The sequence below is a fragment of the Tympanuchus pallidicinctus genome, unplaced genomic scaffold (assembly GCF_026119805.1).
Source record: "Tympanuchus pallidicinctus isolate F22 unplaced genomic scaffold, pur_lepc_1.0 scaffold2, whole genome shotgun sequence".
Classification (NCBI taxonomy): Eukaryota; Metazoa; Chordata; class Aves; order Galliformes; family Phasianidae; genus Tympanuchus; species Tympanuchus pallidicinctus.
In genome coordinates this window covers 41,343,467-41,406,375 of record NW_026294721.1, presented here as the reverse complement: position 1 = coordinate 41,406,375, position 62,909 = coordinate 41,343,467, and the positions used below count along the sequence as shown (strand labels likewise).

The window sequence follows — 62,909 nt, the reverse complement described above, 5'->3', positions numbered from 1 at the left end:
ATTATGTTACATTTGTGTGTCTTCGTCTCTGGTTTTGAAAATCGGCACTGACAGATGTAGCAGTGGGTGTGAACAGTAAACAAACACACTGTGCTCTCTTACCACTGCTCAGGTTTCAGCTGTTTTGGGCGTATTGGCAGGGACAGACCAGTGGTAAAGTATTTGATATTTCCAATGCACTGTTATGTCAAACATACCGCAAAAAAAAACAGGGGTTACAAATAAGATTGTAATGATAGGGTAGGTGCAGAAAATTGAGAAATTAGTTTTTCTTGCATCTAGCTGATAGGGGATATTCCCTGAAGATGACACTTATTTATACCTGAGGAGTTTGGACTGAAATGTTTTAATTACTGTGTTTTCTGCTGAGCATACTTCATGGATTTAGGTTTTACATCTAACTTAGGCTTTGGCACTTCAGTCAATTCCATCCTAATCTTGACTCTGCCCCCAGTGCTGACATCTGGGGAGAAATCTCTTGATTGCAGAGGTGCAGAGGAATGGCATTGCTGGTATTAGTTTCAATTTTGTTCTTTCCATACTGATACTAAGCTATCCTATCCCCCATTAAACTGATAAAGCTTTTAACAAATTAGGCAGTGTGCTGAGAGGTTATCCATTGTAGCTGCTTATTAGTCACTTTTCAAAACATTAACAAGCTATTTGTGACACCTTGGTGTGCAGGTACAAAGCCTTCTCCAGGATTCCTCCGATGTTATTTCTTCAGCTTAAAGGGGAATAGAGAGAACAAAGGCAGAGCACGCAGCCGCTAATTAAGAGGATGAAGAAAGGCAGAGGGATGCTGACAGGAGGTGACAGGATCACTGAAAAGAAATAGCTACTTCTTGAGTACTGGGAGATATAGAATATTCTTTTAGGTTTGCTGAAGTGCAAAACTAATCCATATCTTGCTACTTTTTTATTATTATTATTAAAAACGGCTTTGTCCTTGGCTATTTAATTAATGCTACACAACAGCAGCTTAAAATTTCACTTCTGAAATAATACTGTACATAAATTCTGTCTTCCTTTGCCAAAGGACTTTGGTAGGACATGTAGTCTCTTCATTACCAAATGCTTCTCAGGAACTTTTCAGAGAAGCCAAGCAGGGAAAGAGGATTTCCTTAGTCCCCTGATCATGCTGTATGAGATTGACATACCACGCATGTTAAAGTCTTGGAGAACCTGGCTTTCCAGGTGGTCAGAGTCGTGGCTAAGTCCTCTAGCAGAGAGATTTCATTGGAGCAGAACTGGGAATGAGTCCTTTGCTTTGTGGATCAAAGCTGGGCATTTCTGTTAGTGTCCTCTAGCATCTAAGGCAGGAAGATGGAAAGAAGTTTTGTTGTTTGTTTTTTGTTTGTTTGTTTGTTTGTTTGTTTTGTTTTTGACAAAACTTTTGCCAGTATAGTGGGACATTCTCAACTAAAAAGCTGTTGTGTATAATAAAATAAATTTTAAAAAATTATCTCCCCTCACCCTCCGCCCCCCCAAAACAACCAAACAAAAGAAAACTGCAAAGAGAATAGAAAATCCTTAATTGTTCACTTTGGTGTAAACTCATTTCTAATCTTCCTACTGTACTCACATGTTGTTTATTTTCTCTGTGGTTACTTGGTTACCTCTCCATTCACCATTTTTCCTCCCCTTTTTAAATTGCTCCCTTAATCTTCTAGCCCTAAAAAAACTAACAAAAACAAAACAAAAACAAAAAACAAAAAAAAAAAAAAAAACCAAAAAAAAACACTTAAGTTGCTGGAGTATGTGTAGCTGTAATACTTAACTAAAATTCTTATTTCAGCTCTAGTAAAAGGAATGATTTCCTTTCTTCCTTTCTCTGTAGCCACATTTCTCTGGGTAGTCATCAGAGACTTTACAGCCACGATGCAAATGTGTGTTCTTTGATTTCATTTTTCCTTTGTTGTCTTTTCTCAGAACTGTATCTGTGATGACTTTTCTGTCAGCACCTACATAAATTGCTTAAGCATCCACTTTCTGCTTGAGAGACTGAAGTGGCCAGTGCCACATGTGCTATTTGGGTGTCAATTATTGCCTTCTCAAAAAAGGTAGCAGAACAGAATTGTGCCTTGACTGCTTGGCAGCTCATCTTTCTCAGCCCCACTTGTTAATTGTAAGTAAAAATGATAGTTTGTCAAGCAATAAAGAATGTGATCATAAGAATGCCTACAGGGGGGCATTTATCATTAATGATATCATTAACAAGAAATGGGTAACCTAACCCTACATCTCCAGAGCCAGGTTGCATGGACCCTGGGAGCCCTCGTCCCAGAAGGGGCTGCTTTGTTCCCACTGTTGCCTTGCACAGTTGATATCATAAAGCGTGGACTGTGTCTGCCACTAATGAGCACTGTTGTTCTGTGTGCAATCCATGAAACAATGAGCTGAGCACTTGGATGGGGCTCTTCAAGTATGACTTTATCCAAGTAGTAGCCATATGACTGACGTAGTCGTTCTTGGTAAATTCCTAGAGCATTTTATTGATCCATGGTTCCAAGGAGAATAAAATTGACAGTCAAAGTATTAATGCCTAAGCACTACTGAAGTGCTGTTTTGTGGCACTCGAATTCGGTGGGAACCCTAGCTGAAGAGGCTGCAAAAATGCCTGTTTTAATTTGTCAGTTTCTAAAAATTTTTATTAGCAGAACTGCTTTGTTAGCACACTGATTAGCCACCGAGTTTCTCTGCTATTGAAGATTTGTGAAGGTGAAGCTCTTAATACAAAAGGAGAAATAGGGGAAGGCTGCTTGCAGTGCGCTTAACTGCAATTATCGACTTTTCTTACGCTGTCCTATTGTACTTACTCAGGTACACAGATCCTGGTGCTTGACATACAAGGGACAGGACATAGGACAAATTGTGCAAATGGGTGAGCAAAAAAGTAGAGGGCTCTCTTAAGTTCACCTGCTTTTGAATACCTGCTGAATACATAAATGTAACGGAGAGGACAGAGCACAACACTGAAAGATTCTCATTATAGGAGTAAGAGTGCAAGAGACGCATATGGAAAATCAGCTGGAAAGGGTTACAAAAGTTGGTTGTTTCTGACATTGCTAAGGAGGCAGGTTCCAATACAAGTTTTGTTTTGCCTCTCTGCAAAATTAAGTCTTCAGTGCTAGAAGACTTATTACCAGGGCAATACTGATTTAGGCACCATTAACTCAGACTATCTCACTGGAACTACATAAGGCAATAAGGCACACCTAACTCAGTTTTTGTCTTTCATGTTCAACTGATTAGCACTGAGCAGCATCCTGGTGAGCTGCAGAACAAGCTGTGCGTAGCAACTAAGAGCAAGCCATGGCTGCCATGTCCCTGGATAGTCATATCAGGTTTTCATGCCCAAGCTGCAGGCAATATAGGCAGAGCGGGTCTAGTGCCATTCATAGCTTATGTGTTTGACAGGAAAAAAAAGAAAAAAAAGAAAGGACTTTAGAAAAGCCAGCTGTTCAGCTGTTTGACGGATGTTGCATAAGTGTATTTTCTTGTCTGTCGGTCTCAGCGTAGAGGTGGAGGGATGTGGTTGAATCACCATCCCTGAATGTGTTTTAAAAACCGTCTGAATGTGGTGCTCAGGGACTTGATTTAGCAGAAGGCTTAGAGTTAGGGTAGTATGGCTAGGTTGTGGTTGGACTTGATGATCTTCAAGGTCTTTTCCACCCTGAGCAATTCTATGATTCTATGGTTCTAGATAGAAGGAAAGCTTTAAAAAGTATGATTTAATGCTCATTGAATTCAATGGGATTGTTTTGGTTATTTTTTGAAGAGCTTTTTTCTGCTTTTTGAGTAATCAAACCAGAAAGTTTCAGTTTTATTTTTTACAGCAGCACCTGATGCCTTAACTTTCATTCTGTGCAGGTACTTTTGAACGTCCCTTGAATTTTTCTTGGTAAAATCAACTTCAAAAAGTTGTTCATTTCTAATTAGTTTAATCTTTATATTCCAAAACTAGAACTAGATAAAATTTCTGCCTCTGGGCTACATTATAATCATTTCAATTTTTCATAGTAAAATAATGACTTCTAAAATGATACTGCTTTTCTTTCTGATATGAAATGGAAGTCAGATTCTCCATCCACTGCATGTGTGGTTTCACTGTGCCAGAGTTAAGTTTCCTCCTATACCTCTTACTTTCATTATCTATCCAATCTTTTTTTAAAGACCATAACTGACTTTTCTAGTGTGTGATTAATATCCTTAAACAGATACAGCTATCAACTGGCATGTATAGGTTACAAGTATTAAGTGAATTATGCAGAGTCCTGGATGAAGTTGGTGTTTGAATACAATTTCCTTTATAAAAATTGATCTCTCGTTTTCTCCCCTAATCAGTCATTTATTCTCCACTTATTCTTTTACTGTGATCCTCTTCTCTAATTAACTCCTTCATCCTCCTCTGAGAGCTCTTGTAGCTTGACTAGAAGCAGCTAAGAAATCCTGTCTCCTTCTGTCATTGAAAATAACTCTTAAACAGAACTCTTTATTAAGAGCATGAGAAGTGAGACTGTTTGCTTCAATTAAAACTCACAAGAAATGGTGCATTTGATAAGTTGTATTTCTTTTCTCTGAAAATAAATCCTAATTACAGAAGAGTAATGTAGCAGGAAAGTACCAATGTTTATGCAGCCCTTAGATCCTGAGCTATGCAAACAGAGTTGTATAAGCATATACTAAAGAAAGGCCGTCCCAAAAAGCTTGTAGTTTTTCGAGAGAGAGGCAAATGATGTAATTGTTCCTCATAGTTGAACTACCTGCTTGTCTGCAGAGTCAACTACTAGCAGACTGTTTAGATGATGGTCCCAGAGCTCCACATTTAAACTTACTGTACATTATCACTAGAAATACTGGGATCTCTACCCATTTTGCGTGAATGTAAATGTATCCCAATGGATCAAGACACTCAAAAGACAAACGGAAATTCTGTTGATTTTGTAAAATGATGAAAGGACAGCAAAGGTATAATTTAATGAAACACAGTTTTAGTGAAAAACCTTGTTCTTTCTACAACTACCATGTTCTCCATGCCCAAGAAATGCTAGAATGTTGTTTTCTGTCAAGGGCTGATCTACATATATATGTGCCATGTATCGTTTTGTTGAAAGCTATCCAAACCAATGTGAATATATGTGTCTCATATGCATTCATATCTAAAACTAATATGAATATTGCACTTGCTATGTAGTTATATTTTAGTTACAAAGTAATAATCTCTTTTTTATATTGATAGTTTACTGTTAATATTATAATCAAACATTTCCCTGCATGACTTAAAACTGTTAGAGAGGAAATATACTTGGCTATTAGTGATACACATACTGGTTAGTCAAAAGTGTATATATCATATTGTCATTACCTTCCGCTTCTTTTTGATCACCCTTAATTACTTGATGAAAAGGAAAACTTCACAATAGAAATCAGTCTGTAGTTATGTTGCTCTTACTGAAAAGAGTGATCATGAATCTATTAATATCCATAGCTAATCTTTGCATTTGGCTTATTGAAACTCTGGCATATCTCTAGTGACTGCTCTGGGTTGTGGGTGTAAGGTAATAAACTCTTCTGCATTAAGTGATAATCACTATGAGGTCCTGACCCAAATTGCTTCTCAGCACAAGGAGATTATGAAGCATTAAATAAATGCACATAATGGGAGGAGAACTAGACCCTGGGGTTTAAATGAGACATTGCATATAGTAAATGAATAGTTATGCTGAGTTTTTAAGCAGATTAGAATATATCTTAATGGATTTCATTCTTCCTATAGCTTTCTCTGCGTAAAGTTTTTGTCATTGTAAACAGGGTATGCACTGCAAACCTCTGGGCATGTAGAAATAACCCTGTGCTCTTACTGCTATGACCTGTGAGTATCTTTTTTTGTTTTTTATTTTTTGAGTCTGTTCTTCCACTTGATCCATTTTTGCAGGCAGAAAAAGAGGTGATTATCTGCTCTGGCATTTCATCTTCCATATCTTAGTTCCCTGTGTCTAAAGAGGGAATACTGACATGAAGCCAACTTTTTTTTGTGAAGATAAATTTGGGACTGTTTTTGAAGCTCTTACATATTATGGTAATAGAGGATGTTGTACTTAGACTAAGTAGCAGATGAGGGGATGCTTATGTTGGAAAGTGTCTCAAATCATAGGGGAGCTCTGATTAGTAGTTTTGAATGAAGGAATGCATTTCACTGTAATAGTATTCTGACCCTGCTAATATTACTGATGCATGTTATTTAATATCTCTACACATGATAATTGGATGTAATTAAAGTAGGCAGACTTCTCAAGTCAAGATCCTCTTCTCAGAACCAGAATATAGCTGAGTAATCACTACTGTTCAGTGGTTTTATAAATGAAATAGAAATGCAGCGCTATAAAATACTTTATATTTTATATAAAATAAAAATAAAAAAAAAAATACTTGATTTTTGCCCTGAACTCAGCGGAGGAGAACTCCAGGCAGGATTAAATTGGTTGATCAGATCTGGGGGACATCATGCTAAGACAAATTATAAAATAAAACCCATAACCTTTGTGTAGACCTCCTCTTAGTGCTGACTTAGCTGATGCCAGTTCTATACATGTCAGTCCTGTCTGCATAATCACAGGTGGCACGTTGCTAAAAAGAACAGTGCAAGCCTAAGACAATTTCTTGTGGTTTGGTTTAAGAATGGTTGATTGAGATTTTCTTTCTTTCTTTGACATTGTCTCCAAGAATAATGTCTTTTTTCACGCTAGTGTCAAGAAGTCAGTGCCTGTATAGTGAAGTGGAAGTCAGAGAATGATCTGTAGGTGCTTTTATTCATGGTTGAAGACCTGTGGTGCTTACGCCTATTTGTCATTTTGGAAAACATTCTTCTGCCCAGTGTCTGAAGGACACACACCAATGATACTCTGCATGGTTTTTCCCCAGCCTCCTGTTTTCTTGGCTCTGCAGACCCACTATGTGTCTTCCTGGCTCAGCTTTACCATATCCATCCCTATCACAGCAATACACTTATTTCCTTTTCTGTTAACATCACACAAAAGTCATGACTCTTCAGCAAGGTTTTACTTCATGTTGAAGGTTTTAAGCTGATGAGACTGGGTAAGTGTATTTTACATATGTAGTTCAGATGGAAAAAAACCAGCAGCTCATTAATGAAATAGTTCTTCAAGTTCATTGTGACCTTATAAGTCAAGATTTTCAAAAGTACTTGAGTCTTTATGTGATGGAATGTTAGCAATCTGATTTAAAGAGGCTACGTACTTACTCTGTACTTTGATAGCAAGCTCCTTTCTGATAGCTCCGTTTTAGGTCAAAAAAAAAAAAAAAATGGAAACAGCTGAAAAGTAACAAATCAGTGCTGAACTACGAGTCCATTTATTATGGTTAATTTTCAACAATGCCACACATTATGCCATTTGGAGAGGCAGGATACTTTTGGATTTTATGAAAACAGCAATACTTAATTTTAGTTTGTTTGGGAATAATTATGCCAGGTTTGTAAGTTTTCAGTCCTCCCTTCACAGTGCCTGATGATAGTCAGATAATCTTAAGTGACTTTCTGTTTGAAAACCACACAGATAATTTCCAAAGGATTCTTTCACTGATATGGCATAAATGTAATTAAATATACTGTAGTTCAGTTACAGAATCCCTGAGCTTTTAATCTCAGTAAACTTGAAAAGTTAAACACCTCATCTTGCTTTCAGCACTTTATTCCATCCAGAAGAAACCATCTGCTTTCCACCAAAAAATCACTGTTTCCTTGATCTTTTCAAATTAATCCTTTTGTGATTAACTTCAATACAATTAAAAAGAACATGTCAGCAGCTGCAGGGGTCTGATTACATGTGGACAGGATACTAGGAATCCTCATAGGGGAACCAGACTCAGTGCAATGTGTTAGGCTGGAGGATGCAAGTAGTAGAACTTTGAACTCTGCTATTCTGGCACAACATGTAGTATGTAATAGTACTATACTTGCTGTCTATAAAACTCACTGCAGTCAAGGAAATCAGTATTTTTCATGTCTATCTATATCATTAAGCATCCATTTGAAGATACTATATGTTGAAGATTGAGCATTTATGTCTCTAGCAAGCCTTATGGCTTTAATTGGCAGAGAAGCCAAGAGCACAGCACAGGGGCAGGCATTCCTCCTTGGTATTTCTGTGAGCTTGTGGCAAACTGTGTCTTCCTGACTTCTCAGTGAAGTTGTCCAAACTGGTTACTTTGGGGGGAATTTGGGAACCTGTAAGTATCACAGGAGCTGTTTTGTTTTCCTGAAAGACTTGAAAAGCTTGCAGACAAGGGGCAGCCTTTTAGGCACAGATTCCTAGAGATCCTCCTGCATGTCATCCTCTGGACTTGTCTTTCTACTGAGCTGTCTCTGGGCTTTCCCATTTTCCACACTGCAGGAAATGCTAGATGTGGAGTTTGCTGTGGAAATTTGTCTGTGTGCTCCTCTGTTTGCACAGTGTTTAGCATGCAGGCTCGCAGCATTGCAAAAGCTTGTTTGGCTTCACAGAGGAATTGCTATCAGCTTGCGCCGATAATTTAATGAGAAGCACTTCAGAAACATTTATTGTTATGCATCATATTGCCATGAATAGCCCTGCAGTTGGTGTTAGGCCAGACATGGAAATGGCTCGGTGCCTAATGCATCTGCTTTCAGATACCTATGCACAGAGTTTGCTGGCTGGGATTTGATTGTTCCCAGGAGGACCTGTTGGAAACTGAGTCTTTCTGGAAATTCAGCCTTGAAAAAGAAGCAAGAGTTTACAATTTGAGAAGTATTTTAGCATATATAAACAAAGGAGATTTATCATACATAAAAGAAAGGAAAAATGCCACTTTCAATTTGCCATCACAACCTCAGCACTAGCTTCTTTTCTGTGATTGGAATGGGGTTTTCTTGTTACGTCTGTTGGTATATACCTGTAGCTTATCATGAGTGACTGATTATCATGAGTTGCTGATTTGCAGGAGCACAAAATTATTCTGCTGAGTGTCAGATCTACTCTAACCGTTTTTCAACTTCTCTCTCTCCTTTCCTCCCTCCCTTCCTCTCTCCTTCTCTTTTTTTAACTGGAAAAGGTGGAGAAGACTATTAACATTCCAGCTTATGTAAATGGAGTCTTAATTCAGACTAGTATTCAAACAGTCACATAAAAATGATTTAGTGTCAAGCTTGTTTGTATGCTTAATAGCCTCTGTGACATCAAGAATTCTTTTCCCAAAGAGGCCACTTTGGAATGACTAGAAATGCTGCAGATTTTTTCAGTAGGACTGCACTGAATACACAAATCAATGACTGCAGGAACATCTAATTAAATACTCTAACTCAAAGAAATATGACTGTCAACATTAGCAACAAGGTAAGGATTCTGTTGACTGAATACTTAAGAAGTTCTTCAGACATTTTGAGAACAGGTGGCCAGTAGTCATCTACTGTTGTTTCAACATTATGCCAGATAGAAAATGTGGAACTAATTGTTATCCAATTAAATCTGATGCTGGTAAGAAACCCAGAATATGCTATTTACTAGTCTAGCATATTTTTGTCTCTTTCTGACTGTGTTCTTTGTTGTTCTTTTTCCATACCTTTTCATGTTCATGTATTTTTCATGTTCTGACCAGTCTGCTTATGGTCCCAGCTTCAAAAAATAGGCACTGTTTCCACTTCTGTGACCTTATATGACTTTAGCTTATGGATTTTCTCATACCACAACAATTTTCCCTGTAAAACTTGGTCAACCAAATTTTGCATGTGCTGTAAAAAAATCTTGCTATTAATATTTCTTCCACCTCTTCCATCTTTCTGCAAGCAATGATTGCTCACTGAATCATTTGGATTCTGGGTGCTCCTAAGAGAAACACCTGAGCAGTGACCTCTACGTCCCGTCTACCTTGGAGTTTGCAAATGGTCTGCCTGGGCATTGGGCTGCCAAAGCAAAGGGAGATCTGCCTTGTTTGGTTTGTAGTGTATTTGTGCTGTGTTGTACATCTGGTTAGAATCATAAAATCATAAGGTTGGAAAGGACTTACGAGATCATCTAGTTCAACAATCCTCCCATTACTATTGCTACCACAAGCAGTCCAACCATCCTCCCATATCTTGTAGCTCCTCATCCAGATTCTTCTTAAACACTGCCAGGGATGGCAACTCCATCACCATTCCAGGCCATTCCAGTGCCTGACCACTCTCTGAGCGAAAATGTTTTTTCTTATGTCTAAAAGTTTTCTTATGTTAGCCTAGAGAATCTCTGTTATCTCAGAATAAGGGATAATAGTATTTCTCCGTGAAAATCAGCACTTCCCTCCACTGCCAGTGTCTTTATAGTAATATATTTCAGCATGGGGAGATTTGAATATAGAGACTTAATAGCCAAATTTCATAAAGGACTATGCAGTAACATAATCTGAGATCCTTTTAAGTAACAATAATAATAAGATGGAGAGACTACAGTATTTCCATTTTGTATTTTGGGTTGGTTTTTTATTTGTTTTGGTTTTTGTTTGTTGTCTGTTACCTTTGGTGATTTAATTTGGAGGTACTAGCTGGTTAATAGTTGTGGTAGGATCTTATCTCACTTTGGAAACCATTTTTTAGGCTATTTAAAGTAGTCTTACTAAAGACCTCAACTTTTGCAATATCTGTCTTCTAAAGTCTTTAGATGAGGTTCTGTGAAGGTGGACACTATTCATACAATATGTGGCTATTATATAACTGTGACTTTGTAATATACATTAAGAAAAGGCCAAGAGGGGAATATAGTGTGTAGCATAATATTTAAATCTCAATTTTGTTCCAAGAAGGTCATGGAAGTTAGCTCACAGGACTAGCTGAGAAGTGGGGTTGCAGGCCTTAAATGCTACTTGTTAGGAGCTCTTTTTAAGAACAACCTGGATAAATATATCTCCTGCTTGACTGGAGCACCCTCAGTGCTGCCTGTGAGCAGGTGCATGGAACAGATGTTCTCTAGAGAGGTTCCTTCCAAACCTAAGATCCTAGGATTTTCTAAAGGCAGCAGAATAGTAGAAAATCAAACAGATCTAGTGGTCAGTTGTTTCTATGAGAAATTAACAAAATGTGCTGTTAGGTAGCAAGACTTACCATGTCAAAATGCACAGTGTGATCAGAATGTTGTTCCACATATGGGAATAAAGCAGTGGTAACACAGGAGGCAATGGAGTTACAAAGAAGTAAACCTGGCCTTGAAAATAATGTCTGTGTGAATCAGTGTTTTCCCCTGCACAGACAATAAAATGAATGAGGATGTTTAACCTAGCTCAGGATCTTTGCTGTCTAGGTTCAAGAGGTGCCTTGCTGTTTTTGAGAAAGATGGAAGGGTATTTTCTAGTATCAACTTATGAAGCTCCTCCAGTACCTGTCTGGCAAAATCCGCTTTGATATCTGTGTTATTAGGAGATTATCAACATAAGATCATTCCCAGTGGTATTCTTTCCTTGAGCTGAGAGATCCTAAGCAAGGGCAGAGAAAATGAAGTGAAAATGAGCATTTGTTAGCTAAGGAAAACATTTCTTTCTGGTGCACTCAATCATGTGCACAGACTGAAAGAAAGAGAAATTCAATCGTGGTGAAGGTATTGGTCATTCAGCTCAGCTTGATTTTCCAATTTTATAAATTGTAGGAGGCTCATGAGGAAAAACAGGGCTATAGAATCAGCAAATAGAATCTACTTTCGATTCCTATGCCATTTAAATCCAAATTATAGTCATTTACTCAGTCCAAAGAGCCTGAATTTTTGCTGTTCTCTAATTTTAAGCAGTTGTGATTGCAGAATCCATATAAAAGTCCTGCTTCAAATTTAATTGATAAATTCACACCTCCTTTTTTCCCCTCATTCCACTGTGGCACACGCAATCTCATGAGGTTATTTGTGTGAGAAAGAGTACAGACTATACAATAACCTTGCCAGTTAGCAGGATAAAGTGAGTCATTATTGAAATCATAGCCCCGGATTCTCATCCTGTTGGAGCTTACATACCAACATTACAGGAACGTAGCCCTTCTATGGAGTCCTGTTTTCTGCTCTGCTCTCCTGCAAGATCTGTATGTGCAATAAGGTTCTGTCTTCACTGCAGAGTAATAATTTTAAATATAATGACTATCATATTCTATATGCTATCATGCCCTATTTCTCTACTTGAAAAATCATTTAAAAACAATACTGCTTTATTTGTCAAATTTCCCATAGAATTGTTTCAGTTAACCTTCAATTAGAACAATTAATTCGAAATTAGAAAAAAATGTAGTGAAAATCCTTTGCTTGACCAAAATCCTTGGTCAGTTCAGTACTTTTGGGTGTTAGGGTATGATATTTTGAACAGCTTAAGCACAAATCCAGCTAACTCACATTCATCAAGATTCCCATATTTAGTGTTTTGTGTGGACTGGCTGGAGACTTTCACATTCTTTGCTGATAGGACGTATGGGCACAGGAATTTGAGTAGAATTTTAGCTGCTTACATCTAAAGTTTGAGAGGCAGACTTGTGTTTTCTCAAAAGAAAATCTTATCACGTGGACTTAATTCTCTCTATTGGAAAACATTTTGAACTAGATTAAAATCCTTGTGGAAACAGAAATTAAGAAGTCCCCTATTCTTCACACTGGTTTTGATGATCCCGTATATGTGACTGTGTGTAAGCATCTCTGTTGCCATGGCACAGTCATTGTATTTGCAGGTTCATTTAACAAACAAGTACCTCTTCTAGTTATTGTTGAGCACCCTCTCCTGGCTCTTTGCTATTTGCAGATGAAGCATCATATAAATTATGAGTACTCTGGGTTGAACTCCATAGCCCATTGGAGTTCAGAAGGATGCATTTTAAGGTGGTGTGAGATGTTGTTCTCCTTTAAGCTACCCAAATTTTATAACAACCTAGCTGGTTTGTCTCTGAGAAATTGCAGTAAAATTCCTCAGTAAGGAATTTTTTTTTTTTCCTTTCCTCTAATGTTGCTCCTTAATTGCTCTAAGAAAAGCACCTCCACACCTGAGAATACAATATGCCAGGCATAATCTGATAAAGGGATTATACCTGGTTGGTAAAAGGTTGCTTATTGAGTGATTGAGCCTACATTCACATCTGTCAGTGGATCTTATCTTTCTGTTAATGCCTCAGAAGGCCTAAGGCTGTCTAAGGATGAATCAGTATGTCATAAAGTAAGTTTATTTGCAGGGATTATAGCAACAAGCAGCAACTGCAATGGAAATAGCAGGTGAAGTTGGGGGATTACCACTCAGTTAAAAGACGCAATGTGAGGAGTAGTCTCTGATTTTAGATATTGTAATAAATAGAATTAGGGCACACTGAAGTTTTCTTGCGCTTATGTGACTGTCTGCTTGCTGTGATTAATGCAGTCTAAAGTTGCTTCCACAACTCTTTGCAGGAAGGTCAAAAATCCTTCACTCTTTACTGCTTGCCTCATATTCCACAACCCTCCACTGGGCAACATTATTGCTACATTAAACTGTTCACAGGCATCTAGTCTGGATCCATCCAGAATCTTTAGGATCTAATGAAGGCACCTATGTTAGGTCTTGACCCATCATCATCTTTGTAGTCCATGGAAGCAGGTACGCATCTCTGGAGGGACATTCAGGTGCTACATGGCCAAGTTTGTGCTCTGAGACCATCTCTCTCCACTGAGTACAGCAGCAGCCTTGGGAAATCATGCATCTAATTTCAGTCTCTGATAGGTACTTGTGGACTTGCTGTCCTTACCAGCCTGTGGCTGTGATGACTTCAGAGGCTGATTTGCCCTTGGTAGATATTGTATCTTGAGGCAATTACCACTGCATATCCTACAGAGACCAAGAACTAGGCTTCTCCTGAAGCTTTTAACAGAAGCATTATAGCCAATCCCCTGAAGAATTTTAAATATGCAACTTAAAGTCTGCTCTTGAGTGCTTCCAGACTGTCTTAAAGTTGTAGCATCATCACAAGTCTCTGAGGTTTGCTCTATCAAGTTAAATAAAACTTGGATTTAGCAAGCAGTTATCAACATATCCATCTCATGTTACTCTCAGGCACTGTTTTTTCTCAACAAATGGTATTGTCAGAGGAAAAGGACATTTCTGAACACTAGGAACATCATCATAGGGCGTGCCCTGTACAGTAGGGTGGTAATTTATAGTAGTAGCCAAGGATTACGCTAAATCACCTTTTTATTATATTCTACCCAGTGCTTTATATTCCTACACTGTCTGTACGCTCCTGACTTTCATGGAGGAAAGACATTATCCCCTGCTAGATGTAATCATGGGGCTGTTTGGCTTAACTGAAAATATTCTGTTCAGCTCTCTGATTACAGACTTCTAACCAGCTTTAATTTTGTATTACCCTCAATTAGAGGATACTTTAAATTTTTCTGCAGTTTAGTGAAAGAACAGGAATAAAAGGACAGGTGAAAACAGAGAGAATATAGAAATATCTTCAGGTCATAGCTAAATCAGAACAGTAGTGCTACTGAATTTGAATAGATGTGTGCAGGGGCTATTTTAATTTCTGCACAACTTTGATACAAGCAAAGAGACCAAAGTCTTACACATCAAGTCAAGAGTCTCAAAGAATAAATTGAGTGCTACTGTGATATGAAGCAAAATTATTTCCTTTCCGTGTGTGAGAATACACCTCTATTCTGCTGGAGAAACTCTCTAATTTGCAATAATGAGATTAACTGGAAGAGAAAAAGCAGTATACTAAGATACATCATGTCATGAAGTGTATTTATTCCATTCTGTATAGAATGATTCTAGTTTCCTTTGTCAGATTCCTAAATCAGTGGGCCAAGTTTCATCAGCAATATGTGCAAGAAAGTCCTAATGATTGTAAAGGGTAACTGTCACTGAATTACCCATTGCTTGCTGGTAAAAATAATCAAAGAATAATAAAGAATTTAATCAGGTCTCACTGTACATGTGGCTTCGCAAGACTACGCGTGTTGCTGCTGATTATCATTTCTGGCAGATAACAGAAGCAAGAAGAGGAAGCAGCAGGCATGGAGTAAAGATGGGATGCCCATGAGGCTGAATGTGAGGGAGGAGTAGTCTTCTCATCTGGCCACAGGGTTGGCATTAGCAACTCTGCCATTTCTTTTCTGAGCTGCAGCATTCCTGGCAAGGGTTCTCTGTGTACACACTTGAGGTCTGGCACAGGCCTGCCCAGCACATACTGCTGTCAGATTTGGCAGGTCCACATCACAGTACATCTTTGGAATGTTTGTAGCACAAGCCTGAGTCAGTGTTAACGCAGTTTTTTTTCCTGAACTAGACTTCAAAGGCATCACAGGAGCTTTGTGACTTGCACTAGTCTACTCCCCTGAGTCTTTCTCATCCCTGTTATCTGGGTTGGCTAGCTTTAATACTAAGGAATAAGCCCATGTGGGATAAAGTCTAATTCTCCTATTTTTCTGTAAACCTAGTGGCATGTGTCAGTACTCTTCTTCATAGAGTAGCTGCTAAGCAGGAAGACCACATTACACTTTCTGATACACCTGCAATCATTTACAAGCTTGCACTCTGGAGTAAGGTTTTCCCAGCTTACTTAACATCCACCAACCGCATCCTCATCTGGAACAGTACTCCCAAGAGTGAACAAAGCACATCCAAACCACAGCACAGAGAGCTGGGCCCCTGCATCTTGAAGTGAGTGAATTTGCTCAGCTAATTATGTGCAAGTGTTCCCTCCAAGCACCTGTAAATTGTTGACTTTAATAGGGTGGCAGCTGTTACTAGCTGCCTGGGTTCCTGCTGCCTTGGAAGCTTTCAGGAGGTGAGAGCAGCAACTTGCAGTATGATTTTTTTTTTTTCCTCCATTTCCTCTCAATTTCATTGTCATCTTTTTCTCTCTTAAGAGTGCTTAAAAGCTTTTGTTGCTTCTTATAACACCCACAGGAGCTGTTGCAAAGTGCACTTTTTGTGCTTAAGGTTTTAAAGCCTAAAATCTCTGACCTGAAGAGGTTTGGAGAGAGGCTTAGTTTGTAGCCTGCTGCCATGCAGACACCTGCAAAACATTGAACTTAAACACTAGCACAGCTGGAGGGAGGGATGGTGTGCGGTGATGAGCGGCTGTATTGCTTCATGGCTGTGTTTCAGTGCTCTGGCTTTTCTCTAGGAATTAGATTTAGTTCCCAACTGCTTCTGAAGTGACTACCCAAATACTTGGTTGTCTCTGGTCTTTGGTTTTTAGAGTTTGATGCCTGTATGGGTGAGGGTGTTGTAGCTGTGTCTGGAAATGCTGACCTATAGACAAAAGCAAGCCCCAAGGTGTATGGGGAGATTTCCTGGTTTAGGAGCATTGCCCAAGGTCTTTAGAAAAATAGCATTTTGTGTTTGTGCACTCGTGATGACAGAGGTACACCTTAGATTGGGCAGTCCTCAGTCAGGGAAGATTTCTCAGGAATAACTCTGGAGAGGAGGAACACAGTCTGTCAAAGCAATACTATGGCATAGCAAAAATGTTCAGGAGTCATTGGGAAGGGAGCAGGGGGAGAGCAGGGAGGCCAAGTAGAAGGACATGTCTTTTTGTAGGTAAGGTGTTCCTCTGGCATGCTTTCAAGACTTTTAATTCAACAGATGAGGTGAAGATAGTGAAGTAGGTCTCATTCCCCTAATAGATGCCTAAATAAGCGGGCAACCAAAGGATATTACCAGGTTAGTTTCTGAAAACCTGACCTTTGGTTTTTGGAATTGAATTTTTTTTCCCCTTATTTTATTCTTCTATTTATCAAGTGGCCAGGGACTCTCTATTCCTGACCACTGCCTTTTTTGGCTTCAAAGAGGAACTAAATTTAACTAGTATGTTAATGAAAGGACAAGGTCTGTCATTATTAATAATGACGTGAAATCATGTGTGAAGAACATTCAGTTATAACCATCCTCAGGAGAGAAGAGTTTCCCAAATTTCTTAACAGAGAGAAGGAAAATTGACAATTTGTCTTTCTGCCCAGTTTCTATTTAGATCAGCTAAGCTGTGCTCTTTTACTTACAGAAATCTGGGCAGCCCAAGGTAGGGCATACCAAATACAAGCTTTTGGCCTGGCAGTTAAAAACACCACCAGGCCAAGTTCTCAGTTGGTGTGGATCCAAGAAAGCTGTGAGTGTAGCCCTATCTCTGTGCTTTGACTTTTGATTTTGTTTCTGGAGTTGGCTTTGGCATCCATTGGCCAGAGCAAGGGGCATCATTTAAAGCAGGGAGCTGTTTTGCACACAACAGGAGTTGTTTAGGAATATTGGTGCTGTAAAGTAAGTTTGGGAGGAATTGGCAATGAAAGGGTAGGAAAAAAAGAATAGTAAAGCCACTCAGATTTTGGCTTTTGCTAAAACTTAGAATGGCACTCCACTGGGAGCTCTTCTAGCCCAGGGGCCATTTTCTGTTTGAGATCATTAATAGCCAGCTCCAATTCCTCCATCATGATTGGTTGGTATGATATATTCCTATTAATTTGACTGAGCTGAGAGACAGAGAGGAAATATAAAAATGTCTATGAGTTGCTGGTACCTTCTGGGATCTCTGGCATGTAGAAGTCTTGAGAAATCTCTACAAATTCAGACTTAGGGGTACATTTTTAAAGTGATTCACAGAGCTTCTGCTGCATGTTAATGAACAGTGTTCAGGCAAAATGTTGTGAAATAGTTTCAAAATAAACCCTGTGGTGTCTCATCTTCTTTTTTTTTTTTTTTTTTTTTTTAAATTTGGTTTTGTATTGAGAGAATACCTAGAAATAATCTGATCTTTTATTTGGAATTACAAAAATTTTGCTGATATTCAGCCCAATTTGTACAAAGTGAATAAAGTGGATTTAGATATTTATAGCCCAGATCAGCAGCTATGGTAAGTTATAGAGCCAAATAGCTGTAGTGAAATCTCCTGAAGTGTTGCTGGGTTATAACCTGTGAAGTAGCTGCCCCAGCTAGTTGGAGTTTGGAACACTTGCCTGAGAGAATTTAAACCCACTCTAAAACAGGCATGTGAATTAACAGAAAAGGCAGATGAAAAATGACCCTTCTGTTTTCTGAATCATTGTGAGCTTTGGCATCTGGGTCTTACTGTTCCCTGGAGGAAAGTGATACACTTGAAATTCTAAATGAAAAAAATGAACAAAAATCTTTCTGCTCTGTGTCCATCTGTGGATTTAGCCTGTAGTACTAGCTCAATTTCCACAAAGCCTTCAAGCACGCTAGCTCAAAAGTCATTTATATCTATTCATCCAGGTGCCCTCACGCTTGGCTGTGAAGGCATGAATCCTCCCCAAAAGAAAATTCCTGCCCACAGAGTCACTGTCCTTTCCTAAGATGTCAGGCAAGAAGTGGATTTCATTGCAGACATGTAAACTGCCAAAAGGGAGGTAACACTGAGAATTGCATGGCATAGCATTCTCAACTCAGGAACTGCTTCACTCTTGTGAAGTCTGTCTTAATACTGTGTTGGAATAAATCAATGTGTCAGGATAGAAAACAGTGCGTGTGTGGATGATACAGTACTTAGACAATATGTGAAAGAGATGGTATGTACAGGTTTTAGCTGTCTGCCATGAGGATCAGCTCCAGAGAGTACAATGTCTCCTTGATAGGAGAGACCGGCATAATAAGCGTGTGTGTATTTGTGTATGTGCGTATGTATCATTCAGTTAATCAGTAAAGTGTGCAACCATTTGCCTTAAGGTGAATGACTTACCGTGATCAGCGAATTATCTGCTATCACATTAAATTATGTACTGTGATCTCTGAGGTGTATTAAATATTGAAATCAAAATTTTTGTCATTAATGGGAACCTAATGAGCAACGACATTATGCGCCTCAGTTGGCTTTTGTCAGAAGCAACCCATTGTACTTGGAAGGTGACTTTTGTGGGTCTCTAGTGGTAATGTCCCAATTATTTCACTTATCAGTGCCTCTGAAGGAGGCTCCAAATGCCTACCATGGATGTTTTATTTCACACTGTGTGTGGAGCAAGGTTTCTCTATATGCAGATAAAAGTATTTTTTAATGGACTGGAGCAGAGACCAGTTTCTACCATCCAGATTTATAGCTGAAGGCATATTCTACCAACTATTTCAGTTTCTTTCATTCTATGAGATGCCTTTTAGGATGCGCAGGTCTTTTGGACTTAAGGGTAAAAAAAGCACAAGGTGATGCCTTCACCTACAGTTAATGTGTAGGTGCCTAAATTATAATATATACATATGCAATGCAAGATGTGCCTGAGGATAACCCTAGGTAGTTCTGTCTCTGAAATGTTTACTATTGGGATTACTGAGGCATCAGAAATTCCAGTCAGATTAAGGCCTTGTTATAGCAGAAGGCCTCTTGTGTCCTTGCTGTACAGTTTGAACAGAGGGATAGGAAGATGCTACGACTTTTTCAAGGTCACCCAATTTGACAGTGGCAGACTAGCAGTAAAAATGCTGGATTGCAGCTCATGCATGCTTACGTCTAAGCTGTCTTGAAACTAGCTGTGTGGGCTTCATCTATTGTACAGGGTGTCTGGTAGGGCTTGTTAAGCCCATATTGCTGCTGTTCCTGCCCGTACTTTTCCTTTCTGAGTGACTCAGTGTATCCACATCATTTGCACTATGAAGCCAATTTACTGCCATAGCCATCTGCATCCCAAGTACAATTCAATTAGGAATGAATGGAGGCATTGCTCTTCCCACTATTTGCTCCCTCCTGTGTAGTACAAGCAGGCCCAAAAATGTGGGCACAGTTTGGCACCTTGTAATGAACAGTGTCAACTACCACATGCCAGCCTAGTTGATGTCACCTGTTAGGTGAAGCTGGGTATCAGCTTCCATGAGAGGCTGTGCAATTGTGTTACCCAGCCTCTGCATACAAACTCCAGCCCACTGCTGGGTTAGACTGTTTGCAGGACTGAGAGGTGTCTTGCTTTTACACCCTTCCACCTCACTGCACACTATTAGATCCCTTGCCTCTTCTGAGGGTCCTAAATTGCTACAGAAAGTGGTATTGTTTTCTGCTAGCTTAACTGTTGCCTTCCTTAAGGCTTGTTTTTCACTGCTACACTTTACTGCCTGTTAAGTTAACTGGATTTTTATCTGCTCTGCCTTTGACTGTCTTCTGTAAAAGCCCATAGTAAGCCACAGCTTGCCCAGAGGAATATTTCAGGAGAGGAAGGGGAGAATGTGGGAACAATAATAATACAGCACTGGCAATACTATTGTAAAATAATACTACAAAAACATTTAGGTAGAAAAGAGTGGTTCCCCCCACCACTGATGTCTACTTCCAGTACAAAATAATTGCTCCTCAGGGACTTACTACTGCTTGGAAGAGATTAAGGGTCTATTCTGTCTTCTCTAGACATACGTGAAACTTACAGGTGTATTTGAGGTGAACATTAATGGGGATGATATTTACTCTTCTGCATGGTTCCTGCCCTCTTTGTCCCCAAATGCTAGAAGAAAAATGGGTGTTTTTAAATTATATTTCCATGGGTACGATAATTGCCCTAGCCTGTGCTGAGGTAGGAATCTCCCCTCTTCCTCTGCAATCCCTGAACAGCAATGTTTAATGTAGAAATAGAGGAGAGATGCATGAAAGTAATGCCAACCCTGTAGCTGCAAGCAGGATGGGTGAGAGGTAGTAAATGCCATTCCCCACACCCTATCTTGTAAAGCATGGAGTTGAAATGCAAAATGTGCCCTTAGTACCCTAGCCTAGTGCCTCCTCTTGCCCTCAATTCAAAGATACTGTGCTGTGTTGCTCTCTTGTTGCATACAGTATACTTAAAGACTTGAATAACTTTGTCCTGGAATGTGTTCCTACAGACTGTTCATGCTTTTCTGAGCCAATTAAACAGAGGCACTATTAAACAGCTTGCATTTCTTTGTGTAACAGCCACTGGGCTCTTTATCCTACAGCACTAGCAAGGGCTGCTCTAGGATGGAACTTCCGTGCAATGTGGGCTAAGGGCATTAACTGATCCCACCACAGAGCTCACTCCAAAATGCAAGACAGGTGCAGAGACAGACTAGTTTTCATGGATCTTGTTGACCAGAGGGAGGGATTTTGTGGAGAGATACATATATAGATTGTCAGGGTCTTTAAATAGTTTGAAGAGTTGGTAGTAGTGGATGTTGAACAAGGGTATCCTGGAACTGCTTTGATAGCTGAAGTTTGCTGTAATGAAGCCAAACATGCCAAAGCACCATTTGTATCACTTCTATCACTGAACCTGTTATGGATTTTGATTTTCTTATATCAGGAGTGACTAGTGAGCTAACACTGTGGCCTGATCCAACCAGCAGGCGGCATGCGGAGAAATGATGGTAACACATGGTTGTCGGTTGCTCTACAGAGTATGGTAGTCATCAGCTGGGAAATTAACGTGAAGAGGAATAAAAGATGGATTCTGATACTGTGAAATTTAGGAGTAGTCAGAGTGGGGCTGAAGATATTGTTACAGTAGTGAAAGAGGATTCATTACTTTGTAGAGCAAGAAATACATTATTTCACAGAACAAATAATAAATAATGAAGAAAGAGAGAAAGGTCTTTAAATATCAATGTGCTATGGTCATGGTCAAATAGCATCAGAGGAAGTCAAGACAAATCAGAGGAGGAGTTTCAGGAACACTGAAGTAAACAAAAGCTCAGAGGAGGGGTATATCAAGGATATTCCTAAACCAAGGCCAGATCTTAAATTTATGGTCATAGCAATATAGAGGGACTGTCGTGGTGTTTTATTTTATTCTGCTTGTGATAGAAGAAACAAGAATTACTGCAGGGAGGAAAAAACAATTCATATTGCCAAGACCAATCTCTGAAGCAGTAGGAGTGAGACCTAAATCCTAAGATTTGTTTTTTTGGTTGTTTTTTTTTTTGTGTGTGTGTGTGTGTTTTTTGTTTGTTTGTTTTTTGGGGGGTTGGTTTTTTGTTGTTTTTTTTTTTGTTGTTGTTTGTTTGTTTTTGCCTGTTTGATTGCTTTTCATCCTTTAGCAGCAGCTTGCTTTGTTCTTCAGTTTTAATTGCAGCTCTCTGTGTTGGACAGTTACAAAGCAGATTTAAAAAGGAAACAAATTTTCTGATTATCATGAGAGTTGAAGGTTTACAGAATAAATATTGCGAGTCTTGCAATGAAATGGCAATACTTGTTCACTTAGAAGGTACTGTTCGAGTTTTGAGAAATAATAAGAAGAAAGATGCTGTGACTGAACAGAAAATTGAGAACTTCAGCATAGAAAACTCATGGGTTTGGCCTACATGGACAGAAAAATACCCTTCCACTAAGATCTGTGGTTGCATTTATAGAAGTTAAAATATTTGTTCATATATTCACATGCATCTTCTGATACATAACTGCTTTCTGGAAAGTAGCAATTGGTGACTGCTAATATTCCAAATCGTTATTTTCAAATAATGCTTCCATCAGTTCAGGGATGTTATGCCTTCCTCTGATCCTGAAACTTCTAAGTCAACGTGATGCTTTGCAATAGTGTTGATCCATGATAATACAAATGTAGAATAGTCTGAGGCTGTGGGATGTTCCTGTCTCTCTGCTGAAAATAGGTGGAGCTCAGACATGTTGAAGGCTCGGCATACAATATTTGGTTACAAGAACCTGGACCATTTTGAACCTGGACCATTTCAGAATGGTCCAATTGCACCAGTGAGAACTAGACATTGGATAGACAGACCCAAAACACCTCAGAAAGGCTACAAGGAACTGAGCGTAATATTTCTGGTATGATAACTCAACCTCTGTACCTCCTGCAAATCAGTGAAAGATACTTTTGTTTTCCTAGCCACTTTTTCTTTTTTTAATTGAAAATTCTGCTCTTTTCTGTCTCTAAAAATGAGCAGAATACTCAACATCTACCAAAGCAAATCCTGCCCTGAACAGCACTTGTGACCGGTTATTCGTTTTTAGTTTGGAATTGCAGCTTCTCTGTGTCTTCTCCACTCCATAGTCTGTCTCTCTCACACATTGTGGTCTTGTAGCCACCTTTCATGAGTGCTGCAAGATGGTGGGACTCCAATCTTCCATCCCACCGACCTTATTACAAACTGGCAATATCATCTCAAATGCGATAAAAGAGAAAAAGACCTTCTTTTCTTTAGTAAGAATCAACACATCTGCTTTGCACCATACTGCAGCTGAAGAAGGGGTGATTGAGCTGACTGATAGAGCTTCATCTGGTGCAAACCAAGAAGTCATGACCAGTTGCTCTTTGTTTGGTAATCATAGTTCAGGAATGAGCTCATGGGATAAGCAAGTCTGGAGCATTGTGCAAAGGGAAGATCGTGGCTGGGAAGACTAGATAGAGATAGGGGAACATAGGAAACTATTTTAAATAAGGATGTCAAGGAAGAGAATGTAACTTTTTCTGTTGAAATCACTTTATTTAAATGACGGTTGAGACTCAGCAACTTTTGGAATGAATTGGTGACTCAAGTTTGTGAAAAGGAGATTGTTGTGTTTTCTGTAATTCTGGGGATTATAACTTGAGATAGGTCATCTGCATTTTCAAAGAATGAGGTGTTATGTTCCTTCATAGACTGAATTCAGTCTAAGACAACACAGACCTGCATTTGACCAAGTGATCCAGAAAACAATGGATGAAGTACAATCGTACAATTTATTTTCCCCCCAATACAGGCAGAAGAATCTCTGTTAAATTTTATCATCTGTTCATCACCCATTCTTATTTAAACAGATGTTGGATCACTTCAAGTGTTCAGAGTCTGTGTATTCCTGAAGTTTTACTCTAAGTGAAACAGAAGCTAAGGGTTTGATGGCGAGACATCAGACATTCTGCTGCTGGGGGCACTTGGCTTTCTCAGCTTTACTTCACTCCATGCTGTTGTTTGCAGTCAACCCTTGCTCTGCTAAGCATCATTTTAATTTATGTCAGCATTCAATGACTGTATTTCTGTTTCATGTCCAGCAGATGTGTTCTTATTGGCCTTCTTTCAACTGAAGGTAAGCCACTGTGGCCTGCTTACTCTCTTTGTCCCAGGCTAGCAGTGTATTTTGACAAAGGGGCACTCACCCATGAATACAGAAACTTGCTTGCTGTCCGTGGACTGTAATTCAAGATAGCCCTGCAACACTGTCTTCATGACAAAAAATCATCATTTTCTTTGTCAATTAAATCTGGGACTATCTTGCAGTCATCACTTGGAGTGATGTACAAAGTGAGCAGACCACAACCAACTCTTTCTAGGAAGTACTAAAGCCAATTATAAAACTGATGTAAGCAAAGTAGTTTTGTTGTTTTTTTGTTGTTGTTGTTTTTTTCTGTATGTTTTTTTTTAAATACATATTTTTCCCCGTGGCAATAGAACACACACAAATATTCAAACTCTGTAGCTTCAAGTAGGCTCCAGGGCAAGGTCATATGGAAAATTGTTGGTGACATTTTTGACAGCCATTCATGGCCTCTTTTGCCTCCTAGCACATGAGACCTGTGGTCAGAGTATTGGGTTTTGCTTTGAGCTCATACTATTCCTTCCCTTAGTCTAAATTTTGTGCTTATCTTTATCTCTACTACAGAGGTCAAGGTACTGAGGCAGTAAGTTTGTACTCCTTCTTTTCCTGAATTAGCTGTCTTTGATCTGCTTCCTCATTTGAGGTTAGTGCCATATTGATACAGTTACAATGCATATACTTTAGGAGCAGGTTAAGCACCTTAAAGAGCTCTCATTTTGCTTATTTTTTTCCTCTGGTTTCACAAGCTGTTTCCTATGTCACATATTGATTTCCTGCAAAGGCACTCTTTAGTGAGAAAGCAAATTAAGCAGCACTTGATACTGAGGTTGTGTGTAATTGATAATTGTTACCTCTAAGATGAATTTTACCCAAAGAGAGAAACAGTATATTCTGAATATGCTGTAGGTTTCAAAGCTTCAAAGTTTTTTTTATGTGAGGGAAGAGTAAGCATAGTAGTTAATACTATACAATTAGCTTAAAGTTTGTCTTTCAGAGAACAGGGTCTCAGCAGGAAAAGAGGCTAGTTTGGGAAGGTGTGTTGTTATTTTTTGTAGGGGCTGGGGATTGGAGTAATTTTTATGAGGAGTGAAATCTGTGGGATGTGGTAAGTGGAAAATTACAGTTTTAGCCAATGTGGGAAATAATACTATCTCAGGACCATGGGGCCAGCAGTAATTTTCTCACCAACCAGCGTAGTAAGGAACTGTTTGCCTGTCTATGGTCAGTAATAATGTGTTACTGAGCAAATCCTGTTTGTGTGGCCAGCTTCGTTTCCTGTGTCCTACGGGACAGCTGAAAATTAACCAGGTAACGAGGGTTTTGTTTTCAGTGCTCTGTGAAAATGACATACAGAGATAATCCTAGTCTTTTCCTACAGTTTGACTAGCCTAAAAGGAGAAGCACTATTAAACTATTTCCAGTACAACTTCTCTGGCTCTTTGAGTCAGAATCATGCATACGGTGCTGAACTTCCAACTTTGAATCTCGTGATTAGCTATAGAAGGATTGCATGTATCTCCATTTTATATTCAAAGGTTCATAGTTTTAAGACTGAGTACTTGAATTTCTTCTGCTTTGAGTCCTGGCTCTGCCAATAGTTCTACACAAAGAGGGGTTTTGAGTATGTTGGTCATTTAGTTTGCTTTTCTGTTTTTTTAGTATTAGGACTGTTGTGAACCTAAGAGTTTTGTTCAACTTCAGCCACGCTTCAGGGCCTGTTGCTCACCTGAAAGCTGCCACTGGTGTTTTTGGCTATGTGTGGCAACACTGGGCTGTGTTATGTTTTTTTTTTTTCAGTGAAAATGGGGGTTGGATCACCATTTTATCCAGGAGACATGGTATCCTTGCAGATTGTCTACAATATTTAGGATTGAAGTGTGCTGCTTCTCCCTAACTATGCTGTTTATTGACAGTACTGCTAATACAGCTGTCTCAAGCTTACTGGTGGATGAATGAATGTGAGAAGTTTGGGAATGTTTTATGCCCAGACAGCAGCACTGAGAGGAGAAAGAAAGAAAGAGAAAAGGCAGTTGCAGAGCAGTTGTTTTGCAAAGAGATGAAAAAACCTGCTGCAGATTCTACACGGGAATTGTAGCTTGAACCAACAGAAATAAACATAGTTCCATTTTGGCTGGTACCAAAGTCAGTATTTCTGCCTGTGAATGAGCAGTAGCAGATCTAACATTCCTATAGAAGACATTAGGTTGAGAGATTCTGAAATCTATGATTCTTTTATCTGCTGGATACAAAGTCATGCCACAGCATGTTTTAGTGCCTCAGTTTTGTATAAAATAAAGGAAAGACAATATTATAATGTAATATTTGGGATTGTAGCATAGAATATAGTAAAATAAATTCCAGAGAGGAAATGAGCCCATCTGAGGTCTGAAATTTTCTCTGGAGTTTCATCGCTGTCCAGTGATTAGAACAGCATGTCCTTTTTTGGCATCTTGATTAAATGCATAAAGCAAAGTGATATGAATCAAGATCATTAGAGCTACAGATGTTCCCAAATTTACACTGCCTGAAACATTTTTACTGGCTATAAGGGAATTTTCCAATATAATATCTTTTCTCTTGGAGATCCCTGGTGCTTGGGCCTGGTTAATCTCTTCTAGTAGTATCCTGTCACTTCTGGAAACTTATGCTAAAACTGTAATGACAAAATTGTAAGAAGATCTATATATTTTTTTCTACTGACATGCAACTAGCATTGCATTTCCAAGTGCTGGGTATCATTTGGCTTCATTAGACAACTATTCTCCTGTAAATCTGAGAAAACTGGTGACTGACCTCATGCAAAACAAGGGCTGTGATATTAGAAATCCTATTTCATAATATAACAGTGATCTGAGTGCAACAGTTAATTAAAAGGTGGTTTTATTGAAGGGGCTTTTGTTGTTGTTTAGGCTTTTTGTTTGAAGAGTTTAAAGTCTATTTCTTTTTGGAGGGCTTACCTAAGCACTTTCTAACCATTATAATGTCATTATATATGGGATTCATTACATTAGAGACGTTAGAGAAGATTAAAAAGGATCTATTGGAGGCATTGGCTTTAAAAAAAAAAAAAAAAAAAAAAAAAAAAGATAAAGACTAGTTTCAGTTTGAGCTCTTATTATGTGGCTTGAAACAAATGCTGAAATATTGTATTTAAGCTAAGTGTGTTTGGAAGGAGCATTAGGAAAGAAAGCAAGGCAGCAAATACCACCCTCACCATTAAAGAAAGAAATCACAATGGTTGGGAACACTGTGTTAATTAGCAAACTAATTTCCTTGTACTTTAAGTGCATAACAAGTTTTAAATGCATTCTGAATGGCTTGATATCAATTGCATTTTGTTCTTTGAATTGTAATTGTTTCCATGGCAATGCTGAGTTCTGCTGTATGCGGAACGCTTTCCAGTCGTTTATGGAAAGTCTGTATTAGATTCTGAGTAGCTGACCAGTATGTGGGTTATATTTTACTACTTCTATTGCAGTTGTTTTTACAAGCAAACTAACAAGACCAAAAAAAAAAAAAAAAAAAAGTCACTGGAAGAGGACTTGTTTCTCAGACAGTCCCATTTGGCTTCATTTTACTGATTTTACTAAATCTCTGCTGCGCTACATCAGCTCTTGTTCTTTTTTAGTACCTTCTTTATGCATCTCCTAACATGAAAAAGGGCCACAAATGTCTATTGTTCCTGCTATTTTAAGCCATCCTTCAGGTTGCTTTTAATTGTTGCATTGCACTTCTAATTATACAAAATACATAGTACAGCGTACTTTCAAGTACACTGTTGTTTTTCAGGGAGAACAAGTAACCCTGAGGGGAACTGCAGTAGGGCTACTGACCACTGCTGGGCAACTGAGGAACAGTGACAGGAGAGGACTGTTGTGTTCAAGGGGCAATGGTTATTGATTGCAGGGTGACCTGGTGTTCCTGCTAGGGAGAGGGAGAAGTCAGGAAAAGGGCTACACCAGAAAATTGTTTGATCTCTTTTTGAGAAAAGAAGAAACAAACTTCTTTTCTCTGATAGCTGTACCTTTTTTCCTTGACTTCTGCATGAGATACTGTAATTATACTTTGCTAAGAATCCATTTACCTTTTCCCATACTCAATTTTTTTAAAATTCATATCTCAGAAAGAATAGCCAATGTTCACTGGAAGAAATGCTATTCATCCTGGCATATTTAGCTTTTTTTTTTTCCATTGATTCCCATCCCCTCCAATTTTATAATGGTTGTGACATTACAAAATATACAATCTACTGAAGGAAGAAGAGCCAAATATCTGCATGATGATATTGAAAGGCAGAGTTCAAGTCCTGGCTCTGGTACAGGCTAATTCTCTAGCATTGGGTAAGTAGTTTGATAGCCTTGGCCCCTGCTATGTAAACCAGTAATTGTTCATTTCAACCATCATTTGTAATTCCTCTGTAGTCCAACTGTATCATTTGTTTTCTGCATTTGTATCATTTGTTGGTGCAGCAGAAAGGAGCAGATGATCTTAAAACTGTGATTCTTGCTAGGAAGAATAATCTGTATTGGCATTTCATCTGCTTGTTTCGTAATTTGCAGGCCTCATGTAAGATTCAGTCTCTTGGAACTAACATTGACCGGACCCAGTGATTTCTACCACATTTTGACTTTTTCATTTAGAAAATGTTGAGGCAGCTGGATTCATCTTTTTGTTTAGATAGTTGTAAAAGATTAAATAAAGGAAATCCATAGCCAACTCAGGGAGTAAATGGCAACATTTATACAGAAGTCTCGGCAGATTTTTTTTTGGGACATGTTTTCTCTTTGTTTGCTTTGTTTGCTCATGACAAGCATCAAACAAAATCTTGACCTTGAAGAAAGTCTAATGTATATGACACAACACTCAGGAGAAATATACTTCCTGAATAAAAGTAAGGTTTCCTTTATGCTGTGTTTATGATTTAGGTCTACATAAGGCAAGGCGTAAATATCTGAAGGACAGTCCTTGCTCCCAAACATCTGCTAGTGGAGAAGCAAAATAAGGGGAAATTGGAGTAAAATTTTTTTCTGCTTTACATGTAGGAAAATAAATTATGCAGAGATTGAGTGGTTTGCTGAAGGTCACACAGGAAAACCTAGTCCAAAGCTGAGAAGGCAGAATTAATATACTGGGTGGACTGCACTATCACAGTTTGTAGCTAAATATTCAATATTCTGGACATTTAAGTAGGTAGACAGTGGTGTTCAGGAACAAAACTGCTAGAAATGTATTTCTGCTCCGGTGACATCCTAGTGAGTTAGAGCCCCAGGAACTTTGTCATGTCATCGTAAGAATTGTCCAGACATTGATTTGAGGCCAACTGGAAGAGCTCTTCCGGTGCCTGAACAAACTGTGTTTGATAACAGAGTAGATGGGTAGTTTGCAACGTGTAGTATGTCTGGCAAACAGCTGATACTTTCATGCTTGGGTGAAATAGTGATTATCTCTAAAATACAAACAGGTATCCTGACGTTCCTGAAGGACTTCCTCAGGGGTTATTTTGGGGCATTTCTTCTGTCTCTGGAGTTCTCCCTCAAATTGCTTGATCTGAAACCAACACAGGCTCCCCTTTGGGAAGAGAAAGACCTGACTTTCACCATTTATGCTACCTGGCAGTGTAATGAAGTAATTTAAGTAGAGAAATTGAATAAATGCTTTTATATGTACACGCAGAATCTAGTTAACTATTCTTACTGTAAACAAAGAGATCTGGCCTTGTCTAAGATCATCACTCTGGTGCCTCTAATTCAAAACTTGCCAGGTTATTTCAGCTCCTAAAATTCTTGGACTTGAGAAGTGTTAATAGATTGGCAGAGCCAGTGGAGAGATGTTGGGGAAAATGGAATTTAGTTCACCTGTCAAAATGGTTGTCCCAGAAAACTTGTATTTGTTCTCTTTTACCAAAATGGAGAGGGGGAAAATAAACTCAAACTCCTTTATAGTGATTTCACTTCATCAGTTCTATTTCTGATGCTTTTATTTTGATTTCAATTTCAAAAAGAAATTTTGATCCAATATGTGAAGTTGAATGCTTTATATAAAAGACAGTAAAAGAAGATATTTCTCAGGTAGAATTCATAGCTTTTTTTCCTTCCCCTTCCCATCCTGTTTTTGGCTATAACTACCTGCTGTTTTTGACCCAAAAGGTTACAGTTGCATAAAACTAATTTTTTTTTTTTTTTTTTTTTTTTTTTTTACATTGTACTTCTTGGAGAAATATTTGCAATGTCATTCATGGCCATGCTTGGAGAAAATTCAGGCATGCTGCTTCTACCAGACTCTTCTCTCCATGCTGTCTGCCCAGTCCCTTCTCTTCTGGAGCTGCGCCATGCTCTCATCAGTACAGTTTTGAGTTTGGGCCCCTTCACCTGCTAATGTGACTAATAGCTAAGATTCAGCAGAGTAAAGCTTGCAGATGAAAAACTTCAAACACTGCATTCTCCTCAACAGCTTATCCCACTGTTGTGGGATAACACACAAGTACCAGCTTCAGTTAAGAGGCATTGCTTCTTGCTGTTACGTACTCGAAATTCATCCCCACTGCAGGGGTAGCTGATCTGCACAACATCTAATGTCAAGCACTAACCTGTGGAGTTTGACTCACCATGGTCTTTTTTCTCATCTTTCCTGCAGGTCCCAGCAAGAAGTCGCACTGTGTTTTTCTCCATTGCTCCCTGTAGAGTTCATGTGTTCAGCCTTCTTTCTAATGATGGCAATAAGCAGCTGTCAGCTATTATCTGATGATGTGTAAGTCATCATAACATCTGCACCTCACCCTTCAGTAGATTAAAAATTCTTTAACTTTCAGACATCTTACTCTTGTGTTGGTACATTAACCCTTTTTCCAGGTTGTGTCAAAGCCTTCTGGCTCTCCAGCATCCCACAGAACAAGCACATTAGCAAAAGGGAATGCTGGCACAATGTTGTTTGAGTTCTTAGACGTATGAAATCTATTGACAAAACAGTTCCAAGGTCTGTCTGCTCACGGCAAAGATTCTTTGTTCTATTCCTTCACTTTTTCAATGCATCTTGCTTGGTCAGAACAACAGTTGTGTTTACTCATTGGACTGCACTATCATTCCTATGCACCCTCCTGTGCTGTCATGTACTCACAATCATGTCACACACTCATTCTCATGTGTGCAAGCATAATCCTGCATGCTCATACTGTCAGTGCACATTTGGTGTTATTTTCCTATTGGAGGTCTTTTTCTGGGTTTTGGCATTCTTGAGAGATTTGTTGCTGGGTGTGACTGAGAGCCTGCCAAGGTACTGGAAGGGTAGTGCATTTTTTTTCACTAAAATAGATGCTAACCATATCATCTAGTCTTGTATTTGACCAACGCTCTCAAAAATTTAGGGTAACTTAACAGACTCCTTCCCTAATGATCTGTGTGATGAATCCCACTCTAAAAGCACCTGGTTTCTTACAGGAGATGGCATAGTTGGAGAGCTTAGCTCCCATCAAAGTGTTTCAGGCTCTGCATCTGCAAAATTTTAGATCCACACATGTAAACCATTCATATTTTTTAAAATTCAGGAAAAGAAAATTGAGGTTGGACTTGCAGCTCACAATATGTAGCATTTCAATCTTCTGCTACTGGTGACCTTAGATACTAATACATGAGAGACTGTGATGAGTTGGGAGCATCTATTCTAAATCCTTTTGAGTTTTAAACTGGGACATTAAAAAAACAGGATTTAAAAATAGCTATGTGCCTTCTGCAGTCAATTCACTCTGCAGGAAATCTGAACAATATTCAGGAAATACTATAACTCTCAGAAAGGCCTGTTGTTTCTAAGCAGAGACAGTCTGGTCTTATCCACGTTGAGGAGCAAATGGGATTGACAAGCGTGTAACAGAATTGAAACGGAAAGTGTGAAAATGTGTTTGAAAGCAGAGAGAAGCTTACAGACAACCCTAGCTTCATCGTGATTGACAAAGAGAGAGGAAAAAAATGAAAAGGAGTTCTGTAACGGGATTCTTTATGATATCGTATACGTTTAGAAAAGGCAGAAGGCACCTGAGGGGGCCAAAGGAAACCTAAATTAAGGCACACTGAAAGCTAGATTTTTCTGCCTAACACCCCAAACTTAGTGCAGATAATTAAGCAGAAGATGCCTGGCTGGGTGGTACTGAGCTAAAGCCATTGGCATGGCAGCAAGTGACATCCACTTCACATCCCTTATTCAAATGAGTAAATGAGAACTAGAAGCCAGGGCAGAGACACAAGAGCAGCAGGAGGAAAGTCCAGCCAGCTGAACATGACCCTCCTGAAAGAAGTGTCTGAACAGGCAGGCCAGCACTGACTTCAGGCAGAGCAATGCACAGCTGAAAATGGAAGATTGTTTCCAAAATGTTTTGCATTGGCAGTGGGATGTTCTCCATGCATTCCACTGCAACAGTGGAATTTATGGCTCTAGTTTTTGCCTGCTGGACTTCAAGGGATTCTGTGGTATTTTTGATTTTGTTGTTGTTTTAAGCCTGAGCAAAATTTGCATGATTATTTACATTGCGTGCTTGCTATCGTGGACAGTGGGATTTCTGACAGTCTGAGGTGAAGCTGTGGTTACTTATCAGGAGGTATTGTGATTTATATAAAAGGAAAATTTGCCTTTGCTACGAAGTTCTCCCCTCTTTTCTCAGGGGGGAAAAAAAAAAAAAAGGAACGGGTTTTGCTTTCAGGTAACTTTCAGACAGATCAGTACTTCTCAAGGGAAGCTGCATAGGAAGACATAGAGAAATTAGATAGTTTTTGTCAGAAGTAATCTGGTATCTTTCAAATAGCTCTGAGGCTCTGTAGAGTGCGTGGTAACACAAGGCTGTGTTTACAGAGGTGGTCATGCCTGAGCTATGACTGGAGTTGCAGCATCTGTTCAGGGCTGAGTAACACCTGCAAGGGTTGTTTTTAGAGCTGAAAGATGATTCTTCAGGGCTACAACCTGTTCCTTCATTGCTTCTATCATCTGAAGGTTAAAAATAGCTTTGTATGCTTTCCCGGTCCTCTTGAGACATGCCACCCATTGTCAAGGACCCCAAAACTGTATTCTTCCACAGCTGGTCAGCTCTTTTTGCTCAGAATTTAGTGGAAATAAACCTAACTAAAAGAAGAGATTAGAGTGTGCAGCAGCTGCTTTCACAAGTGAGATGAACACATGCAAAACTGCAGTGTGAGCATGGAACCTACTCACTGCTCACAAATGTTTAAATAGCGGTGATCTGTAAAAATACAACAAAGTGTGCTATCAGTCTTTCTTCAGCTAAAAAACGTTTATTATTTTTCAGCTCAGTTATTCTCTTGATTTTAAGTATGTTCAACCATCTGTTGAGGGCACAAGAAGACAGAAGCAAGTAATTAAGAAGAGCAATTGCACCACACAGCAAGTAATGGAGATAAAGTGTTTAGAGACATTTCATAGGCTAAAAGTCATTTTTCATGACGAGGGCTTATGAAAGAATATATGCAGTTGTGAGAAATAGGTGTGGTGAATAATATGCAGAACAGAATCCCTTGGAAAGTATTTTGGGGGACTTATCTCACCTTGCTGTGTTAGTCTAAAAGTCCCATTAGACCTGTAAGCAGTCTCAAATAGACAGCAGAAAGGTCTAGACACTCATTAAATGAGAGGACTCCCACTTTTGGAGATACCATCCTTTCTCACTGCTCCTGGAAGGAGCCCACATCCCAGCATTACTCAAGGTATTGCCTCAAACTAGATGAAGTCAGAGGAAGTGCACTGCTCACAGAGCGAATTCCCAGCACTGTCCCTGTTTCAGCTTGGATGGAGTTGGTTTTTCCTTCATAGTACCTGATGCTATGTTTTGACTTTAGGTAAACATACCGTTGTTTTTAGTTGTTGCTGTGCAGTGCCAAAGATGTTTCAGTTTCTCACCTTCTCATGATGTCCTGGGCATCAGTTGGTGGGTGGTAAGCAACTGTTTATGCTTCCCTTGTTTTTTTTTGTTTTTTTGTAGTGTATATATATACTCACACATATATTATTATCATAACTATTATTCTTTTGCCCTTTTTATTTTCTCTATCTTAGTAAAAAGTTTTTATCTCAATCCACAAGTTCTACTTTGTTCTTTTCTGATTCTATCCCTTGTTGCTCTGGGAGGGAAAGGAGTGAGAAAAAAACTGTGTGGTGCTGTGCCACCTGTTGAGTTAAACTGCAACAGCCTTTAAAATCAAAGCCAATGTTTTCATTGCCCAGACTATACAGAAGTCTTCATCTTTAACTTTTGAGGAGAGGGCAGGCTGAGTGCCAGGTCATATGTTTAGAAATAAGCAAATGAGATTTAAAAAAAAAAAAAAGGCAAAAAGAACAGCAGATAACCAACTGTGCCCTTCTGAAGCTTCCCTTTTTTTTTTTTTTCCAGCATGATAGGCAATGTCATTGATACAGGCATTGTCCACAACCTGGAACAGACTTTTTGAGTAAACCTACAAGTAAACCAATAATGTCTAAGAACTGAATTGCAGTCATTTCTAGTATTTTCTGTAACATTTGCATTAAAAAGCCTTTTGTCTTCACTGCACTAGCCAAATAGATGTGAGATCTTTTTCTTACCCAAATGAAAACCCACTGTCCTCTTTCTCTGCTAAATGACAAAGCTGGCAGACTTCCTTCAACACAGTGAAGTTTCAGATTTCTCTAAAGAGTAAATGCTGCCTAATCCATTGAGATTATCACTTAGGCTGATGTTATTCAAATTTACTTGCTAATTTTTCAACAAGCTGTGTATTTTCCTTGGCTGCCTCTTTAGATCACTTGGAGCATTGCAAAGTCTTACCTTTTTATGTTCCCTCTAAATATTTTCAAGTGCCTTGTACAAACAAGGAAAAGTTAGCATGGCTTGCCAGCACTCCTTTCTGCATTTAGAAATGTAGAGCTATTTACCTTTGATTGCAGTTAGGAACAAGACCACCATATCCACTTACAGGTTTCTCCAAAGCGTCTTTCATTTCCGTCAGAAAGTTGACTGCTAGCGTTTGCATGTATTCTACTCTTTGGATTAGTGAAGGAAGGGAAGCCTCCAAGAATCCAAGGATGGATTCCTTTCCTAGCTGGGGCTGAGTTCTGCTCACTGAAAATAAATCTTTTAGGTCCTTCTGCACCAGTCACAAGATTTACAAGCACCTTTCTATGTTCAATCAAGATGCTTGTATATGGGAATCAAGGAGTTAAAATTTAAATTAGTTTTTCTGTGAGGACCTGCCCACGTGTGACTTACTGATCACCTTCAGGGGATTGCGCAGGAAATGAAGATTTATTACACTGCTGTTACTTGACCTGTGGCTTTTACCTTGCAAGGATGAGCATTTCTTTTAGCCAAAAGGAAGCAATTGGTTGCTGAGACTGGAGGATTTCTGGAGGAAGCAGCACTTTCTCCAAAACAATTAAGAGGGATTGAAAGGTGGCTTAGCTGGAGGACACTGAGTTAATCCACTGGTATCAGGCAGAAATTAAAAGTGAGACTTGCACAACATATGGAGTAGTGACCGCACTAGAAAGGAAGCAGCATGAAAGCCAGGAATAGTTTGGAGGTAGTAGATAGTTTGGGCAAATATGGTGCTTACAGAAGTCTGTGAGCAAAGCTTGCAGTCCTTAATTCCCACTGAGATATACAAAACTTTAGAGACACTGACTGAACTAGAAAATGGTATCGTAAGTCTGTAAAAATTAAATAAATAAAAATCTGAGTATGTTCTTCCAAGGGTATGCAGTCAGGCAGTTTTGCTGGAGTGAGTATTAAATATCAAGGTATCAAAAGTAGGCCTCAGAATGTCCCAGTAAAGCTAACGTATTAGCAGATGTACTATGAATTGCTGTGTGGGCTGTGTAGGTGTGCATATGTCAAATAAAAGCAATTGCCTTATGCTGAGGAAAAAAAATAAAAATAAAAAAATCTGTCTGTTTCAATATAATTCCTTTAGTTGCCTTTATTTGTGATGTGCTCTTGTTCCACTTCAGGAGGTGCTGATAGGAGAAATAAACTCATCGCTCTTACTGGTGCCAAATTTTCTAAAGCAGAACATCCTCCACTGTGGTTTGAGTGCAGTCTGTTGCAACGATTCTTCTGGAGCTACGTGCAAGATTGTGGTGTATCAGAAGTTATCAACTGATGAGCAACATGACTTATCAACACTATAGTGGTTGTGCTTTGACAGGTATTCAAACTGAAAGATCAATTTACATTTTCTGAAAGGAAAGTATATGCAGTAGATTAGTTTTCAAATGGTTTTTAGTACAGGGAATGAAACTACTTGCATTGGTGATTTTCTAAGGATACGTTTGTTTTTGCTGTGTTTTTTTTTCCTCCTCTTCTAGATGCAATTCCTATTTGCTAAGGATTCAGAGCATTACATTAGAATAAGGAAGACTTGGAGGGCAATTTTAGAAAAATAGATATCCAAATCACTAACATAATCCTTCTGGCTCTTTGAAAATGAAAAATAGAGTGTTTCAGAGAGCTATTTATTGGAAAGATTAGTTTTATCATGAAATTATTACTTGAGCACATGGCTGGAGATTGGCCATTACCTTAGAAAATTCACAGATGAAAACACATGGAGAGTTGCCAATGAAAAAGACCTAATAACAGAAAGAGTCTTTTCTTTGTATGCTGCATTTTTCCCCTACAGTTATGTTTTGGCTTCACTTGGGAGAAGTAAACAATCTGTTAAGAAAGCAAAGGATGGAAAAATAAGTTAAAACTGTATTATAAATGTTGTAAATGGTCTGATTTTGCAGTGGAAAGCCATTCTGTTTATTTATTGATAGGTATACATTGAAAAATCCAAAAATATTTATGTGCACTATTTTTTTACAATAATCTTTGTTGTTCTTTTTACAAGAACAATCAAACAGCAAATATTTACATGGTACACTGAAAAAATCTCTTAGTATTTATGAATGTGTGTGTGCATGTATGAACAGCATGGGGTGGTATGAACAGCTTATAAACCATTTTAGAGACAGTTTTATATGTGAGAAGCAGGGACAACTCCTTTGAAGTTTGTAATGCTTTGGCAGTCTTAATCTAACTATTTTATTATAGGTAATCCCTTGGAGAAGACCTCATCAGTATCACCTAAAACTAGAAACCAGTTGCCAACCGATTTTTTTTGTTTTCTTGCAGTGCTTCTTCACAGATCTGCCTGTTTGTGTTATGGAAGTTTCGGTCTTCCAGTTGGAGAGGAGTGACACAGATATTTAAGACACATGCAGCTTAGATGTAGCACATTGTGAGTACAAATGATTACTTTAAAAATGTCTAAAACTCTGTGAAAAATTGTAGCCAGCCAAAAAGCGTGCGTGGAATTGGACTTGCATGTTTACTCTGATTTTCAATGGTCAATGAGAGAAAGGAGGAAAAATTCTAGTGAATGTTGTTTGCCATAAATCATTCAAAATGAGCTTCTACGTATCTACTGGTGTTTGTTCCAGCAGCCCCTGAAAACCGCAAACTTGAGCTGGTTTCTGTATGCAGTGTTTTATACATGTAAGGTTCCTGTATATACATTTTCCTTTCTGACCCATGATTTTTGAAAGCTCTGAAGACAAGGAAAATAATAGAGCTTGCAAGTCCTGAAGTGTGATCAGTTAGTTGGACTTGATGATCTCTGTAGATCCCTTCAAGCTGAATTTTTGTATTCTGTTTTGACATGTTAGAGCATTTTCCATTTGTTTGCTTGTAAACTGATGTTGTGGTGAGTGGAAAAGAGAAGCAACCCTCTGTGGATTGCTTTGTTGGCAGTGGCTATCTTGTGTGCATCCCTCATGGTCTGGCATAACCCTTTGTATTCTTTTTGCTTACTGGGATGGGGTTTGTACTCATCTCTTACTTCCAGCATCTACAGATGGCAAACTTCTTCAGTTATTTATAAAACCTGCTTCTTTTTTGGCATTATCTGGCTGGCTGATCCAGGTGTGTGTAAAGTTTTCTGTAAAATGAAGGGTGTCTTCCTTTAGGAAACACAATGGATAAATTCTCCTTTTTGTAGAGATACAGATAGCTAACCTGCTTTCATGGCAACCTCATGCAAATCCTATCCTACTAGTGGAGGGAAGGATTTCCCTGCTGTTAGTCATCTTTGGTGTGGGGGATTTTTGCAAAAAAACTGAAACATAATAATCTGTTTTTATCCCTCTTATTTAATTCATCCTCCCAGTCCGTTGTATTTCTCTTGTAACAAAAGGAAGAAAATTTAATGTTATTGAATGGCCTTTGCTAAATTTAGTATAGGCACTAAATAGAGTGGTGCTTTCCAGTGAAAGTATTTTGATGGGAGCAGACATTTCCTGATTCTAGCCATAATAAAGCATCTGATTCATGTAGCACTGCGGTTCTTCATTCCCTCAAATCAATTCAAAATAGATTATGCAAATCTAGGGGAAATCTGACGTAATAGGCAAACTGCAGATAAATGTTAAATGAGTGTGCAAGATTGCCAACTGTGGCGCTTAAATTTATCACAAATACGTCTACCTCTCTACCTTTCCTTCTCCAAAAGGAAATGGCTGGAATACTTTATGAATAACCGCATCTACAGACCAAACTATTTCGTTTTTTTCTTCTCATTGACCTACAGTTTGAAATAAGCTAAAACTATGCTAGTTACTGCTGTGGTGTTTTATGCTGTCATCAGTTTCTATTAGGAGAGTTCCTTAATTGATCTGCGCTCCTGTGATTAACCATAGCTTTCCCAGATAGTAAAGGAAAGTCCCAATGAAAAGCAAAGGGAGCCAAGCTGGGGTGACAGTTCTGTTAACTGGGCAAAGGTAAAGCAGATGTGACGGGCAAATTTAAAGCAGACATGGTACAGAGGACTAAAACAATGAAATTTGTGCAGACTGGTTTTATGCTTGCTTCAGAGAATCTGAGTCAGACTGGAGCATGTATGTTTTCAGTAGATGAATCTTATGTGAAAAATAGTATGTGTCATAGAGCTTGGAGACATGACAGTTCTGCCTGGGAGTCTGAAAGCGTGTCTCCAGGCGAGCACCTGCCTCCCTCGTTTGTACCCAGTGCAGTAGTCTTATAAATATGAAACAAGGATTAGACATGTGGACTTCCCTTTCCAAGAAGGAATTCTTTATCTGGTAGCTATTCTGCAGTGGAATGCTACTCTTCCTATTCATTTTCCAAGCAACAGCTTTCTAAGATGTTTCCTTTCTTTTTAGAGGACTTCAGTAAAAAGTACTGTGCTTCACATGATGCAGAACTGGAAGGGAAAACCACTAAAACCTCAAAAAATCCCACAAACTGGAACAATTGTTTCCTTCTCAGCACTAATTAGGCTAAAGAACAGTAGAAATAGTGGTCATTTCAAATTAGTTCCTAGTGTACTCATGCATATAAGTTTAAATTTCTTTCCTGCCAACACTTACAGAATTTTGCATCTTTAGAGAGAGGAAAAATATGTCCAAAATGAACTGATTTAATCTTTCAGACATACAATTGTAACAATCTCTCTGCATTATTTGCCCTCAATGAGAACAAACTGTCATTGGTACCATTTCCAGGCGATTACCAAGAAATGCTTAATCTTATGTGAGTGTCTCGCAAGTCATACATTATAGCAGGTAACGGTTGTCTTTAGAGTGAAGGTAGCTTCAGAGAGAAAGTAGAAAGTGTTTATTTAATCTTAATTTTAATTTGCATTTTTCAGGATAATTATTTTTATGTATGTCAAAGACTTACTTTGCTTGACTAGAGGAATCCTGTAATTTTTATTTTTCACATTTTGGTTTATAGTATTTAATCAGCCAAGATGTACTGTGGTCAGTAGTAGTTAATGTGTGATCATTTGGAAGGATTTTGGCAATTTGAGAAAGTTTGCTCACAATGAAAATGAGGAGAGCCGGTAACTAAGTATTATGAGCAATGTTAGAGGCTCCCTTAGAGAGTGGAGCCTCGTTATGTGTCATGCATACCACACACACACATCTGTCTTAACAGTCTAAGCCTAAATCAATAAGAGGTTGACAGAGCAATGACGGTACAGTAATGAGTGACACAACTTGTAGCAGGCTACCATCCTCTCTAGTCCCAAACAGCATCTTATGGACTGAGGTGTGCTTCAAAAATTAACCCAGTCTGGCAGAGGCTGAAATTACTTTTTACTAATTTTGTGAAATAACATATATGTGGAATTGAATGTTACTGTGCTCTGCATTTGGCAGCATCTTAAATCAATTTCTGTGCTTATATTAGAATGTGATCGTCAACATGTTTTCCATCCACGCTTCTAAATCGTGCTTGATGACTAAACTGGCAAATAACTAGAATCTTTCTTTGGCAGTTCACTGAAGTTTACATTTTCTTATCAACAGCACTGTTCACTCTGGTGTAAAGAACTGAGAAAGCAATAAAATAGCTTGGAATGAACAAATCCTACCTACAAAGAATATTTCTGCTTCTGCAATAATCAATGTGAAAATTTTCCAGGCTCATCTGAACATTAAGAAAAGCCATTAGGTAGGTGTCAGGATGGCAACCTTGCTGATTCAGCTGAATCTGTGGATCTTTCTCAGTGTACGTTAGCTGTGGATCGAGTGTCTGAAGACAATAGATAAGCCAGTGGAAGGTCCTTTTGCTGTCTAAGAAGGAAAGCTTGAGGTCTCTGTGTGCATCTGCATCAGTCTGTTGGTTGTCAAAGCACCTTGCACTTCCTGACCTGGGAGATGCTGCTTTTTACACCCACTGCCTCAGGCTGCCTCCCTTAACTCTGCCTAGGGCACTTTAAGCCTTAGTGGAAACCAGATGAAGAATTAGACAGTTACGTATTCTGGCTTTCACCAATGGCAGGTAGCACTTCTTTGGGCCAATGAGGGGCCATTCATTCTAGTAATCACTAGGACTGTAAGCAGGGCATACAGGAATGGGAGAGCATAGCTGCAGGATCCAATCTTATGCCAGTGGATCTCAATGTCAAAAATTCAATGAAATACCTCCCAAGTGAGCATGAATGTGTCCTTGAATTTTGATGCTGGTTGTAGGAATGTGGATAGCCTTCTAATGCAAGATGCAGTCTTATTTTTTGCTTGTTAATAACCAGATTGGCACTCTTTACACCTGCTGAGGCTCATCTGGCCCCAGAAAGCCTGACTAAGGTCTGCCATCAAGCCTTGGTAGTGTGAACTAACACCGTTTACATGAGCTTACTGATGGGCTTGTCATTTCTTTCCCTGCCACAAAAGCTTGCTACTTTGGAAAGACAAGCAGGGCAACTGGTAAAATATTTATTAATCTGAAGTGGAAATGACAACAACAGAATCTCCAATACGTTTGCTTGCCCAGTTCCCTCAGCCTCCTGGAGAGGTAATGTGGAGAAATGTTCAAGATGAGATATTCTTATCAACAGCCATGTTTAAGTTACACTAATTGACATGCTCTTCTAGCAAGGGGAAATTTTCCAATGGCAACAAGTCCCCCAAAACCTGAAGCTAAAGCAGGGTTGATCTTCTCTCTTGATCTCTGCTGAGAGGAGCTTTGCTGTTTTACTGATGCTAATACACAAAAGTGACGTCTTTTTTTTTTTTCTTTTAGCAAAAGAAATTCATGTTAAGTCATCAAGTGTAGCCTTAAGTGAGAGATCTGTCATTTTTTGACAATAATTCACACAGACTCCAAAAGAAATGTACTTCTAAACAGTGACTCTGTGAACAATAAAACAAACACTCTCAACTACCTACCAGCTCATCCATCTTTTTAAATCATGTCAACAGAGTTCAACTTGTTCACCAGGTTTTATTGTTTCATGGAGAAAGGAATAATTTGTGGTGGAATACCTGAGCCATTGACCTTTGCAATTATTTATTACTTGGTCTTGATTTCTTGCACATTTCTTCTTCTTCATTTTCCTGTCATTTGTTTTAAGTGATATGGTTTATTCTGTCTTCTTAGCCATCTAGATTCCTATGGTAGATTTGTGAGTTGAACTGTGTAGCCCTTCTGCTTAAAATAGCATCCACACCCTGTTTATAAAATTTGGGGTAGTTCTGTGTGTGTGATTTCTGTTGTAGGCTAGGTGTGAATTCTTCTTTCTATCAAGAAAAATGCATTTATGCAACCTGGTGTGTGAGGCTTGCTGGCAAGGAGACGAGTCAGGTTTCATTTGAACTGGATGGTAGATGAGCAGACTTTTTAGAAAGGGAGATGGGCAAAGTAGCAGGTGGATATAAAACTCTTGGCATTGCAGGTAAGTTAGGCTGTATGCCATAAGGAAAATCTTATGGTGTAAGAGCAACTATGATCTAGGTCATTTCTGCAACACAGGGGAGAGAGAGGTGACTGTGGCTGAGCTAAGTCTGCAGTTACATTTCCCATATTGTCATCACTGTTATAAATGAGTGCCCTAATTAGAACCAAGGGAATTTATGGGCAGATATGAAAATGTGGTTACTATAGTTACCAGGTGCTCCAGCTCAGTCGGGAAATGTTGCTAATATAATGATAGCCCAAGGGTAAACACATGAGATAAATGGTGAACAAGCCCCTCTGCTCCAGGAGAATTTTTTTTTTATTTGCACATAGTTTCCAAACTTGTTCTGTAAAACCAGCATCCACCACAACAGTTCCTTTTCCATCCTTCTCTTTCTTTCAACAGTCTTGTTTTGGATAGACTATGAAGATCTCTGGGGGAAATAAAGTGCAAAATTGAAATATCATTTAGAGCAAGGTTAATTATCTATTTACATATGGTTTGAAGCTCTCTGCTAAAATCCTTCCCCGCTCTTTTGTACGCTGTCCAGACAGCAAGGCAGACTATGTGCATTTCCACAAGTTCAGATGTAAAACTTCTCTTTGTGTATGTGCTGACCCTAATTCCAGCGCTGACCCTTGATGCCTATCTCTGTATATGGACAGGGAAAGAGGAGAATGAACAGTGATATTATGAATTCTCCTCTTGCATCCGTTGTCTGAGATGAGGGGCATCTCCATGTACTGCTTCTTCAGTTCAACTGCTAGCATTAACCCTCAGGTCTGGGAGGATTTGAGGGAAAAAGTGGCACTTCAGAGTGGCAAAGCCCCCCCCACATGCGTTTGGAGTGGTCTTTTGCTTGTTGCTGCCTGCAGGCAGGGTTACATAGGTTATTACCATTTGCTACAGAAAGGAAGAATTGTAGATTCAGATTAATTTCTGTTGCAATTTCTCTGAAGTCAATGAGGTGACACTGCTGATTGCTTTGACATAGATTTTTCAGTCTTGAGTAATTACCTGGCACCTTTAGAAACAGTATAGGACTAGACAGAAAATCAGAGCAGCTGCTGCTAAGGGAGTTCATCCCCACTGCTTAAAACAGTACTGAGAGGGAGTTGCTTCCAGGTATTAGAGGAAGCACGAGGAAAAAGAAGCCTAAAGCATTAGCAGCTCTGTGTAGCAGTATCCAGAAGCCTCCTGCAAAATCCTTGCTCTGCCAGGTATTATAAGTCCGATGATTCCTCACATGAGCAAAAGGACTAGCCCTGGTGTTACACAGAAAAGCAAACCACAGCAGTAGCAGTGGGCAGATCAGTGTTAGCACTATCACAGACCAGGCAGGCACCCACTCCTCTCTAGAGCCCGCTTCAGGCTGACACAAAGATCTTTCAGTTTTGTGAAGCCAGAGTTCATTGCCTATCTCATGTAGTCTCGATACCTAGTTAAGGATCTTTAATCTGACACTATAACCTTGGTGAGAGACAAGAGCTCCAGAGAGCGATTTTTTTTTTTCCTCTATGGTCTGAACTTCAGCTTGGCAACCTTGTGTCTCATCAGCAAAAGATGCAAAAAAGGCTTTGAACATGATTGCACAAGCTAGGATCTTAATCACAGTCATGGCTGTCTTGATGAACCTGGCCATCCTGAATGGCTTAAATTACTTTGGATGATGGCTCTTCTTCATTAGCAGACAGGTGACATACTGGCTCTGTCACAAGCCTTCCTGCAGGAGAGTAGATGTGCAGACGTGCAGTAAGGAAGCTTCATCATTAGGCATGCTTTAAAATGAAGCGAAGTACATATGAAAAGGCATCTGAGTTGGCAGTGCCTCCTTTCTGTAAACTTTTTTCTTTCTACCCAGAGCTTTTTGGAATACTGTGCCAGCACCGGATGTAGTTGAATCACATTCTGAGTGGAAGTAGCCCAGCAGAGATTGTATGAGAATCTATGTTTGCAAGTGATCTGCTGCTTTGTGGCAAGCTGCAAGCGTCAATGACCACAGAAGGTTCATCTGTTGTAGCCAGCATCTCTGTACAAAGGAGATAACCCAGTTTATCTTCTCTGAAGATAGTCCTTCACTGGATCACCTCCATTGTGGGTGGCAACTTGTTACTTGTCATCTGCTGTTTGCAATGAGGTATGCATTGTCCGTTGCAACTCAATTGTCCTCTAGAGGGCTTCATACTACTTGCCCAAACTGGAGAAATAAAAAATGTTTTGAAAAAAGACATGGAAAGTAACTAAGAGACAGCACACAGGTGAGATACGGACTAATGATGAGGATGAGATTGCCTTTCTCATGATGCAAGAGATAACACTGAAATTTAAAAGTTCCAAATATGCCTGCTGTCATAATATTGCCTAGATGGACCAGTGGTCTGACTCTAGTAATAGCACGTCTTCCCCTTTTTGATTTTGGAGGCTGAGGAAAGCATCAGTGTTGTGGTTGTTGGGGTTTGACTCTGTGGAATTGCTGGGCTGGGCAGTCAATACCTGGATGAAACAAAGAACAATAGGAGCCATAAGACCAAGTGTTTCTGTAATCAGTGAAAGAATTTCAGGATTTGTCTTCCCTGGATCTGTTTTTTTGGTTCTTGTTGTTGGTTTTTGTTTTTGTTTTTGGTTGTTTGTTTTTATCTCCCCATAACCTTAAGAAACAGTAACAGGAATCTCTTAGTACCCGGTTACCATCTTTTGTTCTGTGTAACCTTTGTCATATCGCTGTTGTAGCCAAGCAGTTCACAGCTTGTACGTTTGAATTTTTGGTCAGGTTCAAAACTGTTTTGACCCTAACTCAAACTCAGGATAAAGGAAATGAGCCTAGCTGTTTAGTATGGATTTTGATTTTTGCGTATTTTAAAAGATAGGCTGAGTAATCAATTTTACAAAAACAAAAAAATGTCGTTTCAAAATGAAAAAAAAAACCACAATACCACCTCCTCTTGCAAACTCCTGAGATTCACTGAAACTTGAGTTTGAACGAATTCAGTAGCGTGGACACGTATTTTGGGAACGGGCTAATAAGGGGGGAATTTTTTTTTTTAAGATTTTGAAATAGAGAAATTTTGCTTGGCTGCAGGAATATTCAGCACTCCCTACCCTCATGACTGCATTGCAAAAATCCTATCTTCCTCACCTCATTAAGACCAACACCAACTACTGTGTATTCAATCTCTGAAAAAAATCTTATACCTGGTGCTTAGGACTCCCTGTCTTCGCTAAGTTGATTACACAGATTCCCCCTCACAAATTAATGTTGTGTTATAGATACTCTAATCACAATGCTCATTTTCTTTTCGTGATGTGAATACAGTGTGCAGACTTTGACTGTCTTCTTAATGTGTGTGTATCCCTAATTGCCTGGGGTGGTTATGCTGTTTAAATATTGGATTGGGAAGGTGGCATGAGCCAACTTTTTGTTCTTTGGGGTTTAGCTGCCAGACTGAGGGTGAGCTGTGAAAATGCTCTTCTGTGGATCTTGGCTATGTATTTTGGCCACATTTTCATGGCCAAAACTGTACAGAAACATCTAGCCCTCACATGGTCTACCAGCCTTGAAAGAGTGCTGCAGCTCAGATCACAGACCCAACAAATGTAATTTTTTTCTTTACAATTTCTACTGATTTTGATCTTGTTGAGTTTTCAAAAGTGCAGTATCCATGAAAAGCAGTTTATCTTTCTGTTTTTGCCTTCTTTGGAAGGCAAAATCCAAGAACCTGTCTGTCTCTAAGGGCATAGAAAATGGCTTTTTTCTCTAATCGCTGATCTGGTATTATAATGCTGTGGACAAGAGTATTCAATGTCAATAAAGCAGATTTTCAGTCTGCCTAGTTTTCCGGGTTAGCATGGAGTACAGGCTGGCTCACTATGGTTAGATATGTATATACCTCATTGTCACGACTCAGCACCAAAATGAACAAGTCTGGTTTTGAAAAAAAAACAATAAAGCTAGATGCAAAACAATCTCCCATCTCTCAAAATTTTCTGAATGCTAACACTCTGTCACTTTGATGTCAGATGGAGCTAATGCCTTCTATCACCTAACATCTGCTGTTTCTCGTGTTGTTGGGATTCTTCTGCTAGAAGAGGAAGTTGCTATAGGTGATGTTTTCAAATTTGAGCTAGTTCATGCTACAGATGTATTTAAGACTGGTGATGTGGAAAGCCTTTGCAAGTCAGGGATTAATAGCCTGGATGTGTAGAATGGCCTGGACAAAACTAAGAGTTGTATAGGGCTTCTGCAGTTAATGTTAAGACCTTGTGTACCAAATTATCGGCTGCTGTGAGATTCAGGAACTTTGTCTGAAAGTTCATCTGGTGATCAAGAAATCTTCCTTAAGTAGTTTTGCCAAAATTGGACAGTCCAGCAAAAAGTTGCTCCCAGTCTGACAGTTCATTTAGGAGTTGGGAGGACACTGTTTCTGCTGGTGTCGATATTTTTGTTGATTTCTTACAAAAGTGAGCTCAAGCACACAGTACCGTTTTTTCTTCACTCTTCCTCCTGCATTTTTTGTTCTATCTTTTGCATATAATTTCTTCCACTTTTAACCAAATTAAATACAAAGGTATAAAGCACAGAAGTAATTAAGCTCAGGTGAGAAAGGTGTCAGACATGAGAATGAGGTACAGTATTGCTCTCACCAAAGCAACACACACCACCACTGGTTGTAGTGAAAAAACATTGTAGGGAGCTGTCCTGACAGTAAGAAAACCTACAACTTTTTAGACATCAGCCAAGTCAACATAAATGGTGAAACTATGTAGGAATGCATATTTTCAGTAACGCTATTCCTACATGAAAGATTTGCTTTCAAAAGAGATCATTAAAAAAAAAATCTTAAATAAAATAATAGTATATATCATCTGTGACAGTAAAAGAACTATAAAAACTATGTAATAAACTATAAAACTATAAAGCATTTACCAAGTGAACTATGAAGCCTGGCATTCACTGAGGAAAGTAAGATGGAATTTCTTCTGAAAGATCTTGAGAGGTTTCTGAGAACATCCTCAGTGTGTGTATTAATCTGCTTCATTCCTGATTCTAGCTATGAAAATATGCTGTTTGTTACTGCATGAAACTGGTGCCATTTAATGCATATAGTGTATATAGCTTGTGGAGAGGGATTAAAATCAGCTTATTCCTTATTTTCTTGATTTTTTTTTTTCTATTCCTTGAATGTTCATTACTTTTTCTGATAGCGATCTCATATATGCCATATGGAGTGGTCCATACTTGGAGTATAATTAACAATTGCTCATGCATGCCTTGGGAATGCAATGAATAGAGTGAGTTCTGTGGAGGGATGTCTACAATTCAGCTCACTTTTCTACAGTGTGGGCAAATCAGATTTTAATACAGAAATACAGAATCATAGAAACCATGATCTTTAAAAAACTGGAAAGGACTCAAGTTTGAGAAAGTAAAAGGTGGATGATATCAGAGGGAGCAAGTTCTGTTAGAGCTCCCATCAGCTGTGGACTGCATCTGTGTGAGTAAAGTAAACAACAGCAGAGAGTGAATTCTGGCTCTCAAGCTGTGTATGTGCATGGAAACTGCCTGCTGGATGTAGTTCTTGGGCTGTGATAACAGCAGGATTTGGAAAATGCCATGTTCTGCAGACTTAGTAGAGCTGATGGTTGGACTCCTGTGCCCAGAAGTGATTTTTGGCACTGTATTTCTGACTGGTACAGTTTCAGCCCGCCTGTCTGCCTCTGAATACTTGAACTTATTCAGCCAGTCTGTTATTTCAAAGTTCGTACAATATATGCAGACATTTGGTGTATTGTGAGAAGCACTTAGCATTTGAAGATACCTTAAATTCTTCCCTGACCTTCTGAACCTGACTTAGGCAGATCTTCATTAGCTTGATTAATGACATGAAATGCCTACTGAGCTGGGAGTGAGGAAGTTGCTTTGCAGTAGTGACAACTGCTCTTCTGAGGGTCAGATGTGTCACTGATCTGTGACTCTTTTGGAGCTTGCAGCTCCCATGCCATAGGAAAAGGGAAAGCTCACAGGTACTGTGGAAAGAGCATCCTCAAGCAGCCAGATTCTGGTTACCCAAGTCACACAGTCGTCTCTCAAGATGTGTCCTAAATATTAACCTATTGAACCAAAAACGTAACAAATCAATGGAAAATGCATGGTTCACTGCTCAGTTTTGATAGTATCAGAAAGGAGAATCAAAGATGAATGGATGTAACTATTTTCTAAGCCTATCTATAATGCTTTTAGCTTGGTTTCCAGAGGAAGTGGTGTGTATGTACTAATCCTCTCTTCTGTTTTTTTTCTTCCTCCCCAGTAACTCTTTCCCTGAACAGATTTCAGCAAATCAGACAAGTATGTCAATCCTTATGAGTTTCGTCTGGCCAAGTGTAGATGAGAGAATTGTCAGTGTCTCCAGCAAGGGAGAATGGTGTTTAAGCTCAACAAAAGATGAGCAGAGATTACACAAAGATGAGCAGTCCTGTAAAGTCCACAAGTGAAGGAAGTACTTCACGCTGGATTTTCTTTTATCATTTGAGTTCCATAGGAAACTAGAGATCCAAACCCTCTTTTCAGGTACTTACCATCATACCTCCGTCTTTTTCCAGAGGAAATATTTTGCAAATGGGATGAAAGTTAATAAACAGAAACTACTTGGGAAGTCTAGGTGTCTGCAGGTCTGCCTCAATGGATAAGATCAGTGATTGCTTAAAGAAGAGGAGAGCATCTGGTATTCTCAGGAACTTGCACTGCTCAATGCAGCAAGCTGCAGAAAGATCCAGCTTGCGTGGTCTTGCAAAATGCTATGTGCTCTGAAACCTGCATGTGCTATGACTTGCTAACGGTGATAACAGACATGGGCCAAGAGATTGGTTGTGCCCTGATACTGAGATTTTAAGAGACCATGTTTGAGGATGCCCAGATTCCTGTAGGACAGAAACCTACCCTCATTATCTAGTTTCTTAAAATCTGTGCTTCCTTTCCATAGTATGGATCCAGCAATTAGATATGTCACTTCAGAGATGGAGGTAGTATTGGTGAAGCACAAATGTGATATGCACCTTCCAGTCTCTGTGAAGCAATGACTCCATAATGAAAGAGATCGCAGGACATGCCACTCAGGCCAACACAACATCAGATTCAACCTGAAGAATTCAAGCCTGCCTTAGTTCTTATCTTTCCAAAAGTTGCATCATGCTTGTTCATAATATTAGTAATTTTCACAGCTCATGTGTTACATTTAGCTGAAGGAAAGCATTTGAGATGTCTTCTATAGTTTTCCTAAAGACTGCTGCTTTCAGATCTGAGAGTGATCTTCCAGATCACCACCTTTGGAAGTGCCTGTTCCTTGTTGTCTTTGAGGTGAGACTGTGTGAATCCAATGTGAATCCAACCCCAATTGCTGTGCCCTTACTGTGTTGCAACTGGCTCCCTTCTGTGCCTTTTCATGCTTCATTTAGGGTACCAGGCCAAGTGCAAGGCTAGGGTAACAGCAGAGCTGCGTGCAAAACTTCTGGTTTCTGGAAGGGAAGGGATTTGAAGGAAGACATTGCTTGTTTTCTGACTTTTTCTCTAGATTTTCTGTTCCATTTCCTGTGTGTCTCCACTTCCTTAGTGTCTCCCAACAAATCTTGGTTTCTCTCTCCTTTTTTCTTTTTTTCCCTGTTAACTCCACAGCTGTTCACTTCATATTTTTATTCTCCTCTGGTTTTCACCATTACTTTATTATTCCAGGTAAATCTCATTTATGTGTTTGGAGCCTTCTCACTCCGTTTAAGCTCCTTTCTGACACTTTCCCTCCTTTGTATTTTATCAACACTGTCACTGCTGGGACTGCCTTAATTCACGCACTATGACTTGGGTGAACAGCAAACCTGCCTGGGTACTGAAGAGAGATTGTTTGAAAACAGAATCGGATCTCTGGAGATCTAGTCCAACTCCTTTGCTAAAGCAGGTTGGCTAGAGTGGGCTGCCAAAGCAAGCCTGAGCATCTTCATTCTTATCAGAACAGTGCTGTGTCTCTTCCTGATTGTGGTCTGACTTCTTGAGGCTTTAGGGATGTGGAGAGCAGGGTGCTGTTAGGAGCACTTGTCTCTGATCACCAATAAGGGAGAAGAACTCTGAGCAGAGCTGCAGCTACCCAGCGCCATTTGATACATTCATATTGGATTTTCAGTACAGTGAACCTGGGAATGTTAATGGTGCTCACATCCAAGAGAGACAATGAAAATGAGCACTTGCTCTCAGCTATTTCAGTTTGCTATTATTTTGGACCATTGGCTATGAATCAAGTTCAAGCCGGACTGCACACAAATCACCTAGAACTGTGCGTAAAAGGTCTCTGATAAAATTAGCAGAGGAGCCGCTAGCCTCATGCAGCTTAAGTGAGCCATCATTGCATATCTGCCCCTAAATGTCAGTGCTGCTCTTCCAGCTTCTGTGCTGCTTTACATTTGAGAGAACAGCTCTGGCAATGCTTGATTGCTGCTGTACGCTCAAACATTGCTTATATGCATTGCCTTCCTGTATGGCATTTTGTGAGTATGCTGAGTGACTGCTGAAGGTTAATAGGACTTGTGACAGTGGGAACTGATGTTTGTTATGGCTCTGATGGCAGGCAGGTAGCGATGGGGCGACTCTACTGCGTTGTCCTTCGCATGACCTTTCCTGTTGCTGGAAGAAAGAGGCTTGTTTCTCTGGCTTCTTTGCAGAAGTGTAGCAGGGCTCTGAAATCATCAGCATCTACCTCACAGACTCCTCTTTCATCCATTCATGGGTGTAGTGAGGCGGGGAGAGAACAGTGAAAAGAAATGCAAGTTTGTACAGGAAATGGTAGAGGACTTGGACAACTTCTATTCCAGACCCTAGAGCTGTGAGGCTTTGTATGTTTGTCAATAATCAGGAGATGGGACATTTCACATGTCTTTAATTGTCTCACTGATTTTCTTTCATTGAGGGAATGCTTCTTTTTGTGGAAGTTTCTCTTCACTGAGAAGATGAACAGTACAAAAGCTGCTTTGGGCATCTTGCGCAGTACAGAATTGAATGAGCAGAAGTGCCCCTGGCTGTGCTGCATTTATTTAGGGAGGTTAGTGTATTGCAACACAACTAGGGGCAAGTGAATCTTGCCCTGAATCAAAAACAGCTTAAAAAGAAATTAAAATTGACTTCCTCAGGCCACATATATTTGTTTTCTTTCTGCAGTCTTTCCCTCATCACTGTTGGTACGTACAGTCTAATGGGTACTAGGGGGCCAGAAGTGTGATGGATTTTAATGTCACAGAGAAAGTACTGAGAATGTGTGAAGCACATTGGGGAAAAAAAAGAAAAAAGGTCCTTGGATTTCATTGCACAAATAAATGTCAGAATGAAACAGATGTGGCATTGCTTCATCTTCCTGCTACCCAAAATCAATCACACAGAAGCATTAATAGGACCAAGAAGTACTATGTTGCTCTGGTGCAAGTGAGATACAAGGTCTAGAACAAACCTTTCTGACCACTTACATGCCACTTAAAACTTCAGAACGGGTTTAGTAGCACTTCCACCCAGCATCTTAGTACAGTTCCTGCATGTTATCAAGCCTGAACTGGTACAGTGTGTCTGATGCTGTGCTGTGGGGCCTCAGTTCAAGCTTGTTTTACCCCTTTTAAGTTACTTAAGGTGCACTGAATGTGAAAGATGCAAGTGTTACACTATGCACTGTCAGCAGGTTGTGAGTCAGTGGTGAGGCATTGGTTCCTATTTCCCCGTGCTGAGCCTGGGGTTGGGAGCCCATCTCTCAAGGGCTAATATAGAGGTATGGATATGATCATAGGGGAATTTAGCACCGTGTAGCAAATGCTCAGGAGCGCATCAGTTACTTATTGGTGGCTTTTACTAGAAATCCTGTAAGGAGAAAAAGGCTGAGTTTGCTTTCCTTTTTCTCTCTCTTCCCCACTGCTTTCCACAGGGAGGCTGTTTTCTCACTTGGAGCAAAATGCCATATCTATAAGTTAAACATGTAAGATTTAGAAAAATAGAAAATATTTCACAACACGTTGTTTGTAAAACAGTATTAAAATATTTTTTGCTTTTTTAGTTAAAATATTCCTTGTTACAAGACAGTCTCTTGTGATTACTGTCTTTCCAGAGTCTGTATCACAAAGCAGCGGATTATCATGTCCATGTCCATGGCAAGAGCACACTTGTGGCCAGGCCTAGATCTTAAAATTTCTTTTCCTTCATTTCACACAATTTCTGCAAGCATTACAAGAGGCTTAGCACATCCACCTTGGTCTGGAAACAGTCTAATCTTTATTTGCCAAAATGATAGTTTAAAACTAGAAACTAGCCTACGAGCCCTTGTGTGTGAATTGAGCAAATAATTGTAACATCTTCTGTGTCTCCCATGGCGTTATTCTTATTTAAAAAAAAATAATAAAAAAGCCAAAAGCAAACTCTGAATGTTTCTGTAACCCATTGGGTGCACAGACAATAAAATTGCTTTATGTGTGTCCCTCTCTTACCCTTATCTTTCTTCAAAGTAACAAAAGAGGAAGGCAATAAAAACAAATACTTTACAGCATGGTAACCTCTGAACTGCACTGCTTTAAAGGAGTAACCATATAATGTAACACAATACAATGGTGCTGTTTCCTTTTGTGAAGCCCAGCTGAAATGTAAGGTGAGGGCTAATTCCCATGTGCAGCTTTTGAGCTGCTTCTTCAAAATTTGTTTTAGTTAATGTGGTACAGATGTCTAGAGTTACTGATACAGCAATCCCCTTAGAGGCTGTTTCAATTAATATATAACAGTATAAAATCATTAATCGTTTGGGATGGAAATCCCAGCTCCTAAATACTTCATTAGTGTAAAACCTTAATGTAGAACAGAATGGCATGAATACCACCATTTCTTGCTTGTGGGCTAAAAAAAAATGAAAAAGTAATTAAAAAAAAAAAAAGCCAAACAAGCAAAAAGACAAACAAAAAAAGCTCTCTTGTCCTAATTGAAAAAAAAAGAGAAGCCCAATATGTTGGAAGAACTCACTGGATTCAAATCAGGATAAAAGCATAGTATTTATCTTGAAATTTAAACAATACTTTCTTTATTTGGAAGTATTGGGTTGAAAAGAGCCTCCTGATTTTTGAAGAGACCTTACAAACTGGGCACTTCCAGATTTCCCCCATTCCTCTTTTCCTTTTTTTTCTTTTTCTTTTTTTTTTTTTTTTTTTTTTTTTTTTGTCAGCATTGTTGTGAGTTCTCCTCATTTGCTATTTGGGGCTCTCATGAAAGGATCTTTTTAGGTAAATCATGGCAGTATCATAAAGGATGTCCTTTAAATTCAAACTAATTCAACTGCTTGTGGTCATACTTAAGTCATTCTTTTCTCACTGCACAGCTGTTCTGTATCTTTCTTCTGGAAGATAAACGCCCATCAGTAACTCGTGCACTCTGCTCAGGGACAGAGTAATAACTTTTCATGGGACCATGAAACCCTTTTTAAAGAACACTTTGCCTACAAGCTGTCCAATGTACTTTGCTGGGACAGTTCTTTGCTGCCAGGGTGAGTCTGCATTCCTGCTGAATCCCTGGATGCCTCAGACATAATCCCTCCCAACTCACCCTCCCCTCTCGTGTCCCTGGACATTATGTCATGCTTCTCAGAGCTGCTGTGCTGTGGACCAAAACAGGCCAGATTTACCCATTTCCCTTCTTTTATGATCTTTTATGTAGGAAAAGAGACTGTTGATGGTACAGCTAAGGAGAAATATGTGTTTCTCAGTACTGCAGCCTTTCACATCAGGCAAGAGTAGAATCGAGGTTAATATTGGAGTTCAACTAACAATTTTACCTTCAGAGAGGAGAGGCGCATTGTACCCACCCTACCATTCCTGATCAGTGGAGGAGCTTTCAGGTATAACTTTTTTTTTTATTTTGGTTTTGCACAGAAAGTACTCTGGAATAGATATCAACCTGAAAAGGTTTCAGGAGAGAAGTAGCAGTCCCCTGTGTTTCTTACTTTTCTTGCAAATCTTTTAGCAGAAATATCAGCTGTTTTGCAGCAAAAAGCAGAAAGTGATGTGGCAGTGCTTGATTTGCATCTAATCTTTAGTGTATCTATTCTGATAATGAAATTCATTGAGTTTCCATGTCTTTGGTGTCACAAGGTGATTCTTAGTGCTCTGCGATGCAGGCTTCAAATCAGTAGCTGTCTAGCAGCAGAGGGATTCAACTCATTCCTGAGCTGCAGCCTTGGCAATACCTTGTTGCATTTGCTTTTGTGACAGGATGGCATCTTTGCCTCTGAAAGACATTCTGGAAACTTTTCAGCATGGTAATGTAGAAAGGAGCCACATCCGTGGTCATTAGTTCTAGATAAGAAGCAATACAACAATCTGTATCTCTGTGACAGCAAATAAAAGGTAAATATTGCAGATATGCATAGGATCTAATCTCAGATGCCTAAAGGAGGGAGTAATCTTCTGGGATCCTGCTAGCTATCTAGGGGTAAGAACTGCTCCAGATGGAAGTTCAAAGGGTTGAAATGAAGCTTTGCTGTGGCATTCCACCATGTCTTAATTTCCAGGCAGAAAACCTTGGCCTCCTTGAGCAATCAGCAGCAACTTGGGAGACTGGAAGGAAAATCAACCTCCAAACCATAGTGTTTTTTTCACTCGTTCATTCATGAAGAGGTATAGCAGTCAGAAGGTTCTGTGAGTATTGGGTGGGATAGCTTGGCTGTGAGCAATTTTCTTCATGGTGTTTCCTGGTCCAGTGCCAACCTGAGGTTTTTCCACACTTGCAAAGTTCTTCCAGCAGCAGTTAGAGCAGTCCAGGTGTTTTTAAATGGAGATGTGATAGAGAAATGGCATCTTTGTTTGGCACATGTCTGTGGAACAGATTGCTTCTGCAATCAGATCATTTACTCACTTTCAGTCCATGTTCTCATCTCTTTAAAATAGGCACTATAGTGCTGTCTCATTATGCACAGGCTTTATGGGAGAGGTTCAGTAATCATTATGAAAAGGTCAGATGCTTCCGTGAAGGGCACCTATAAATGAGTCTATAAATAAATATCCTGGAAGCCTTTAGTAGAGGCTAACAACTTATTTATTTTTTATCCTGCTGGTTGCAGGGAATGTATATAAGCACCAGAATGCTGCTAAGTAATTGAGTGCCTTAGTTTTGGTTCGGGTGCACTGAAATACTGTATTTAGCAATTGGCTCTGTATGAAACTTCACCAGCATTGAGCTCATACCAGTGCACAGTATGGATCTATGAAATCTGTGCTAAGTCTTGCTGGAGACCATGTTTCTTAACTGAGAAACGTGTGTTTTACTGAGATGATGCTAGGCTGCAAAATACATCCTCAACAGCAATGTGGTACCGGTCCTTTTCTATTTGGCTTGGAGCAGAAGAAAACTGTTGGTGTTGCTTTTTATTGACTAGTCTGAGTGCTGCTACTTCTTTAGATAGTGTTCAATAGTGTCAGGTCTGTACTTGAAGTGCTCAGTTCTCTAGCAAGGAACTGGTTTAATTCCACATTCTGGCAGTGATTAAGGAAGATAGTAAGAAGTGCCTAATTTACTCTGAGTTCATTCTGCTTTTCAGGAAGGAAATCACTTTCTTGAGCTTCTTGTACACCGATAGGCCAGTCAGTTAAATTTGTGTGTTATCTGCCCATGTGGTGTTTTGACTGTAAGGGGAAAGGCTGTGGTGGAACACAAGGACAGCCACAGTTCTGGTGGATGGCAAGGGATGGGGGAAATCTTGGGCCATCTGGAAGGACAAGGAAGATTGACCCTACTCCCCTGCACCGAAGGATAAACCAATCACAATTTTCTCATTCATGCTTCTCTATAAAATGTTAGGAACTTTCTGGGATTGAGCACATCATAGCAAAATGTGACACCAAGAAGGGAAGGAAATTCTGACCTAAAGGTGCTGTAGAGAGAAGCAAACTCAGAATAAAGATCCTTTTGTCTGGTGATGCCATTTGGTGCCTCTTGGGAAGTTTCTCTCTAGGGAAACTCATTTAATTGCTTTAGCTTTTCGTGTTAGCTTTTTGTGTTAGCTTTTTGTCAGAATTGTTTCAGTATTTCCAACTACTAGAGAGAAGCAGATAAACTCAGTGTGGAGATGTGCAGATGCTCTGGCACCTGATCCCTATTGCACAGCTCCTGAGGAGGTCCTGCTCAGCTCCTTGATCACTGACTACAGTCTGAAGCACAGAAAAGTCACTTTACTTTAACTGCAGGACATAGAGTGCCCCATTTTTTTCTCTTCAACCAAGGAGACTGGAGTAGTAAAGAGAATTTAGTCCCCAAACATCCTAGTACATCTTATTCCATTCTACCCCTGGTTGCAAATATGCTTAGGCCTCTGATTCTTCCTTGTGTCACGTAGTTTAATGATAGATAAATAGAGAACATGATCATTACTCATCTTACAACCCCAAAAGCATTTAGCCAGGCTGGATGTTTATTTTGGATCTGATTTAAATAGCTGTTTTGAAAGAGTGGCCTTTTCCTTTGACAGCCTGATCCCACCTGGGTTTGCTTTTATCAGCAGTGAAGAGAATAGGGCTCGAACCTTCGGTTGCTGCGTGACAGGCAGGTTCATTCCTACCTGATAGGCTTGCGTAGAATTGTCCTGGGCTTTTGGCTCTTTGTGGGTGGGATTTTAATGACTGCAACCTTTCTACTGTTACTGGAGAAAAATCCTGAAAGCCCTCACTACAGAGGAGAGGAAAGCATCTAAGTACATAAAATGAAAAAGCAGGGGCTGTTTTAAAAGTTAAATGCACTGATGCATTAGGAAGGAAAAGAAAAAAAGAATCTGCAGGCTTTGTTCCTGACTGCAGAGTGATCCATTTTAAGAAAGAAGATTTTGTGTCTCATTTTGTCTTCTGTTACTTTTATCTCAGAATAAGAAATGTTCTCCCACTTTGGCATGTGCACTGCTTTGATCCTGGTTGCAGAGAACCACAGGGCAGCCGCTGTCTCTGGTGGGACACTGGAATATTTCAGCACAAGAATGGAGAGAAGGTGCTATACAGAAACTTGTAGGCAACAGAAGATACAGCAAAAGATACAGCTGAAGAGCACGTGTGTTCATGAAGGCGTAGAAGAAAAGAATTGCACTGTATTATCACACTGCCAGCTATTCTGGTGTCTGGCCACCCTTTGTAAGCACCCAGGACAAGTGGCTGTGGTCAGGGTTTGGTTTTTACAGAATGGCAGTGCCTGAATTTTGTAAACTTCTGCAGAATCAGTTCTGAGTGGAGGCAGTATCTCTGGGGCCACGTGATCATATCCGGCAGAAGTTCTGTCTCCTCTGATCTTTGCTGCTGGCTTGAATGCAGATTTGAGCTCCCCAGCAGTGTGTAGCACACCTGTTGCTTCTGGAAGACATCCTTCGGAAAGATGAATAAGCTTGGTGAAGTAATTCAGAAAACATAGGATGTTGGATTTTTGTTGTTTTCTTTTTTGAGGTGATCTTTAGCTCACACCTGGAATCACCTAATACAGTTATGTACTGCATGATATGTTGTGTAATGAGAGTTTATCTGAGCAATGCTCAGTGGTCTGGGAAACAGGCTTAACGTGTGGAGCTCTCTAGCAGGAAAGTTATTCAATTTCTCCCTCTGACCGTGAGCACATCAGCTAGTCTTGTAGCTCATCTGGTTGGCCACTTAATCCTCTTTTGTAAGAAAGGAGTAATGTTGGTCCATGGTACTCATGTGGTTCCATGGGTGGAAATGTTGCTGGCACTGATCTGTTTTGCAGTTTATACCACTTTTGCTCTATTTCATTTCATGGCAGCCTTAAGAGAGGAGTTATATGTGTGATGAGGTTGGAGAAGGCAGAGGAAGGGAGATTTTCTGAGTCAGTGTATCACCATGTCTTTCATGATGCTCACAGAAAATTTCACTTTTCTTTCTCACCTGGTTATAAATTGTTGCTACTTGGGCTTAGTCTTAGTCCAGAATAAGGGGACAACTCCTCTTTGGAACTTTAATCAACACTGAGCAGTTCTAGGTCTTTCCTGAAAGGAGGCACTATATTTTTGCAAGCAAAGAAATGTAGTATCCTGATAACCACTGGAATAGACTCTTTCCTTTAAAGCACAAAGGAAGATTTTTCTCACCTGATGTTGTTTGCTTTTGGAATCTCTACTGAGTTTTGTAGCCATTCTTGACTGCCAGTCCTGCAGGCTCCATTTGCAGGAGTTGGTCTGGAAAACTCTCATTCACACACATACTAAGACTCTCACCATATACAGCCTCAGCTTTTGATACTTTTTATTACTGTCCAGATGCTCTTCAGGAAAGTTTTCACCTATATGTTTCAGTTAGAGAATTGGTGAGTTTGTTCTTTTTTTCCAGTAAGCTAGTGAAATGAGAATAATTTCTTCAGTATTTCTCTGATGTGGCTCTTTCCTCTTGCAGTAGCAGCAAGATGCTTAATCACTATTTATGTTTCCTTCTTTTGAAACAGGTAATAAAGTGTTGCCTTGCCTGGCAAATGTTTGAGAATGATGAATTCTGTAGTACACAAGAAGAGGTCAGATGCTGCATTGAGTATCTTCTGTGGGAAAGGGAATGCTGAACTTCAGCTCAGTATATCACTGCAGAAGCTGTGCCCGGCCATGGGAGATGACAAGCAGTTGCTACCAGCCAAGGTATTCCTGCAAAACCAAAAGCACATTTTGTGCAGGGTTAGAAGATGATGGACTTGATTATGCTTATGGCCTTTTCATTTTAAAGGAAGAGATTGTTACATTTGCTAACGGAGGATAAGCCAGGATATTTGTTCTACAAGTGCTGCTCCTGACAAAATATTTCATCTTTATTTATATTTCTTCATTCTATAATGGCTGCTGTTATTTTTGCCTCATTATTCATAGACCTTTTGAGGATTAATTAAGCAATAATTGTGAACAGGCTAGATTTCTTATTTAAATGTTCCAGATCAGCAAGACAATGAATAAATAAGACAGATTTTGCTAGGGCCTAGAGTGTATTAACATTGTCTCATTTTTCATTAGTTTGATACTGAGCTTTTCTTTCAGTCTGCTGCAATTGCACAGTTGTATATAGAAAAAATCTGCTCCCAAAATCAAGTCGGTAGTTTCAGGGATTTATAAATATTGATGGCTGAATGTGGCTCCTGTTTGCATCATGACATTTCATAGTGGAAGAGAAGAAAATTCAGCATCTGGGCAGTGTATCAAGATCCCTTGTCACTAGCTTTTTTTTCCTCCATTCTTCAGCGTTTCTTTTGTACCTTCATAAGGATAGTGACATTTTTTTTTCCTAGAACTGAACCTATTTGAGAAACAAATACTTTGCATGAATAAAGCCAATAGCTGACTGATAATTTTATGCTATGCTTGTTAAAAAGCCTACCTATAAACATTACCTTATGCTGTGCTCTCAGACGTTGTGTTGTTCCATGGTCTTGATCTGAGCTGTCATAGCTGTAATAGCTCAATTATGTGAAGCAGGTGCTTGAGTTCTTCGCCAAGTCTGGAAATAAGGGGTAAATCGTGTGCGTGTCCCTAGAAACTGAACTATGTGATTTTCTGTTTCTGCGAAGTTCATCACAGAATGGAAGATACTTTTGTGCATTTGTGTCCTGCTGAGCTAGAGGTATTCTTCAAAACAGAGATGCACAGAGCATTAATCCATTTTTCACCCAAGTTCTTTTATTCCAAGGAAAAAAAAAAAAAAATCATCCTTATGTTAAGCTGTGGTCAGATTAGATACCAGAAATTTGAATACTAGGGAGAAAAGGAATGGCTGCCATAAGAAATCAGAGAAAGTTTATATTCACTCTGGAAAAATTCCTATTGTACCTATGCAACTGGTGACATCTCAACATCTTAGAGCAGTTGTTGTCCCAGATAGGGACTTTCGTGTGTTTTTTTGGTTTGTTTCTTTTTTTTTTTTTGAAAGCTTGCAGCTTGGAGGAGAGTGTCTGAACACCAGTCTGTGTCCAATAAGTGCCTGTGTAATGGCTTTTTCCTGTAATGAGCAAACATAGACATTTTATATTTTTCTATCTGTATACTTCACTCTGTCTAAATATCTCTTATAATATAATCTCACCCTGAAATCTTGCTATTATGACAAATGCTGTAATAACTAGAGAGAGCAGCTAACCCTCTCATTTATTCCTTCATGAGAAAGCAATTCTGTTTAGGAGATATGGAGGGATGCAACAGTATTGAGTAAAGATATTTATTTTCTCAGGGTAGTTTTAACTATACTACAAGAGATGTATGAATAGATGGAAAAGAATTTTGTTGCCAAATGTTGCTTAGTGGTATGGAGCCATGCAGGCTTAGAACTTAGTCTGTATGGCAGCTCAGTTGTTCGGTTTTGCTTCCTGATACTGGTGAAGGCTATATAAAAGTACAGTCTATGCCTATAGATGAACTGGCTCTTGCTGTGCCCGATTTTGTCCCATCTGTATGGCTGTGTGTGTGTGTGTCTGCATCTGTCTTTCCTCCTCTAATTATACCCTTCATTATTCACTGTCTGAATGCAGCCTGAAAGTCTTACAGGAATTTTGTGGAAATGAGTGTCCAGACAGGACTGGATTCCAGAGAGGAATGGATTCCTGAGTTCATACTTCATTAGATCATGGGGAAGCCACATTGTGGAACTTGTTGGATAGCAGAGTTCGTTAACTGCATTGAACTGAAAAAACAAGCTTTTGGGTTCTTGATTTTCAGACTGCCAACAAACCTCCTAAATCAATTAGTCACACAGCTGTACCTTCAGCGCATGTTTTCCTGCTGCTCACAGGAAGAGGCCATTTTATTTGCATCTAATTATTTTTGCATTCAGCCTTTCTTGCTAGCTGAGGCAGGCACTACTCTTCGTGGGTGGATTAGTTCCCAGGTAGCTCCTTAACTTTTCAGATCTTTTGTATTCCACACTGGATACATGCACTGACATCAGCCTCTCACCATTGTTTGTATTGCTATCTAGTACACTTGTTGAGGAGGTGGCCGTATAGACTTCCCCTGAAATCTAGAATACTACTGCGTAGGGCAAATAGAAGCCCACTTCTTCTTCCTATGGCCTGATCTCTCTGTGTCTAGATTCAGATGAAACTTCAGAATTCAGCTTGAGTTGTTTGGATACATTGATTTTAGTAAATTGTTTATGTACATGCTGGGCTATGTGTGTGTATGTATTGCAATCTGCTGTGTATGGGAGCCTAGCTTGGCTGGGCAATGGGCCTTAGCACCTGTAGGTGGTTTTCTTTTTCGGGTATGCTTGAAGTTTTACGGCTTGGATTCTGTCCTTCCTGAGAAAAAATTTTCACTTGTCAAGTATGCTGGCTGTCAAGTGCCAGCAGGAAGAGGTAACCCACCATGATTTGTATTGTGAAGTACCTGTATTATCGTAGAAAAAAAAAAATGTATCCAGATTTTACTGTTACTAGAAGTGCCACTGCAGAAATTTGTCTGAGATCCAGGGGTCAACAGATGTTTTCCATTTACTAATGGCTCATTTTTTTAATCTCAGCTTTAAATCAGGAGAGAAGAACCTTTTCCATTACATTCCAGAGAATTGTGAAAGATGTGGAAATCAGATCACTGCTTGGAAATCTGTACTTCCACAAGGAGTTATGTGAAGGTAAGTCCATTGCCTATTACACATGTAGACAGAATTCTCTTTTTTCCTGAGTAAGAAGAAATTTCTTTGCCAACCCATTTTATCTTTTCAGTCCTACTGGTTCTCGCTACAATGAAGTACTTGGGACACTTTTTTTGAGCCTACTACTGCAGTTGTCACAAAGACAGTGCCTAGTCCAAGGAGATTCTAGCCCTTCTTTGTGAAGGTGAGAAGTACTACTACAGGGGCATCACGTGAGTGGTGAACTTCAGGTGCCAGAACTGCCACACAGTGAATGACCACCACCTGCTTACTGTGTGCACAGTCAGGAGCCAGCAGGTATTAACCACACGCTTAGTTTACAGTCCTAGCTATAAAATTAGGATTTTGGTCATTGATTTTACTGAGCTAAAGCTGAACATTGTATTTATCGTACCTACCTCCTAGCCATCAGTCAAGTGTAGGAAATAAAAGCGATTTATACAGAATGCTCAGCTGAACGTTCTTCTGTTCTCCCACAGTTTGATGTTATTCTTGTGTGTTTGGGTGTGTCCCCCTTTGGCAGCTTCACCTGCTCAGCTCAGCTGAAAGGGAAGTATAGAAAAGGACTTGCTGCTGAGCATGACAGAAAACTCTCAGGATGTGCATTTTCATGATGTTACTACAAAGTATGGATTCCTATGGAAAAAGTCTTTGCTGGATTTGCATAAGGAGCAGAAGTAAATGCAGCAGTTAATGGGGAGAAAGTTTGCTTGCAAAACAATCTAGAAATTGATTGTTGTTTTAAATCTCTGTGAATCCCTCCTTTAAAAAGCTGCATCAAACTTCCACATTCCAGGGCACAATACAGTAGCCTGTGATCCTCTGCAGTTATGCTTGATGGAGAAGAGTACATCCTTTATTGAGGCCATTTGGTCAATAAAAAATAACAATCCTTTTAGTGAGATGAATCATTTTGGCACCTATAGATTTGACATTGGGAGAATCCATTTATAGATGGTTTATACCACCTTTATTGGGAAGACTCATCTGGGATGCACTTTACATTTCCTCACATTAAGCTTCTATCTTTGCTGTAGTGATCTCTTTGTGTGGGGTGCAGGCTTTGCATC

The 62,909-nt window shown here is 39.4% G+C and overlaps 1 long non-coding RNA gene across 2 annotated transcripts; it reads left to right on the top strand.

Moving 5' to 3' along the window:
- Nucleotides 1-30,605: 30,605 nt before the first annotated feature.
- Nucleotides 30,606-58,841, top strand: LOC128080608 (uncharacterized). Of its 2 annotated transcripts, XR_008206801.1 has the most exons (4): nt 30,606-30,721; nt 35,954-36,150; nt 37,122-37,227; nt 58,664-58,841. It is a non-coding gene; the product is annotated as an uncharacterized LOC128080608 (long non-coding RNA). The 2 variants fall into 2 exon arrangements; XR_008206800.1 differs by lacking the exon at nt 58,664-58,841 and having other exon boundaries at nt 37,122-38,596.
- The last annotated feature ends 4,068 nt before the right edge of the window (nt 58,842-62,909 follow it).